Here is a 72,089-nt window from a genome sequence, read left to right as displayed (position 1 = left end):
AATGAGTAGACATTTCCTAAATCTCTTAAAGTTTAAATAGCAAGCCAGGATATTGCATGCTGAATCTATTAGTCAGATTTTTTCTTCCATAGCACTTATCATCCTCTGACATATATATTTACTAGATATTTTATTTATTTATCTATTTCTTTGTTCCTTCCACTAAAAGTTAATCGTTCTTCAATGAGGGCTGATGCTTTATTAACTACTATATCTTCAGAATTTAGAATAGTAGTGGACACATGGTAGCCACTTAATTATTTGTTAAATAAATAAACTGATCTTTAGGTTGTCTTCAGTTTACTAAAAGCTGATTTTTAAACTGTGTCATGGGCAAGAAAAGGCAGCGTGAGCCTGGTTGTTTTACATGATGACAAATTTACTTTTGGGTTTCTACCTTATTTCTGTTGCTGTGTTCAAAGTTAGCTTTTTGAAGACTTTCCTGTATCTAAACCTAGTTGGAAATGATATTAACAGCCAGTCAGTTCAATAAGACATGCCAGGAGCTGCAGGTATTGGTATTACTTCTGGTCTCTAGGAGCCTAAATGTTGAGCAATATACTTTGAGGAATTTCAGATTTGGAAAGGACAATTCCGGAAACTGCCGTAATTTGTGAAGAATAGAAAAAGTATGATGCTGACAATGATACTGCTTTTTCTAGACTAGACTCAATAAATTAGGATGAGTTAGTATTCACTATTTTATGGATGCCAGCTTCCAAAGAGGAATATGTAAGTGATTTTAATGGTGATAAGTAATATGAGAAGGACGACTACTATGGTATAGAACTGTGACTACTGTGACTGTCAACCCACTTAGGATGAATTAGAAGAAAAGTGTTCCCAATCTATGAATACCCATTGTAATGTGGAATAAATAAGCACAGAAGGCTCCTTAAGAGATTATGAAGATGGGGTGGCAATAGATAGCATTCCAGAAGTTGCTGTATGGTTTTAGAATGCAGGTACTTCCACAACTGTATGAATGATTCTTTTTACTAAGTATCAAAAATCGTTACTATAGAAGGAACAGCTGCTATAGTGGAAGGGCAGCAAATGAGTAATACTATCCATCCTTGAAGCTTCCTAATTCGTAGGTACATTTTTGGAACATGTTTGGAAATCATATATTTAGGATAATGAGAGACATGTCAGTTCATAGATGCTTTTGAATAAAATAGAAGAACCAATATTAGGTGGCACACATATAACTCAAAGTCCAGAGTTAGAGAAGTTCCAGGGCTGTTTGATTCAGTGGTTCTAGGATGCCACCAAAGATCCAAATTCTTTCCACATTGTCAAACTGACAACCCCATCGGGTTGATTCACCCCCTACCCATGCCAGACCACTATACCCTTAAGATGGCTGTGCAAGCTAATCATGACATTCCCACAGGATGTTAAAGAACTAGAAGATAGTCTATTCTCCCACCCCACCTCCACTCCCAAAAAGGAACTCTCCCAGGTGCCTTTATCAGATTTTCATGTTACCTTGGCCAGAATTGCATCATATGCTTATTTCTAAATTAAGCACTGGAAAAAAGACATGGTGCAACCTTAATCTGACCTTAGGAATCAAGATTTGCAGGTGGAGAAGGATTCAAGTTACTCTGAAGCACAGGGCTATCTGAGACTTGTACACAAGGTTCTGAGAGTAAGGCAGAGGGAGGAGGAATGGCTATAGGGTTGACACCCCACAGTCTGTCACTAGGCTATATATGGGATGGGCCCCTGATAGTAATGGTAAGAATTTATTGAGAGTTTACTTTGGGCCAGGCATTGTGCTAAACACTTTGCAGCTATCTGTTTGGATGGCCAAAAGGTGTTTTACTGCTTAGAAGAGAGGAGATATCAAAAGGACAGTTGAGAAGTCCCATTCTCTCAGCTCCTTTCACTTGGGACAAATCAATCCATTCTTCATAACAGAGGAGGAGGCTCTTTAGAAATATGAGAATCAGATCAGTAATTTTAGCCATTCTAGGTAGTTTAACCAACTTCTCAAGTTCAATGGCGAACATTAATACTATTCCTTTGGCTATTTTGACCATGTTCAATTTTTTTTTTTTTTTTTTTTGCTGTACGCGGGCCTCTCACTGTTGTGGCCTCTCCTGTTGCGGAGCACAGGCCCCGGATGCGCAGGCTCAGTGGCCATGGCTCACGGGCCCAGCCGCTCCGCGGCATGTGGGATCTTCCCGGACCTTGGCACGAACCCGTGTCCCCTGCATTGGCAGGAGGACTCTCAACCACTGCACCACCAGGGAAGCCCCATGTTCACTTTCTAAAAAATATTTTAGTAGTGGCTTAGCAAGCCTGGGTGGTGAGAGTAGTCCACCCCAGATGCAGGCAATAAGAATAGGCACCATCTCATCTGGAAGTTGAATGGGTTCTGGAAATCTAATGTACAGTGCAGTGATTATAATCAACAGTACTGTATTACATACTTCAAAGTTGCTGGGAGACTGCATCTTAAATGTCCTCAACACAAAAGAGAAATGATAATTATGTGATGTGATGGAGGTGTTAGCTAACTGTATGATGGTAATCATACTGCAGTGTATAAATGTATCAAGTCAGCATGTACACCTTGAACTTATAAAATGCTACGTGTCAATTATATCTCAATTTAAAAAAAATTAGGCACTGATGTAAAACAATTTAAAACAATAATAAAATCAAGTAAAGATCCATCTTATTTTTAATAATACCATCCACCTGCAGTGTTTTAAACGTCAGTGATAAAGTACCCCTCCTAGAAAAGAACCTTGTTGATCTAATTTCTAAATTGCTTTTTTACTGTTGGGTTTCAATAATATATTAAGGGCTTCCCTGGTGACTCAGTGGTTAAGAATCCGCCTGCCAACGCAAGGGACATGGGTTTGAGCCCAGATCAGGGAAGATGTCACATGCTGCGGAGCAACTAAGCCCGTGTGCCACAACTACTGAAGCCTGTGCACCTAGAGCCATGCTCCGCAACAAAAGAAGCCACCGCAGTGAGAAGCTCACGCACTGCAACAAAGAGTAGCCCCTGCTGGCCATAACTAGAGAAAGCCCGCACACAGCAACGAAGACCCAACACAGCCAAAAATAAATAAATTAAATAATAATAATATATTAAAAGCATATATTAAAAATATGCATTAATATATTAAAGCATATATTAAAAATATGCTCAAATTAGCATATTTTTATTATCTTTTGATAAGTATTGTATTTTACACAAAAGTAAGTTCAGAGAACTCCCAGATAGTCAATCCCAACACCCACAGACTCAGGGATACACACTCTATTCGAGAATCTGTTTGCGATAGTTCAAAATTATTGAATTATTCAAACTTGCTTTGGGTACCAGTTATATCTCCAACCTCCCCAATTCCTGCTTTTAAGCAGTAGATTAGAAATAAACAAGGATATTATATTTATAAAATGCTGATATTATAAATTTTATGTACTATAAATATATAGCATATAAAATTTATATTAAATATAAACATAATATTTTACTATCAATAAGTAGATGAATTATAATTATATAGATTATATCATTATAAAGATGAAGAGGGACTTCCCTGGTGGTCCAGTGGTTAAGACTCTGTGCTCCCAATGCAGGCAACATGGGTTTGAACTCTGGTCAGGGAACTAAGATCCCACATGCTGCACGGTGTGGCCAAAAAAACAAAAAGGATGAAGAAACAGAACTTGAATTAATTCAATTCTGTTACTCTATGTGACAATTTGGGGGTTTTATTTGTGTTTAAAATTTAAAACAGTGAAAGGTTATAAACCAGAGATGTCATGGGGTTTATTTTTGTAAATGTAAATTTTAGTTCACACATGAAATACTTTACTTAATTTGAATAATATTTAAATAGAACCTTTAAAAGTTATCTATGTGGATATAACTACTCTATCATGTCAGTAACTAAGTAGCATTCCATTATAAGTGTATACCATATTGTATTTAACTACCTCACTATTGAGAAACACTTGGCCTAAGTCTACCAACTTTACTTTAGCTGTGAAATTCCTGCATGGCATGTTGGCTCAATTCTCACAGATCTAAGAGTTAATGAGACTGGAAGGAAATACTTAGAATATGTAAATGACAGATTTTGACTTTATAATTGTTAAGAAACTAAAACTAGATTTTATATCTATTTTTAAAAGCTGAATTGAATGTGGCATTATAAAATCTATTAATAACTCAAATTTTCCATTCGTTTACAAATCTTTAACAATTTCTAATAAATTCTCTTGCATTACAGCACAAAAATGCTGTGCTACTCATAGATGATTAAGAACTGCATTATTCTAGTTTAGTGTTTCCATTCCACAGAAGTTATCACATAAACCACCAGAAAGAATAGAATCCAGTTCTATTTGTGACATCTCTGCAAAATTATCACAATATTCCATGAGTATTTGAAAAAACAAAGTAATAATAGGCATTTCTATTGAGAGTTTCTTTGCCCATGAAGGACATAACCAAATTTACTTCTAGCAGAAACTCATTTGACACATACTGACCAGAATATATTAACAGAGAATTGTTTGCATTGTGTGGAACATTAAAATGATATTCCATTTGACCTTTTTATTTCAGTAACACAATAATGAACATATTTAATTCTTACATATTTCAGTTTAGTGGTGAACCATTTCCTCCATATTACTCCTGCCGCCTCCACTTCAAATTTATCATAATTACTCTCTTGGTGGTTCATCAAATCTACAAATATGGTAAACATGACCAACCAAATATGATTTTTTGACTTTATTGAGATATATTTGACAAATAAAAATGGTACATATTGAAGGTGTACAACTTGATGTTTTGATAAACATCACTTTTTTGTGTTTTTGTTTTTTGGTGGTGAGAACACTTAAGATCTACCCTCTTAGCAAATTTCAAGTATCCAATACCATATTGCTAATTATAGTCACCATCTTCTACATTAGATCTCTTGAACTTATTCATCTTCCATAACTGAAACTTTGTACCTTTTGTCATAAGCCTTCAATTATTCTTAAAAACAATTAACTGCAAATGTGCTGGCATAATTTTACAAAATACATCTAATTTGAAAAGCAGATTATTCCTAATTTACCAGACTGAAATATTCAAACACTAAAAATATACAAATATTCCATAACCATACATATAAAAGTAGTATGTGTTCAGTAGTGGCTCTCAAGACAGGGCAGCCAGAGCTTAATATTCATTGTCATTTGACATTCTTGACAATGTGCAGAAAATCATGCTATGTACAGAACTCAGAAGAGATAACAAATGCCTTTTGTGGGGAAAAAATATGAGTGTCAATGTGTCTAAAGCACATTCAATAGACATGTGCTTTATTATTTGTATGCCCCATGATAATCCTAGAAGTTAGGCCCATTTAATAGATAAGGAGATAGAGCTTCAGAAGGGTTCATAAATTAGCCAAGGTCATACACCTGGTAAATGGCAGAACTGGAATTTTCACCCAGCTGTCTGGGAACTTAAAACCCATATGCTTTTGCAGTACCATACTGTCTTCGTTTTGGAATTTATAACATATAATTGGGGAAGGATGACACACATGTGAAACATCTAAGTAACAATGAAAGTCAAATATGATTTTGTACCAGAATGAGTGGTCCAGAGTGTGTGTGTGTGTGTGTGTGTAGCTAGAGAGAGTAATACAACTTAGAGAAGTGTAGTTGAAGAGGTTTTTGTCTCCTATTGCTCAAGTTTAGAGGGTCTGCATTTTTTTCCTCAACCTCTGTAAAGTTGAGAGATTTAACATATATTATTTTAAACTAACTTTAGGTAAGTGATAATTACCCAAATATTTACTAATTTGATGAATTTCTACAAGTCCTTTTTTCTGTCTTCACAGAGAGAGTATAAATTACTAATCATTCTCAGTCAGTGGTTCCTTGTAAATGAAATATCTAAATTCATAATCGATCTGTTATATGAAATTGCTGTTATACAAGAGCATTTCCAGTAAAGATATTTCCCTCCAAAATGAAATTTTATACAATCTAACATTCGTGAAAGAGGTAAATAAATGGGTTTTGCAAAGACTGTTCATCAGGACCTTTTTTTAATAGAGGGAAAAAAAAGAAATAATTAAATACTAGTGGAAAATGGTGTTTCCCCTTTGGGAAATGCACTCATTTAGGCTGACAGCCCCCCGAACATTCAGTAAATACCTCCTCTTGTCTGCATAGAGTGCCAGTGTGTGGAGAAGCTAATGAATGCATGTCCAAATTGAACCTCTTTGGTTGGCAGATTTTCCTCCATCTCTATCAACTCTTGAGAAGAAAACACTTCTCTTGACCTTTTAAATAGCTAGACTTCAAAATAATTTTAGAATTTGCATATTTTTTTCTGAACCCTGGGCACATACAATACAAATATAATCTTTACCCTATTTACCTTTTTCTAAATAACAAAAACGAGATAGTGATCCCCTTGAGACAGGACACATGTCTTATTCACTTTGTCATCCTCACAATGATAATCGTGCTCAGCACATAGAAAATAGTTCAAAAATACTACTTGGGTTATAAAATAAATGTCATACAAAAAAGAAGAGGAAAACAAATTTCCAAATGCAGCTGGGGATAAAAGTGTTAAATATTAGATAAAAGTGTTAAATATTATATAGTATCTGACTTTTGACAAAAAAAATACTAATCAGGGTTTTCAAAATTCAGTCACTCACTTTTTTCTTTAAACCTTTTAGTGTCTCCAGTAATGTACTAGCTGGAAGGTATACCTAAATGTGAATTTTCAAAGTGAACGTAGAAAGCTTGAAAAAGGCAGGACATACGTAGAATAAACAGGCCTTGTCTGAGCCCTGAAAAGGGCGAGATGCCATTATCACAGCCTTTTAAATATCTGTGAGTTAGTTATAATAACAATTACTGTGGATATTTATGTTATTAAGAAAATTACTTGGCAGAAAGAACACTGCACAATATTAGCTCAACTCCCAGTGCACCTAACTGATAAATCTAATAGACTCAAATATATACTGCATACACTGTAATATTTAAACAGAAATATCTATACAATCTAATATATACAGAGGTAGTTCTGTTTCTCTGCAAGCTTTATCTGAAAGCCCAGATTTGTCTTTTAACCATTTATCCTCAGACCTGTAGAAAATGTGTCCCTTTGGCGGGGGGAGTGGGGGGGTACCATACAATGAGGTTCAAATTTAATAATCACAAAATTAACATGCTGTCTCTAAGGCAGCAGCAAACACTAAATCAAAGTCCAGAACATCAATACAGGAAATCTATTCCTCCTTTGAAATTTGGGAACAATTTAGGTATACAGAGTTTTTCTTAATGCTACGGTTAATGCTAAAATTTAAATTACATGCAAATCTTCCAATTCAGGGGGAAAAAGAATCATAAAACGCTTCTGCTGAATCTAAACAGCCTACTCCCTTCTGCAGGACCCTCATGCACCAGTTCTCTTAGACACCAGTGATCAGGCTAGTCAGTCTTTCTGGAAAGTTAGAGTGAACTTCTGTCCAGGTTTTCCCAAGACTATCGCTAAACATGCTTTATGGTCCCAGTGTAATTATTAATGAAGCCCACTGTCACTCCCCAGTGTCTCAGTCTGGATAATAAATTATAGAGTTACCCTATTTTAGGTTAAGGCAACAAATAGGAAATTTTATTAATGATATGGGTTGGTTGCTAATGAGATTTAACTAAGAAAGCTTTATTTATATAGTAACTTTCCATGAAGTAAGCTTTCTTTTAAAGAAGAGGAAAATGCTTTATTAAATAAAATTTTTAAAGAGATTTTGCAGCCCTTTTTAGCAGCTGCAAAAATTTTTCTTAGAGTCCAATTGGAATTAAAAAAAAAAAAAGAAAAGCAGTCTTGAGAAAATTCCTGAAAGAGGCTTCGCTTTTCTTAAAATAGGGCTTTATTTGAGGCACCAGCCTATGGTTGTATTTCTTCCTACCCAGAGAACGACAGACACTCAACATCAAGTCTTTGGCCATAATTCTGCTGTAGACATTAGTGTATCATCCTGTCCATATGTGATTGAGTGTGAACTGTTAGCTCTAGAATGTGAGCTCCCATCTGTCAGAGACGAAGTTTGTTTCTCCTGTGTTATAATGTCCACGACAATGCCTAAGTAGACAGGCAACAAAACCAATATACACAAAGTGCTATCACCGGTGTTGGCTTAAAGGCAGAACATGTTGGCCCAAGGTTGTTTTCTAATTCAATTAGTATTTATAGAAAGCCTATTATGTGCCAGGCCTTTCAACACAAATTTTTTATTTGATCCTAATAACAACCTGTGAGGTATGTGTTACTTTACAGGTGGGGAAATAGAGAGCCAGAAAGATTAAGTGACTTCCTTGAAGTCACTTAGCTGGTAATTGATGGATGGTTGATTCAAATCCAGGCTGATTGATTCACATGTGTGCTCTTTCTGCCCCACCTCTGCTTACATCTCTGGCTCCAATCTTTGATGGTCTGGCTGAGAAGAGTTTTCAGATGGGTAGAAAACCACTTCCTGCTACACTGAAATAATCCCTGCGTGGAGGTTAAATTGAATATTCCTATTTTACTTGAAAAATCTTCAACTCTTGCCTTAGAAAAAAAGTGGCATCAGACGGCATCATCCTTATCTTTTTTCCTTCTCCCATCTGCCCTTGACCATTTTATGAAGACAATTGTATATTTCAGTGGGAAGACTATTATTATACTGCCTCAAGACGGCCTTATCTTCTCCATTTCATTTATTTTTTGATGATGTAAATGGGCTAAGTTCTTCAGCCTTTTCAACTTCAAAAATGAAAAGTTGGCTCTAAAATTAAATAGTATCAAGAGCCCACAAAAGAGTGGGAAAATTTGAGATTCTTTTCATTCCGCTTTCAAGGATCATTGAATCATTTGGTTACAGAGATATCTGAAATATAGTTAACAGATATCCAAAAAAAAAAAAAAAAAGTCCTGGGCTACTTGCAGTTATGGATGCCATAGATGTCAAAACTTCACATGTGGGATGAAAGATGGTCCATACTATGGAAGAAGAGAATCCAGTACCTCTTCCAAAATATAAATTACAAAGGAGAAGATAGTAACTGTAGAATGGAGAAACTTGGCAGACACCAGTTTTACAAAGTGATCAAGGTTAACATAACCTATGATATGTTGACATCATATATTCCCTGATATGATACATGGAGAGGGACACATCACATCTCCAGTATTCTCACCAAAAATACATAACCTCAATCTAATCATGAGAAAACATCAAACAAAACCAAACTGATGGACACTCTACAAAATAACTGACAAGGCCACTTCAGAAGTCAATTTCATCACATGTCAGAGACATGACAACTAAATGCAACACGAGCTCCTAAGCAGGATCCTAGAAACAGTAAAAGGACATTAATAAACAAAAACTGGAGAAGTTTTAATGAAGTCTGTGACTTAGGTAATAGTATTATACCAATGCTGATTTCTTAGTTTTGGTAATTGTACTACAGTTATGCAAGGAATTAACATTAAGGGAAGCTGTGTGAAGAAAATAAGTTAACTCTCTGTGCTGTATTTACAACTTTTCTATCCTTCTAAAATTTTTTCTAAAAAAGTTTTTAAAACTGAAACAAAATGTATCAGAATATTAAGAGCAGTGATCTTTGGATAGTGAAAATATAGATGATTTTTATTTTCTCCTTCATACTTTTCCATTTTCTAAAATTTCTACAATGAGTATGTATATTCAGAGAAAGACATGTTTTTATCTTTATTTTTAGTCAGGAAATTCCTTATGTGTGGCTTTGGTTGTGAAAAATTAACACATTTTTACTTTAAAAAGATATGCAAAAAATTTTATACTGTATGTTAGAAAATATCTGAAAACTTTAACAGCAAAGATTTGGCTTTTGATAGGAGAGATCCCCTGCCAGTTAATGTTGTCTTTGTATAGAAACTTAAATTGGCATTGAGTCATCCTTTATGTTCTAATTACAAGCAGACTCACCATTTTTGAAAACTAAAACGATCCCTGATATAATGAGTATATGTGGAAAATGCTGCTTTCTCTCAAATAGTTGAAGAATGTCATGATACCATCTTTCAATCTCATGCTCAACTATAACTCCAGATATTGTTTTCAATTTTCAGAGTATTAGGAGTCCACAAAATATATTTGTTTTAAAAAAAACTTACCTCTTTCTTGGATGTTTTGGGAGGCACTGTAGGATTTCACAGTGTCTCCAAGCCATTATTTTGACATATTATTTCCTAATATGTAGCTGTGGTAGATGGGACTGAAAGGAAGCCTGTTTCCTTTTAGGCTTCTGGACAAATGACAAGGAATAGATGAACCAGGCTTCCACTGTTATCATTAGTTGGAACCTGAGTGGTCCACTGTGAAAACACCTCCATCTTAGTTTCCAAGTAATTCGAACATTCTGTTTAAAGTTAAAGTAAATCTAATTTCAGGAGAGCTGCGGAAAAACTGAGCAGTGAATGAATGGAAGGCTGATGCGATAGGAAACCTAAATCATTCTTTTATCCTTCCTCTTCCCCATCCCCTCACACATCCGGAACCATTTTTCACATTGTGAAGGAAGGATGCGGTACGCGGGCCTCTCACTGCTGTGGCCTCACCCGTTGCAGAGCACAGGCTCCAGAGGCGCAGGCTCAGTGGCCATGGCTCACGGGCCCAGCTGCTCCGCTGAACGTGGGATCTTCCCAGACCGGGGCACAAACCCGTGTCCCCTGCATCTGCAGGCGGACTCTCAACCACTGCGCCACCAGGGAAGCCCAGGATGTTAACATTTTTACTTTCAAAAGTAGAGCAAAGAAGATATGACAAGATTATTTTGAGAGCTTTACTAAACAGGATATATTTGAAAGGTGTCTATTTATAGTATATATACAAACATATATATGTATACATGATATATAATATTCACAGTAAGTGGTGTAATGACAATTTAAACAAATTCTTATGCTCTGACACTATCAACTCTGTCTACTAGGGGAGATGAATGCAGGCAGGATCTCTGAACAATAACTTTTGGGGGAAATATAAAAGAAAAAAATTTTATTATACTTTAGAAAATAGGAATTTAGCTTAGTATTATAGCGCTTTAGTGCGTTTCACATTTTATCCCATCATGATTATTCGTGGTTAATAAAAGTGTCATCATTTAATGATGGACACTTGGATACTCGAGTTTGGTCTCCTCTAGATCTTTCAAGGATTCATAACATGGAATTAAGATTTGTCCATTGTTCACAGGGCTTTCAGCTCAAAGGTGAAGGGACAATTCTGCTTGACAGTGACTTAGAATTTGCTTTAATCTAAACACTAGGATAGTAGTTGGAATATGTCTTGTCTTTAATACATGTTTTTTCTCATAAGTTTGAATTTTAGGTGGGTGGAGTCAGGAGACAGTTGCCTGGTAATTGACAGGAATACATGATCAAAGTGTTAGATGGAGCTTAGTGGTGGAGCTTTGTCATTGCATCTTTCAAAGACAGTTTTCTTTGGATGGTCTGTTTCATTTGGCTGGCCTGTTTTCCTCAGAGCAAGTTTTTCAGTAAAGGTAACGAGACATGAAAAATACACAAACACCTCAAGGGGCATTCAGATGAAAACTGTTATAAGCAAGATATTTGTTCAGCTCATCCTAGATAATTTAGCAACTTTGGCTACCACCCTCTGAGATCAAGTAACTGAATTTGAATGTTATTTAGACTAAAAGGAATATATTGTTAGAATATTTATTTTGCTATAAATTTAATACAGTACAATTAACCTATTAATTAAATTGTAGAAAGGAAAACATCAACTTGTTTTTATTTGAGTATTTTAGAATTGGTGACCTATTGTAAGATTACACATGCCTAAGAAACTCTATTCAAAATTACTTTTTTTCTCCTCTGAAAATATCTTAGGCAACTATACTTAAATTATTACATTAATACTAATAATGAATTTTTCCAGAGCCTTTTATTGGTTGCTATTTTACTCACTAGATTTCCTGCCGTTGAAACTCACTGCAACTGTTACCACACATCCAATCAAGTGTTTGTCTGCAAAGCAGAGTGACTACAAGAGTGTAAGTAGGTGGCAGTGGGTAGGGAAATGGTGATGCAGAAGTGTGAGATGTTCTGTGGGTGCTTTTTATGCACCATCTCTTTGAGTCAGCCTCCCACCACTGCAATTCTATGTCCACTGTCCTGCCAGCCTTAACCCCAAGCTCTTTGCTAGGTTGTCTCATCTCATCCTCCCAACCCCAGAGAGACCTTTCTCTGACCATCCCCTCTAAAGTGGCCTCCCCAGTAAGTCTCACTCTGATTACCCTACTTACTTACTTCTTTATCAATATATGCTTATTTTTATTATCCCTGGATTTAGCTTCTCTCTTGCCTGCTTTGTGCTTAATTTATCCCTAATGCCCAGCAAAGTGGGTGGCCTGTGGAGCAGCTTATTAAATATTTTGCTTAACAAATGAATGAAGGATCCTTTAAACAGTCCTGTGACGGAGATAAAGGTATCCCCAGTTCACAGAAAAGGAAACAGTGCCGGAGAGATTACATGACTTACTACACAGCTAAAAATGGAAAGGCTAAAATTTAAACCTAAGTGTTTCTTTTTTTTTTGAATTTTATTTTATTTATTTTTTATACAGCAGGTTCTTATTAGTTATCTATTTTATACATATTAGTGTATATATGTCCATCCCAATATAAAACCAAGTGTTTCTGACTCAAAATTTTTCCTGCCCCATCAAAGCTTCAATTAGTTGGCTTTTAAGACTTTGGGTAAATTACATTCTTAAAATTGTCATAACATTTTTATTCTTTGTGCAGGCAACTGTTCTCCTATATTAACCCTGTATAAGCTGCACAGCACCTGAAAAAAAAAGTAAATGCTTAAATGAGCTAACATAGCACATACAGTTTAAGCAATGCAGGAGCATTTTATTTGCCTTCTAACTTTCTTTCCCCTAAAAACATTTAGTGTTTTTAATGATATTCCCATTCAGATGTTTAGATCTTCTCTACACCAAGGCTATTTCATTCTTTCTCTAGGTACTTCCCTCAAACCATGGTGATTTTTCAATAAAACAGAAAAAATACCTATGGCATAAATTTTCCGCCCTACTTCATTATTAAACTGGGTAAAACTGAATTGAGGGGAAAGGTAGCATTTGTCTGCAAAGTGTTTGTCTAATAAATAAATAAGTGTATTTCTGAAGAAATTGAATCTTCAAATCATAGTTTTTTTAATTCAACATTTTTATTTTATTTAAAAAATTTTTTTATTGGATGATAGTTGATTTACAATATATATATATAATCTCCACTCTTTTTTAGATTCTTTTCCCATATAGGTCATTACAGAGTATTGAGTAGAGTTCCCAGTGCTATACAGTAGGTCCTTATTAGTTATCTATTTTACATATGGTAGTGTGTATATGTCAATCCCAATCTCCCAATTTATCCCTCCACTCCCTTTCCCCCCTGGTAACCATGTTTGTTTTTTACATCTATGACTCTGTTTCTGTTTTGCAAATAAGTTGTACCATTTTTAAAGATCCCACATATAAGCAATATCATATGATATTTGTCTTTCTCTGTCTGACTTACTTCATTCAGTATGACAATCTCTAGGTCCATCCATTGTTGCGGTAAATGGCATTATTTCGTTCTTTTTTATGGCTGAGTAATATTCCATTGTATATATGTGCCACATCTTCTTTATCCATGCCTCTGTCGACGGACATTTAGGTTGCTTCCATGTCCTGGCTATTGTAAATAGAGCTGCAATGAACGTTTTGGTACATGACTCTTTTTGAATTATGGTTTCTCAGGAGATACGTCCAGTAGTGGGATTGCTGGGTCATACGGTAATTCTATTTTTAATTTTTTGAGGAAACTCCATACTGTTCTCCATAGTGGTTGTACCAATTTACATTCCCACCAACAGTGCAAGAGGGTTCCCTTTTCTGCACACCCTCTCCAGCATTTATTGTCTGTAGACTTTTTGATGATGGCCATTCTGACTGGTGTGAGGTGGTATCTCATTGTAGTTTTGATTTGCATTTCTCTAATTAGTGATGTTGAGCATCTTTTCTTGTGCTTCTTGGCCATCTGCATGTCTTCTTTGGAGAAATGTCTATTTAGATCTTCCACTTTTTGATTGGGTTGTTTGTTTTTTGATATTGAGCTGCTTGAGTTGTTTGTATATTTTGGAGATTAATCCCTTGTCAGTCAATTCATTTGCAAATATTTTCTCCCATTTTGTGTTGTCTTTTGTTGTTTATGGCTTCCTTTGCTCTGCAAAACTTTTAAGTTTAATAGGTCCCATTTGTTTATTTTTGTTTTTATTTTCATTACTCTAGGAGGTGGATCCAAAAAGATAATGCTGCAATTTATGTCAGAGAGGTTCTGCCTATGTTTTCCTCTTAAGAGTTTTATAGTATCCGGCCTTACATTTAGGTCTTTAATCCATTTTGAGTTTATTTTTTGTGTATGGTGTAAGGGAGTGTTCTAATTTCATTCTTTTACATAATGGGATTTTTAAAACTGGTTTTAAACTCTAGTTTTTTTGTCTTATATGTTATCCATTTAAAAATCTGTTTAGTAGTATATTTCACAGAGCAGGTAGGTGTAATCAGATATCAAATTTCATTAGCCTTCTGTCTTCCAGTAGCATTTTTGCAGATACATGAATATTCATTATTCAGTGAATGTATGATGAAGTGAATATTTTGCCTGCAAAGCTCAAAAGAATAGATAGCTGTTTTACATATATATATATATATTAGTCATTAATGCTGCTCACCAAATCACCAAATAATTTTCTCTCTTTCTAGGCACATAGGAAGGCTTCCCTTTCTGCCTTCTGATATTTGGGTGGCCGTGAGATGGGATTTGGCAGTGAAGTGTGATCATAATGTCACATGTCACTGCTGGACAAAAGCATAAAGCATAAAGCACTGTCTGCCGCATTCCAGTTTTCTTCCCTCAGTAATTATGAAGCTCAGAGATGGGACCTCCCTCAATGTAAGCACAGAGGATAACACAGAGCAGAGGTCCCTAGACAACCGGCCATGGGCATGTGGCAAAGAGCAAGAAATAGACTTTGGCCTTTAAGCCACTGAGAAGTTTCTGTGGTTTGTTACGGTAGCATAAGCAAGTCTTTCTTGCCTGATGTATATATTTAGATGTTTTAAAACCAACAAAGAAACTTGCTGTCAACTCTGTTTCTTTTGAGTGACATTCACATGACAAAAGTGGTTGAAAAGCAAACACATTTGAGGGGGAGTCTAGTTGGTGATATGGACAAAACACTTGATTAAAAGGTAACCAGATCTAGCTTCAACTTTGCTACCACCGACCTCTGAGACGTTAGGCAATTCAACTCATGTGATGATCTCATAGTTTTATCACTTTTTAAATGGTGGTTTGGATCACATTGCCCCTAAAATCCATTTCACAACCATTAGCTTTAAAAAAAAAAAAAAGTATTTTTACTGTTTCTTGTAATAAAAGAAGCAGGCAGGGGTCAGAAATAATAACTTAAAATTAACTACTTTAATTCTTGTAGAATAAAAATTTATGTGGCTTTTATTTTTCTTAATGACATCTTTTCTGCAGTTTATGTAGTTATAGACTTACATTTTTTAAAGGTTGATATTCTACTTATTAAACGTATTTATCCTATGAATTAAAAAGTTGTATCAATTTCCCACATATTTTATAGTTCTTAACTTTTAAGAAACAATTTATTCTAGATAATAAGCTTCACTGGATACTATTAAACTCAGAGACATTCATCTAGCCATTTAAAACATTTTAATAAAAGCTATATTCCCCCTCTATCCCAAACAGATCTTAACCAGTTATTTCTGTGTGCCTATTATTTTTTTTAGTTGTATTGTAAAATCCTTATGTGTAAGTAACATAAAATAGCTGCAAGTAAGCAGAAAGGGCAGTTGCATGGATAGGAACTGTACAGAAGTTTAATAGCTGCTGAATGGCAATTAGGGAGAGGTTGAAGGAGAGAGAGCCCCTGTGTTCTTTAGATAGAGTACCAGAGCCTGTAAACAATGAATTCTTCCTTAATTAAGGAAAAAACATTCTCTTCTCTGAAAAAAACATTCCTTAGTTAAGGAAAAAACATCCTCTTCCCTTATGAATCCCAAATTCATAAAGATGGACTGAGAATCTACTTATAAGGCATTTTTTTCTTTTTTTAAAAAACAGCAGAAGTGAAGTCATCATCTTACATTATCCAGGCTTATAGAAGACTTTACAGGTGGCACCTTCCTGTGTTCCCTCCTCTCAGAAAGAAACTATTAGACCTCATAGTTTGTGGAACAAGAAAAAGTCTTCTATATGACAAAAATCCCACTGTGTTGCCTGTAGGAATCGTGATCAATATTTTTACATTTGGGCCCTTTGGAAAATAAACATTTACTTGATTGCATCTTCCTTCCATTTAAGATTGAGAAAGTTTTTATTTATTTTTTCCATTACTGAAGTTTAAATCTCTCTTGACATGATGATGTCCCTGAATGAATGAGTGAAAGGAAATTTAAGTGCAGTTGCAGGTGTACGTAGAATCAGAATATTTTATGTAATAGAATATATACATACATGTATATAATTCTGTTTTTTTTTTTTTCTCTACTTCAGCAAAGTGAGACCTTTTGGAATAGCATCCAGTTTCTTCCTCTAGACCTCTATGATGATGTGAGCCTTTTAAATTACTTTAGCAAATATAAGTTGTCTGTTTTATGTTTATGTATGACCCAGAAGGATGTTCAAATGATGAATCAGATCAGCATGTCCCTAATCAGCTGCTACTTATAGCTCAAAGGAAAGTAATATCAGTGTATAGACTAAAAATATCATCAATATCATACTCCCAAGAGGTAAGTTACCTAGTTAAAAATGAAACATGCCTTTTTTTGTTTTTTTGTTTTTTTTGTGGTATGCGGGCCTCTCACTGTTGTGGCCTCTCCCGTTGTGGAGCACAGGCTCCGCGGCCATGGCTCACGGGCCCAGCCACTCCACGGTATGTGGGATCTTCCCGGACCAGGGCACGAACCCGTGTCCCCTGCATCGGCAGGCGGACTCTCAACCACTGCGCCACCAGGGAAGCCCTCAAGGTACTTTTTTTTCTTTAAAATGTTCTCCTCATGTTCATCTTCTTCATTCTATGTACAATTGTCCTCTTACTAAAGAAATACATTTAAGACTTCTTCATCTTTAATGTTTGCACTGTTAATATGTTGTGCCTAGCTGTGGGGCTTTGCTTCTTTTCTTTCCTTTATAACCTGTTTGCATTGTAGTGTGGCATATCGATCTGAGAACTCAGTAATTTTTTTCAATTTCTGGAGAATTTTCATTCATTATCTCTTTCAAAACTTGCCTCATTTCCATTTTCTCAATTTTCACTTTGGGAATATTAGATATATGTTGGAATTCTCATTTTACAAATCACTATAAATTCTATAATCCTGTGAACAGACCAGAAATTTTTAGCTCTGAAAATTCAAGGTAGACTTAAAGAGAAGAGTTACTAAGTTGCTAATATTTATCACTTGCCTTTCATGGATGAAAATGGACTGCCTGTTCTGAAAGATAAAAAATGAAGCTTCCATTTCCCCTGATTTACTTTTTCAGCAGATATCAAGATAACAGATGTGAAGAAAGTGATGACTATATTGTCAGTGGTAGGAAAGTGTGGGCCACCCAAGAATGCTATGCTCACTGGATGTGCATGTCTCCACTAGTATGGAACGTCCCATTCTCTGACCTTGATCTGGGTGCCAGTGAAGTTCTCTGGTAAGTGAGAAGCCACCACTTACATTAATGACTAGGTGGGTTGCACATCTTGTTGTAGCGCTTTGAGTTACATGCAAACATCTTGGCTAAGGACAGTAGTCAAGTCTAGTTAGTCAGAAACAGAAAAAAAAAATTCTTAAAACAACCTAGGTTTTCTGGAGTAGAATGCTCTACCCATCTGATTCCCTTGGGTCAGAGATGTTGATAAACCTCTTCTGTTTTTAAATGTGATTGGTGGTGGAAGAAGAGGAATATTAAATGGCTTTCCTCAACTCCTCTGCCACTTGTGCCTGATTAAGTGGTGTCTGTCCTTGACCTCTTAGGCAGAGCATTCAATTTTAGCCCATCTTCCTTCAGCTTTAAAAAGTCAAAAACATAAGAATTTTAAATTAGCAATAATTTTGGCCCCTAATTAGCCTAACGGCTACCGTACTGTGCCTCAGATATTCAGAGAAACTCAGCTCATAACTGAACTTGGAATGTTATTTATCATGCCACACATTTTTATTAAGGGCTTTCTATGGTCTCAGCACTGGAATTTTAGTGAGAGGTAATAAAAACGACATGTTCTCTAGTAGGAAACATCAACTTATTCACCAGACACTTCTGGAGATCTACTACAGTCTAATATTGGTAGACACCCTGTCCTCGGCATTCAGTTTTTCACCAAGCTTTTGGAAGAGGTCATTTCGTGGGAATTTTGAGGATGAAACAGTATGTAATCAGTAAAAAGAATGTATACTCATTGCTCTCCTTTAAAAAGCTCTCTGTGTGAATAGAACTATTTTAGTACTAACTTTAAATTGTTCAGTCACGAGAAGTAAATGCAAAGTAAAGATAGTTTAAGGGAGCAGAATAGCATACCCCATTCAGAAATTTGCTTGTCTTTCAAGCAATAACATAGAAGAGAATCCATTAATATTGAAGGAATTTTAATCTAATAGTATGGAATTGGTGTGTGTGTGCACACGCACACAAAACAAATTCAACTTACCTTTAAAAATGTTTAAATAATGTTCAAATAATTTAAACATAAATATACATTAATGTGAGATTAAAATATTTTAAAAGACTTTTTGAAGACACTAAGCTTTAAATCTGTACGTAAGCAGACTAAAGCATTCCAGTCCAATAAATTTTCTGAAATACAGGTTATCTCACATAACAATTACACTCCAGTTTTCTTGAAAGTAAGAGAGCTTAGCTTATATGCTTTAAAGCCAATGGATTATTCAATAATGCAGAAAGCTTCATAAATTATCAACTTACAGGATGATTTATTCATTAATGAGATAAAGTTGAGGAATAATTATAAATACTTATAAAATATAAATTAATGACAGCAAAGTTTTTCATTATACAATATCTGTTTTATCTGGACTTTTACTTCAGCTGTGCTATGATTTTTCTGCTCATTTCCAAATTCACTGTAGGCATGAAAGAAGTCATAAATACTGACATAAGCAGATTCAGCTGTCTGCTTTCATGTGACTCACCACGATAATGGATCTTTGAAAAAGCACAGTAAGAACAATTTTTATACAATTATGTATATAAAATTGATCCTTGTTGAAGTTGCAAAGTTGACCTATTAGTAAAAAGAAACCATTAAACATTAATTTTTCTTTTTAAGCGTTGTAAACACTTTGTAGAATACTAACATTTACAATGGATAATGTGGTTATATTTTGCACTATCCTTTACTATTAAAGTTACAGATGATTAATTAAGCTTTTGTGAATTTTCAAGTCTTACACCTAATATATGGATGATTTTTTTGGTCAAAAACATTTTATGTGTATTTCAATCTTTCTGTTCATTTTGAAGATTAGGAAAGATTATTTTAAGACCTGGACTTGGCCCTTTGCAGAGCTCTTCAGTGCATATGGTAGTCCTTTAAAGGCTCATGAAAAACTCTTCTCAAAGGACGAGCAGGCGAGACCTGAACACCTCAGCTAAGGTAACATTTGTCTATAAAGAGGAAAGCTTTATAAAATATCCAGAACAATTCCTGCCCTCTGTTTGAACATTTAACTGGAGGGAAAAGCATAGAGAACAACAATAATCAGCTACCTTTTAAAATATATAATTTGTACACAGTATTTGAACTACCAGAAAATGGGAGATCAATAAATGTAGCATGAGTTTACCCGTAAATATTGAGAAAAAAAGTTGACATATGACATTGAAAAAAATATTATTCTGGTTAATTTATCAATTTAAGTTCATGTTGCCTGAGTTTTTTCCTATTAAAATATAAGTGTGAGATTCTCATTTAGGAAACAAATAACTTCTACATTTTTAAAAAGAATGTTTATCATCAATGTAACCAGTGGTGTACTAGAGCCAGCTTGTACCCCATTATTAGATCCAGTTGTCCATCTGTTTTCATAACTCTGTGTTCAGTGCTGTTACATTTGGTAGCTTGAAATCAAGTATGGTGGAAATATTTATACCACAGAAATTAAAAATTACTATGAATCAATCCCCCCACCCCCAAGAGAGCTGGTTTACCAGTATATATCATTAAATATAAATATATAATGAAAAAAATGTGAAATTTGCTTGGAGTCAAAATCTAACATTCCAGTAGGGGAATGTTTTCGTTTTTTGTTTTCAGTGAAGGTTATAAAAGATTAATGTGATTCTTATCAAAATTCACTATGCTTTATTAAAATATTATCAAAGTATGTTGAAGTTCATCAGAAAGAATAAATTGAATAGATATGTGCTGGCTATTAATATGCTATGAAACTACAATAATTAAAATAGTGTGGTATTGGTGCAAGGATAAAGAAAGTGAATGGAACAAAATACATATACAAGAAAATGACCCTGTCATGTACTGTAACAACATATAAGGAGAAAAAAAAGGTGTTAATATTTACTGTGGGAATAACTGGTTGGCACTTAGTAAATTAAAAATAAAATCATTTGTGCCCCTCACCTCATACCATTAATCAATATTTCAAAATAGAAGAAAGTTAAAAATTTAACGATAGAAAAAGTAAAAAGGAAATGGAGTGTTTATAACTTTTTAGCAAGTAGAAAACTAAGCTCTCTCCCTCCAAAATTCTGCTTCCAGAAAGTTAAAAAATCTGTTGTTCTCACTCCAATAATTCAAGCCAGATACACTCAAAAGTCACAGGTTTAAAAAAAAATACCATCAGATGGCCAAGGATACAAAGAAACATAAATGAACTAAATTCCAGAAAATGATGACTCTTCCCAGAAAAGACCAACAGCTGCTTTTATCCTTGGCAGGATTTTGAGAGCGGGAGAAAGCAGCCAAAATTCTGTCTGGCTGGTGTGATTAAAATTCCCAAGTGCCCATCCACAGACCCACAAAAGCAACAGCCACCATTGAGTGCCAGAAACCCATTTGAAGTTCTTTATAAGGAATATCATTTTTTTAATCATAATAACCCTATGAGTGTATTACTGCTACCTATATACAATTTTTATTCCTGTTTTACAAATAAAGTAACTGAGGTGGAGAGGTCATCAGCCCAAAGTTATGATGTGAATGGTAGAGCCAGGATTTATGCTCAGGCAGTGTGACTGCACAGCTTTCAGTCTTAGCTACGATGCTATTCCACTTCCCAGTAAATATTGAGTCAAAGTTTATCCATCAATATGGCCTGATAAACATATTTGCTAACTGAATAAACCCAAATTATCAAGCACTTTTCCCACTTTTTCTACAAGGAAGCAAATTCAATACATACAATTAGAAATTTAAGAGCACTGAAAAATTAGGAAAACTAGTTTGGTAGAAACAGAAGCTTTTTATGGGTGCAGGTGCTAGGGTTTTCTGCTCCAGAATTCTGATGCTTCAAATGTTGCCCATTTGTTTTAGATTTGACAACGATTCTCTGGTCAAGAATTAATTTACATGCTGATTTAAATTCTATCACTATTATGTATAATTCTCCCTTTCCTCATTGTGGAAACCTATGCCTGGCATCTGTAAGGGATGGAGCAGGTAAGTTAAACTTTCTATTATTTGCAAATGTGTCAGCACACTTCCAAAGACCAACTCCTAGTGAAATGAAGTGACCAGGTATTTTTGCGGAAAAAACTTTGGACACTTGAGATTTTTCTAAAGCTGCTTTCCCATTTAAAATATAGGATTTATAGTGTGTTACCCACCACCCAACCACCTACAAATCTTACGCTGCTTGACTAAAAATTCAAAATAATGTGGATATTTTGTTCAGTTATTACAATCAACCTCCCCAACACCAATAGCAATAAAGTCCTTTTCAGATTTAGCAATGAGTTTGTAAAGGATTATGAAGAATTAGAACTTGTCCATATTTGATGTTTTCCCCAAATTTTATTTCTCGAAGTACTTTTTCCTAGGGGTCCCTAAGCAGAAGGAAGAAAGAGGTGCTGGCAGAAGGATCCCTGATAGGGCAGAGACAGACCTTTCCAGAGTTCCCTGCCTGCCAGGACTCTCAGCAAAGGCAGTAATGGGGAGGGGTGATATAAAATGCTGGTTAGGGACCTATTTTAGGCAGCTCTTAAAAAAGAATTGTAAAATATGAAATGCTGGATAATGCAGTGATGAGAATCACTTTTACATAACCCCAAACCCCTTTTCCTGAAATCCTCCCGTCCTTGATAATAGCCAACATTGAAATAGCGTTTTAATACTTTACAAAGTACTTTCTTATAATAGCCAAACCTTAATCTTGAAATCCATCCTTCTCTTGCCATCATTGCTTTTCCTGAGGCTTTGATCTCACCTATTTCCATTGTTGATTCTCTTGTTTCCATCTTGAGTTTTCTCTGAGCTCTGATGTTACATAGTTGGCAGAGGACACAGTTAAATAATTCTTGAAAAACAATCTCTAATTGTCTGATACAAATTTCCACTTGGAGGTCATATCCTCACCTCAAACTTACTGTCTTGCCCTTAAATTTACTCCCTTTTCTGACATGTCTGTTCATGATATGGAGAACTAACATTTATTGAGTCATTATCATGTGTCAAGCACTTTCCAATATATTATCTTCCTCTCACAATAATCTTATGAAATAGATGATTAAATGAAGAAGCAGGCCCGCAAACACTGAGCAAGTGAAGGAATGGAGATTTGAACCCAGGTCATCTAACCCAAACCAGTGTCCCTCACCTCACACCTCAGGCCTGTCTCTTACATGCTGTCACTTAACCCTCTCAGCTCTAGAGTTTTAACCTGTCAGGTGGAGGCCCAAATGACAACAAGCGGAGCAAGAAAAGATAGGCCTAAATTTGATAGGTTAAGTAGGGATGAGCAAAAAAGGATCGCAAACTCAGGAAAATCAAAAATAGATTTTTAAATAAAAATTTAAAGAATTAAAGAGAATTTTGAAACCAGTCATGATTTATCGCATTTGTTTGCAGCAAGTTCTGAAATAATACAAATACGTTAAGCTTTCCTGAGTTTGTTCTGAGTTTTCAGAACCACTTCTCAGTCTATGGAGGAAAAAAAAAGAGAGAGACTTGAACAAAGAAGCAACAAAGTCAATTAATGTATTTCATTAAAAATTTTATTTTTGGAGCCCATAAATGGGCAAATTCCAAAATAGTAGCAATACGGAGTATTTCACATTTTAATATCTCTTTCTATTCAACAGTCCACTTTTGTATTTTGTTTTCTATAGACAAATACACTGGATTAAAGTAACAGTGCCCTTAACTGCAAGGTCAATGCCTGAGTATTTCCAATATTTATTCTGAGCACATAATAAAGCAGAGGCAATTACTTTTCTTGAACATTTTATTTCCATTCAGAGCTTAGCAATTACTTTAGCTTCACATTATTCTGTCATAAGTGATAACCAAATGGCCTAAGTAGCTAAAATCATAAAACTATTATAAGCCAAGTCAATGGTATATATATAAAGTTAATAGAAAATGACAACTATACGGGTACACATTTGTTTTGAACCTTACTAGAAATATGCCAAAATAACAAGTTTTATTAAAGAATGAGGTCCTTGGGCAGAAACAGAAGAAGAGTCATATCATCAAAAATTATTAGGAAACCTGTAGGTAAAAAGAAATCAGCCTACAATTTTAACCAAATAAAGGAGAAAAGGAGAGTACGTCATCAGGGGTGATGACAGTTCAGGAAAATACATTTACCATCCATCACAAACTTTCTCACCACCTCAAAAGCTCAGCACAAGGCTCTCCAGGCATTGTTATTTTCCACTAAGTTTCTTTATGTGGAACATAAACCTACATTTATGGTAACAACAGGATATTATACTGCTATTTAACCTGACAGCAAAAACAGGAAAAAAATTTATTAGGGCCAGGCTGACCTCGGACCATCTCAATACCCCTGAAAATAGGGGCAAAAAATGAATCATTAAGAAACAGTATTCAAAGAGCACTGTATTATCTAATGTGATTTATAAAACAAGTAAAATTCAGTAATGTTCGATGGAAAATGCCATAGTGTTATTTGAAATTTAGGAATGTTTTGATGCTGATTTTTTACTGAAGTGGTACTCCAAGCCGTTAAGTTGGAACAAATTCCAAACTCAGTGGCTTGCATCACCTCAGTTTAATAATCCAATAAATGACAAAAAAGACAAACAATGAAAACAGCATCATATAGCACAGCAGCTTTGTTTGGCTCCCTCTGGATAAAATCTTCAGTTTTCCCATGGTTTTACCTAGAAATCCAGTTGTAGAATCAAACTGTGAATCCTATGAGGAGAAAAGGAAAACAAAATATACTAGTTGAATTCTAATATTCTACACATGCATATTTAAGTAATTTAATATACTGTTATTAGAATACATTTTTAATGACATTTTCTATGTTTAATCAATTCAGGACTCTGTTTATAACTTAATCAGCTTGATTACTCCATGCAAAATAATTTTCTCAATAAATAAAAAGCTCTTTCATTATCCAATAAACATTTTTTCAGCTCGGGAGCAATTCAAAACCCCAAAGTATTTAGGTTTATTCCAATTATGTGGATTAAAAAATATTAATAAAGTAAGTAGTTTATCTACTATCACACAGGTTTTTCCCCACTTTTTGTTGGGGCATTGCTCTCCAAGGTCAAATGGTGGGCTGCTTCCCAGTACAGAATTCAACCAAAATTTAATATGGTTAGCAGTTAAATGTACCTTTACTTTTAAGATCCTTTTATTTACATAGTTGACTTAGAAGGTCAGCAGAGTCTATTAAAAGTTAAGAGAGTATCATGTAGAGGTGGTAAAATGTGGTACAGACTACAAATATGGATGGGGAAAGACGACCACCATGGGTGTGGAGGAAACGGAACCCTCTTGCACTGTTGATGGGAATGTAAATTGATACAGCCACTATGGACAACAGTATGGAAGTTCCTTAAAAAACTAAAAGTTGAACTACCATAAGAACCAGCAATCACACTACTGGGCATATACCCTGAGAAAACCATAATTAAAAAGAGTCATGGGGGACTTCCGGGAAGATGGCGGAAGAGTAAGACGCGGAGATCACCTTCCTCCCCACAGATACACCAGAAATACATCTACGCGTGGAACAACTCCTACGGAGCACCTACTGAACGCTGGCAGAAGACCTCAGACCGCCCAAAAGGCAAGGAACCCCCCACGTACCTGGTTAGGGCAAAAGAAAAAACTAAACAGAGACAAAAGGATAGGGACGGGTCCTGCACCAGCAGGAGAGGGCTGTGAAGGAGGAAAAGTGTCCACACACTAGGAAGCCCCTTCGCGGGCGGAGACTTCGGGTGGGGGAGCTTGGGAGCCGCGGAGGAGAGCACAGCAACAGGGGTGCGGAGGGCAAAGCGGAGAGATTCCAGCGCAGAGGATCGGGCCGACCGGCACTCACCAGCCAAGAGGCTTGTCTGCTCGCCCGCTGGGGCGGGCGGGGCTGGGAGCTGAGGCTCCGGCTTCTGTCGGAGCGCCGGGAGAGGACTGAGGTTGGCGGCGTGAACACAGCCTGCAGGGGGTTAGTGCACCGCGGCTAGCCGGGAGGGAGTCCGGGGAAAAGTCTGGACCTGCCGAAGAGGCAAGAGACTTTTTCTTCGCTCTTTGTTTCCTGGTGCACGAGGAGAGGGGATTAAGAACGCTGCTTAAGAGAGCTCCAGAGACGGGCGCGAGCCGCGGCTAAAAGTGCGGAAAACAGAGACAGACATGAGATGCTAAGGCCGCTGCTGCCGCCACCAAGAAGCCTGTGTGCAAACACAGGTCACTATCCACACCCCCTTCCGGGGAGCCTGTGCAGCCCGCCACTGACAGGGTCCCGGGATCCAGGGACAACTCCCCCAGGAGAATGCACGGTGCGCCTCAGGCTAGCAACGTCACGCTGGCCTCTGCCGCCACAGGCCCGCCCCATACTCCGTGACCCTCGCTACCCCCCGGCCTGCGTGAGCCAGAGCCTCCGAATCAGCGGCTCCTTTAACCCCGTCCTGTCTGAGCAAAGAACAGACGCCCTCCGGTGACCTACACGCACAGGCGGGGCCAAATCCAAAGCTGAGCCCCTGGGAACTGTGAGAACAAAGAAGAGAAAGGGAAATCTCTCCCAGCAGCCTCAGAAGCAGCGGATTAAAGCTCCACAATCAACTTGATGTACCCTGCATCTGTGGAATACATGAATAGACAACGAATCTTCCCAAATTAAGAAGCCCTGTGGATGAAAGGCTCTTCGTGCTGCAGCCAGGAGTCAGTGCTGTGCCTCTGAGGTGGGAGAGCCAACTTCAGGACACTGGTCCACAAGAGGCCTCCCAGCTGCACATAATATCAAACAGCGAAAATCTCCCAGAGATCTCCATCTCAACGCCAGCACCCAGCTTCACTCAACAACCAGCAAGCTACAGTGCTGGACATCCTATGCCAAACAACTAGCAAGACGGGAACACAGCCCCACCCATGAGCAGAGAGGCTGACCAAAATCATAAGTCTACAGACACCCCAAAACACACCACCAGACGTGGACCTGCCCACCAGAAAGACAAGATCCAGCCTCATCCACCAGAACACAGGCACTAGTACCCTCCACCAGGAAGCCTACACAACCCACTGAACCAACCTTAGCCACTGGGGACAGACACAAAAAACAACAAGAATTACGAACCTTCAGCCTGCAAAAAGGAGACCCCAAACACAGTAAGATAAGCAAAATGAAAAGACAGAAAAACACACAGCAGATGAAGGAGCAAGATAAAAACCCACCAGACCTAACAAATGAAGAGGAAATAGGCAGTCTACCTGAAAAAGAATTCAGAATAATGATAGTAAAGATGATCCAAAATCTTGGAAATAAAATAGACAAAATGCAAGAATCCATTAACAAGGACCTAGAAGAACTAAAGATGAAACAAACAATGATGAACATCACAATAAATGAAATGAAAAATACTCTAGATGGGATCAATAGCAGAATAACTGAGGCAGAAGAACGGATAAGTGACCTGGAAGATAAAATAGTGGAAATAACTACTGCAGAGCAGAATAAAGAAAAAAGAATGAAAAGAACTGAGGACAGTCTCAGAGACCTCTGGGACAACATTAAACGCACCAACATTCGAATTATAGGGGTTCCAGAAGAAGAAGAGAAAAAGAAAGGGACTGAGAAAATACTTGAAGAGATTATAATTGAAAACTTCCCTAATATGGGAAAGGAAATAGTTAATCAAGTCCAGGAAGCACACAGAGTCCCATACAGGATAAATCCAAGGAGAAATACGCCAAGACACATATTAATCAAACTGTCAAAAATTAAATACAAAGAAAACATATTAAAAGCAGCAAGGGAAAAACAACAAATAACACACAAGGGAATCCCCATAAGGTTAACAGCTGATCTTTCAGCAGAAACCCTGCAAGCCAGAAGGGAGTGGCAGGACATACTGAAAGTGTTGAAGGAGAAAAACCTGCAAGCAAGATTACTCTACCCAGCAAGGATCTCATTCAGATTTGATGGAGAAATTAAAACCTTTACAGACAAGCAAAAGCTGAGAGAGTTCAGCACCACCAAACCAGCTCCACAACAACTGCTAAAGGAACTTCTCTAGGCAAGAAACACAAAAGAAGGAAAAGACCTACAATAACGAATCCAAAACAATTAAGAAAATGGGAATGGGAACACACATATCGATATTACCGTAAATGTAAATGGACTAAATGCTCCCACCAAAAGACACAGATTGGCTGAATGGATACAAAAACAAGACGCATATATTTGCTGTCTACAAGAGACCCACTTCAGACCTAGAGACACATACAGACTGAAAGTGAGGGGATGGAAAAAGATATTCCATGCAAATGGAAACCAAAAGAAAGCTGGAGTAGCAATTCTCATATCACACAAAATAGACTTTAAAACAAAGACTATTAGAAGAGACAAAAAAGGACACTACATAATGATCAAGGGATCGATCCAAGAAGAAGATATAACAATTGTAAATATTTATGCACCCAACATAGGAGCACCTCAATACATAAGGCAAATACTAACAGCCATAAAAGGGGAAATTGACAGTAACACATTCATAGTAGGGGACTTTAACACCCCACTTTCACCAAAGGACAGATCATCCAAAATGAAAATAAATAAGGAAACACAAGCTTTAAATGATACATTAAACAAGATGGACTTAATTGATATTTATAGGACATTCCATCCAAAAACAACAGAATACACATTTTTCTCTAGTGCTCATGGAACATTCTCCAGGATAGATCATATCTTGGGTCACAAATCAAGCCTTGGTAAATTGTATCAAGTATCTTTTCCGACCACAAAGCCATGAGACTCGATATCAATTACAGGAAAAGATCTGTAAAAAATACAAACACATGGAGGCTAAACAATACACAACTTAATAACGAAGTGATCACTGAAGAAATCAAAGAGGAAATCAAAAAATACCTAGAAACAAATGACAATGGAGACACGTTGACTCAATATCTATGGGATGCAGCAAAAGCAGTTCTAAGAGGGAAGTTTATAGCAATACAATCCTACCTTAAGAAACAGGAAACATCTCGAATAAACAAACTAACCTTGCACCTAAAGCAATTAGAGAAAGAAGAACCAAAAAAACCCCAAAGTTAGCAGAAGGAAAGAAATCATAAAAATCAGATCAGAAATAAATGAAAAGGAAATGAAGGAAAAGATAGCAAAGATCAATCAAACTAAAAGGTGGTTCTTTGAAAGGATAAATAAAATTGATAAACCATTAGCCAGACTCATCAAGAAAAAAAGGGAGAAGACTCAAATCAATAGAATTAGAAATGAAAAAGAAGTAACAACTGACACTGCAGAAATACAAAAGATCATGAGAGATTACTACAAGCAACTCTATGCCGATAAAATGGACAACCTGGAAGAAATGGACAAATTCTTAGAAAGGCACAACCTGCCAAGACTGAATCAGGAAGAAATAGAAAATATGAACAGACCAATGACAAGCACTGAAATTGAAACTGTGATGAAAAATCTTCCAACAAGCAAAAGCCCAGGACCAGATGGCTTCACAGGCGAATTCTATCAAACATTTAGAGAAGAGCTATCACCTATCCTTCTCAGACTCTTCCAAAATATAGCAGAGGGAGGAACACTCCCAAACTCATTCTACGAGGCCACTATCACCCTGATACCAAAACCAGACAAGGATGTCACAAAGAAAGAAAACTACAGGCCGATATCACTGATGAACATAGATGCAAAGATCCTCAACAAAATACTAGCAAACAGAATCCAACAGCACATTAAACGGATCATACACCATGATCAAGTGGGGTTTATTCCAGGTATGCAAGGATTCTTCAATATACGCAAATCAATCAACGTGATACACCATATTAACAAATTGAAGGAGAAAACCATATGATCATCTCAATAGATGCAGAGAAAGCTTTTGACAAAATTCAACACCCATTTATGATAAAAACCCTGCAGAAAGTAGGCATAGAGGGAACTTTCCTCAACATAATAAAGGCCATATATAACAAACCCACAGCCAACAGCGTCCTCAATGGTGAAAAACTGAAAGCATTTCCACTAAGATCAGGAACAAGACAAGGTTGCCCACTCTCACCACTCTTATTCAACACAGTTTTGGAAGTTTTAGCCACAGCAATCAGAGAAGAAAAGGAAATAAAAGGAATCCAAATCGGAAAAGAAAAAGTAAAGCTGTCACTGTTTGCAGATGACATGATACTATACATAGAGAATCCTAAAGATGCTACCAGAAAACTACCAGAATCCTAAAGATGCTACCAGATAATCAACGAATGTGGTAAAGTAACAGGATACAAAATTAATGCACAGAAATCTCTGGCATTCCTATACACTAAGGATGAAAAATCTGAAAGTGAAATCAAGAAAACACTCCCATTTACCATTGCAACAAAAAGAATAAAATATCTAGGAATAAACCTACCTAAGGAGACAAAAGATCTGTATGCAGAAAATTATAAGACACTGATGAAAGAAATTAAAGATGATACAAATAGATGGAGAGATATACCATGTTCTTGGATGGGAAGAATCAACATTGTGAAAATGACTCTACTACCCAAAGCAATCTACAGATTCAATGCAATCCCTATCAAACTACCACTGGCATTTTTCACAGAACTAGAACAAAAAATTTCACAATTTGTATGGAAACACAAAAGACCCCGAATAGCCAAAGCAATCTTGAGAACGAAAAATGGAGCTGTAGGAATCAGGCTTCCTGACATCAGGCTATACTACAAAGCTACAGTAATCAAGACAGTATGGTACTGGCACCAAAACAGAAATATAGATCAATGGAACAGGATAGAAAGCCCAGAGATAAACCCACGCACCTATGGTCACCTTATCTTTGACAAAGGAGGCAGGAATGTACAGTGGAGAAAGGACAGCCTCTTCAATAAGTGGTGCTGGGAAAACTGGACAGCTACATGTAAAAGTATGAGATTAGATCACTCCCTAACACCATACACAAAAATAAGCTCAAAATGGATTAAAGACCTAAATGTAAGACCAGAAACTATCAAACTCTTAGAGGAAAACATAGGCAGGACACTCTATGACATAAATCACAGCAAGGTCCTTTTTGACCCACCTCCTAGAGAAATGGAAATAAAAACAAAAATAAACAAATGGGACCTAATGAAACTTCAAAGCTTTTGCGCAGCAAAGGAAACCATAAAGAAGACCATAAGACAACCCTCAGAATGGGAGAAAATATTTGCAAATGAAGCAACTGACAAAGGATTAATCTCCAAAATTTATAAGCAGCTCATGCAGCTTAATAACAAAAAAGCAAACAACCCAATCCAAAAATGGGCAGAAGACCTAAATAGACATTTCTCCAAAGAAGATATAGAGTGCCAACAAACACATGAAAGAATGCTCAACATCACTAATCATTAGAGAAATGCAAATCAAAACTACAATGAGATATCATCTCACACCAGTCAGAATGGCCATCATCAAAAAATCTAGAAACAATAAATGCTGGAGAGGGTGTGGAGAAAAGGGAACCCTCTTGCACTGTTGGTGGGAATGTAAATTGATACAGCCACTATGGAGAACAGTATAGAGGTTCCTTAAAAAGCTACAAATAGAACTACCATATGACCCAGCAATCCCACTACTGGGCATATACCCTGAGAAAACCATAATTCAAAAAGAGTCATGTACCAAAATGTTCACTGCAGCTCTATTTACAATAGCCCAGAGATGGAAACAACCTAAGTGTCCATCATCGGATGAATGTATAAAGAAGATGTGGCACATATATACAATGGAATATTACTCAGCCATAAAGAGAAACGAAATTGAGCTATTTGTAATGAGGTGGATAGACCTAGAGTCTGTCATACAGAGTGAAGTAAGTCAGAAAGAGAGAGACAAATGCCGTATGCTAACACATATATATGGAATTTAAGAAAAAAAATGTCATGAAAAACCTAGGGGCAAAACAGGAATAAAGACACAGACTTACTAGAGAATGGACTTGAGGCTATGGGGAGGGGGAAGGGTAAACCGTGACTAAGCGAGAAAGAGGCATGGACATATATACACTACCAAACGTAAGGTAGATAGCTAGTGGGAAGCAGCCGCATAGCACAGGGAGATCAGCTCGGTGCTTTGTGACCGCCTGGAGGGGTGGGATAGGGAGGGTGGGAGGGAGGGAGACGCAAGCGGGAAGAGATATGGGAACATATGTATATATATAACTGATTTTGTTGTGAAGCTGAAACTAACATACCATTGTAAAGCAATTATACTCCAATAAAGATGTTAAAAAAATAAAAAAATTAAAATAAAAAAATTTTTTAAAAAAAGTCATGTACCACAATGTTCATTGCAGCTCTATTTACAATAGCCAGGATATGGAAACAACCTAAGTGCCCATCAACAGATGAATGGATAAAGAAGATGTGGCACATATATACCATGGATTATTACTAAGCCATAAAAAGAAACGAAATTGAGCTATTTGTAATGAGATGGATGGACCTAGAGTCTGTCATACAGAGTGAAGTAAGTCAGAAAGAGAAAGGCAAATACCGTATACTGACACACATATACGGGATTTAAGAAAAAAAAATGTCATGAAGAACCGAGGGGTAAGACAGGAATAAAGACACAGACCTACTAGGGAATGGACTTGAGGATATGGGGAGGGGGAAGGGTGAGCTGTGACAAAGTGAGAGAGTGGCATGGACATATATACACTACCAAACATAAAATAGATAGCTAGTGGGAAGCAGCCACATAGCACAGGGACATCAGCTCAGTGCTCTGTGACCACCTAGAGGGGTGGGATAGGGAGGGTGGGAGGGAGACGCAAGAGGGAAGAGATATGGGAACATACGTGTATGTATAACTGATTCATTTTGTTATAAAGCAGAAACTAACACATCATTGTAAAGCAATTATACTCCAATAAAGATGTAAACAAAAAAGATGTGGCACATATATACAATGGAATATTAGCCATAAAAAACGAAACTGAGTTATTTGTAGTGAGATGGATGGACCTAGGGTCTGTCATACAGAGTGAAGTAAGTCAGAAAAACAAATACCCTATGCTAACACATATATATGTAATCTAAAAAAAAAAAAAAAAAAAGGGTTCTGAGGAACCTAGGGGCAGGACAGGAATAAAGACGTAGACATAGAGAATGGACTTGAGGACACAGGGAGGGGGAAGGATAAGCTGGGACGAAGTGAGAGAGTGGCATGGACATATATACACTACCAAATGTAAAATAGATAGTGGGAAGCAGCCACATAGCACAGGGAGATCAGCTCTATGCTTTGTGACCACCTAGAGATGTTGGATAGGGAGGGTGGAAGGGAGATGCAAAAGGGAGGAGATATGGGGATATATGTATACGTATAGCTGATTCACTTTTTTATACAGCAAAAACTAACACACCACTGTAAAGCAATTATACTCCAATAAAGATGTTAAAAAAAAAAAACAGCTAGAAAAGTCCTTAATATGAGAGCTAGGATTGACGAGAAGATGGCGGAAGAGTAAGACGCGGAGATCACCTTCCTCCCCACAGATACACCAGAAATACATCTACACGTGGAACAACTCCTACACCAGAAATACATCTACACGTGGAACAACTCCTACAGAACACCTACTGAACGCTGGCAGAAGACCTCAGACCTCCCAAAAGGAAAAAAAACCCCCACGTACCTTGGTAGGGAAAAAGAAAAAAGAATAAACAGAGACAAAAGGATAGGGACGGGACCTGCACCAGTGGGAGGGAGATGTGAAGGAGGAAAGGTTTCCACACACTAGGAAGCCCCTTCGCGGGCGGAGACTGTGGGGGGCAGAGGGGGAAAGCTTTGGAGCCACGGAGGAGAGCACAGCAACAGGGGTGCGGGGGGCAAAACAGAGAAATTCCCGCACAGAGGATTGGTGCCGACCAGCAATCACCAGCCCGATAGGCTTGTCTGCTCCCCCGCCGGAGTGGGCGGGGGTGGGAGCTGAGGCTCGGGCTTCGGTCGGAGTGCACAGAGAGGACTGTGGTTAGCGGCGTGAACACAGCCTGCAGGGGGTTAGTGCACCACGGCTGGCCAGGAGGGAGTCTGGGGAAAAGTCTGGACCTGCCGAAGAGGCAAGAGACTTTTTCTTCCCTCTTTGTTTCCTGGTGCGCGAGGGGAGGGGATTAAGAACGCTGCTTAAAGGAGCTCCAGAGACGGGTGCGAGACGCAGCTAAAAGCGCGAACCCCAGAGTCAGGCATGAGATGCTAAGGCTGCTGCTGCCACCACCAAGAAGCCTGTGTGCGAGCACAGGTCACTCTCCACACCTCCCTTCCGGGGAGCCTGTGCAGCCCGCCACTGACAGGGTCCTGTGATCCAGGGAAAACTACCCCGGGGAGAACACACGACGCGCCTCAGGCTGGTGCAACGACACGCTGGCCTCTGGCCTCTGCAGCCGCAGGCTCGCCCCGCACTCCGTGCCCCTCCCTACCGCTGGCCTGAGTGAGCCAGAGCCCCAGCATCAGCGGCTCCTTTAACCCCATCCTGTCTGAGCGAAGAACAGACGCCCTCCAGCGACCTACATGCAGAAGCGGGGCCAAATCCAAAGCTGAGCCCCTGGGAGCTGTGAGAACAAAGAAGAGAAAGGGAAATCTCTCCCAGCAACCTCAGAAGCAGCGGATTAAAGCTCCACAATCAACTTGATGTACCCTGCATCTGTGGAATACATGAATAGACAATGAATCATCCCAAATTAACCGTGTGGATGAAAGGCTCTTGGTGCTGCAGTCAGGAGTTAGTGCTGTGCCTCTGAGGTGGGAGAGCCAACTTCAGGACACTGGTCCACAAGAGACCTCCCAGCTCCACATAATATCAAACGGCGAAAATCTCCCAGAGTTCTCCATCTCAACGCCAGCACCCAGCTTCACACATCGACCAGCAAGCTACAGTGCTGGACATCCTATGCCAAACAACTAGCAAGACAGGAACACAACCCCACCCATTAGCAGAGAGGCTGCCCAAAATCATAATAAGTCCACAGAAACCCCCAAACACACCACCAGATGTGGACCTGCCCAACAGAAAGACAAGATCCAGCCTCATCCACCAGAACACAGGCACTAGTCCCCTCCACCAGGAAGCCTACACAACCCACTGAACCAAACTTAGCCACTGGGGACAGACACAAAAAACAACAGGAACTACGAACCTGCAGCCTGCAAAAAGGAGACCCCAAACACAGTAAGATAAGCAAAATGAGAAGACAGAAAAACACACAGCAGATGAAGGAGTAAGATAAAAACCCACCAGACCTAACAAATGAAGAGGAAATAGGCAGTCTACCTGAAAAAGAATTCAGAAAAATGATAGTAAGGATGATCCAAAATCTTGGAAATAGAATAGACAAAATGCAAGAAACATTTAACAAGGATCTAGAAGAACTAAACATTAAACAAGCAATGATAAACAACACAATAAATGAAATGAAAAATACTCTAGATGGGATCAATAACAGAATAACTGAGGCGGAAGAATGGATAAGTGACCTGGAAGATAAAAGTGTGGAAATAACTACTGCAGAGCAGAATACAGAAAAAAGATGAAAAGAACTGAGGACAGTCTCAGAGACCTCTGGGACAACATTAAACGCGCCAACATTCGAATTATAGGGGTCCTGGAAGAAGAGGAGAAAAAGAAAGGGACTGAGAAGGTATTTGAAAAGCTTGTAGTTGAAAACGTCCATAATATGGGAAAGGAAATAGTTAATCAAGTCCAGGAAGCACAGAGAGTCCCATACAGGATAAATCCAAGGAGAAACATGCCAAGACACATATTAATCAAACTGTCAAAAATTAAATACCAAAAAAACATATTAAAAGCAGCAAGGGAAAAACAACAAATAACATACAAGGGAATCCCCATAAGGTTAACAGCTGACATTTCAGCAGAAATTCTGCAAGCCAGAAGGGACTGGCAGGACATATTTAAAGTGATGAAGGAGAAAAACCTGCAACCAAGATAACTCTACCCAGCAAGGATCTCATTGAGATTTGATGGAGAAATTAAAACCTTTACAGACAAGCAAAAGCTAAGAGACTTCAGCACCACTAAACCAGCTTTACAAGAACTGCTAAAGGAACTTCTCTAGGCAAGAAACACAGGAGAAAGAAAAGACCGACAATAACGAACCCAAAACAATTGAGAAAATGGGAATAGGAACATACATATCGATAATTACCTTAAATGTAAATGGACTAAATGCTCCCAACAAAACACACAGATTAGCTGAACGGATACAAACACAAGACCCATATATGTGCTGTCTACAAGAGACCCACTTGAGACCTAGGGACACATACAGACAGAAAGTAAGGGGATGGAAAAAGATACTCCATGCAAAAGGAAAGCAAAAGAAAGCAGGAGTAGCAATACTCATATCAGACAAAATAGACTTTAAAATAAAAACTATTACAAGAGACAAAAAAGGACATTACATCATGATCAAGGGATCAATCCAAGAAGATACAACAATTGTAAATATTTATGCACCCAACATAGCAGCACCTCAATACATCAGGCAAATACAGCCATAAAAGGGGAAATCGACAGTAACACATTCATAGTAGAGGACTGTAACACCCCACTTTCACAAATGGACATATCATCCAAAATGAAAATAAATAAGGAAACACAAGCTTTAAATGATACATTAAACAAGATGGACTTAATTGATAGTTATAGGACATTCCATCCAAAAACAACAGAATACACATTTTTCTCTAGTGCTCATGGAACATTCTCCCTTAGAATGGGAGGAAATATTTGCAAATTAATCAACTGACAAAGGATTTATTTCCAAAAGTTACAAGCAGCTCATGCAGCTCAATAACAAAAAAACAACCCAATCCAAAAATGGGCAGAAGCCCTAAATAGACATTTCTCCAAAGAAGATATACAGACTGCCAACAAACACATGAAAGAATACTCAACATCATTAATCATTAGAGAAATGCAAATCAAAACTACAATCAGATATCATCTCACACCAGTCAGAATGGCCATCATCAAAAAATCTAGAAACAATAAATGCTGGAGAGGGTGTGGAGAAAAGGGAACACTCTTGCACTGCTGGTGGCAATGTGAATTGGTTCAGCCACTATGGAGAACAGTATGGAGGTTCCTTAAAAAACTACAAATAGAACTACCATATGACCCAGCAATCCAACTACTGGGCATATACCCTGAGAAAACCATAATTCAAAAAGAGTCATGTACCAAAATGTTCATTGCAGCTCTATTTACAATAGCCTGGAGATGAAAACAACCTAAGAGCCCATCATCGAATGAATGGATAAAGAAGATGTGGCACATATATACAATGGAATATTACTCAGCCATAAAAAGAAACGAAACTGAGCTATTTGTAATGAGATGGATGGACCTAGAGGCTGTCATACAGAGTGAATTAAGTCAGAAAGAGAAAGACAAATACCGTATGCTAACACATATATATGGAACTTAAGGGAAAAAAAATGTCATGAACAACCTAGGGGTAAGACAGGAATAAAGACACAGACCTACTGCAGAACGGACTTGAGGATATGGGGAGGGGGAAGGGTGAGCTGTGACAAAGCGAGAGAGAGGCATGGGCATACATACACTAACAAACGTAAGGTAGATAGCTAGTGGGAAGCAGCCGCATAGCACGGGGATATCAGCTCGGTGCTTTGTGACCGCTTGGAGGGGTGGGATAGGGAGGGTGGGAGGGAGGGAGACGCAAGAGGGAAGAGATATGGGAACATATGTATATGTACAAGTGATTCATTTTGTTATAAAGCAGAAATTAACACACCATTGTAAAGCAATTATACCCCAATAAACAGGTTAAAAAAAAGAAAAAAAATGTAAATGGACTAAATGCTCCCACCAAAAGACACAGATTGGCTGAATGGATACGAAAACAAGACCCATATATTTGCTGTCTACGAGACCCACTTTAGACCTAGAGACACATACAGACAGAAAGTAAGGGGATGGAAAAAGATATTCCATGCAAATGGAAACCAAAAGAAAGCTGGAGTAGCAATTCTCATATCACACAAAATAGACTTTAAAATAGAGACTATTAGAAGAGACAAAGAAGGACACTACATAACGATCAAGGGATCGATCCAAAAAGAAGATACAACAATTGTAAATATTTATGCACCCAACATAGCAGCACCTCAATATATAAGGCAAATACTAACAGCCATAAAAGGGGAAATCGACAGTAACACATTCATAGTAGGGGACTTTAACACCCCACTTTCACCAAAGGACAGATCATCCAAAATGAAAATAAAAAAGGAAACACAAGCTTTAAATGATACATTAAACAAGATGGACTTAATTGATAGTTATAGGACATTCCATCCAAAAACAACAGAATACACGTTTTTCTCTAGTGCTCATGGAGCATTCCCCAGGATAGATCATATCTTGGGTCACAAATCAAGCCTTGGTAAATTTAAGAAAACTGAAATTGTATCAAGTATCTTTTCCGACCACAAAGCCATGAGACCATATCAATTACAGGAAAAGATCTGTAAAAAATACAAACACATGGAGGCTAAACAATACACAACTTAATAACGAAGTGATCAGTGAAGAAATCAAAGAGGAAATAAAAAATACCTAGAAACAAATGACAATGGAGACACGATGACCCAAAATCTATGGGATGCAGCAAAAGAGTTCTAAGAGGGAAGTTTATAGCTATACAATCTTACCTTAGGAAACAGGAAACATCTCGAATAAACAACCTAACCTTGCACCTAAAGCAATCAGAGAAAGAAGAACAAAAAAAAATTAGCAGAAGGAAAGAAATCATAAAAATCAGATCAGAAATAAATGAAAAAGAAATGAAGGAAATGATAGCAAAGATCAATAAAACTAAAAGGTGGTTCTTCAAGAAGATAAACAAAATTGATAAACCATTAGCCAGACTCATCAAGAAAAAGACGGAGAAGACTCAAATCAATAGAATTAGAAATGAAAAAGGAGAAGTAGCAACTGACACTGCAGAAATACAAAAGATCATGAGAGATTACTACAAGCAACTCTATGCCGATAAAATGGACAACGTGGAAGAAATGGATAAATTCTTAGAAAGGCACAACCTGCCAAGACTGAATCAGGAAGAAATAGAAAATACGAACAGACCAATCACAAGCACTGAAATTGAAACTGTGATTAAAAATCTTCCAACAAACAAAAGCCCAGGCCAGATGGCTTCACAGGTGAATTATAGCAAACATTTAGTGAAGAGCTAACACCTATCCTTCTCAAACTGTTCCAAAATATAGCAGAGGGAGGAACACCCCAAATTCCTTCTACGAAGCCACCATCACCTTGATACCAAAACCAGACAAGGATGTCACAAAGAAAGAAAACTACAGGCCGATATCACTGATGTACATAGATGCAAAAATCCTCAACAAAATACTAGCAAACAGAATCCAACAGCACATTAAGAGGATCATACACCATGATCAAGTGGGGTTTATTCCGGGAATGCAAGGATTCTTCAATATACGCAAATCTATCAGTGAGATAAACCATATTAACAAACTGAAGGAGAAAAACCATATGATCATCTCAATAGATGCAGAGAAAGCTTTTAACAAAGTTCAACACCCATTTATGATAAAAACTCTACAGAAAGTAGGCATAGAGGGAACTTTCCTCAACATAATAAAGGCCATATATGACAAGCCCACAGCCAACATCATCCTCAATGGTGAAAAACTGAAAACATTTCCACTAAGATCAGGAACAAGACAAGGTTGCCCACTCTCACCACTCTTATTCAACATAGTTTTGGAAGTTTTAGCCACAGCAATCAGAGGAGAAAAGGAAATAAAAGGAATCCAAATCGGAAAAGAAGAAGTAAAGCTGTCACTGTTTGCAGATGACATGATACTATACATAGAGAATCCTAAAGATGCTACCAGAAAACTACCAGAGATAATCAACGAATTGGTAAAGTTGCAGGATACAACATTAATGCACAGAAATCTCTTGCATTCCTATACACTAATGATGAAAAATCTGAAAGTGAAATCAAGAAAAAACTCCCATTTACCATTGCAACAAAAAGAATAAAATATCTAGGAATAAAACTACCTAAGGAGACAAAAGACCTATATGCAGAAAATTATAAGACACTGATGAAAGAAATTAAAGATGATACAAATAGATGGAGAGATATACCATGTTCTTGGATTGGAAGAATCAACATTGTGAAAATGACTCTACGACCCAAAGCAATCTATAGATTCAATGCAATCCTTATCAAACTACCACTGGCATTTTTCACAGAACTAGAACGAAAAATTTCGCAATTTGTATGGAAACACAAAACACCCCGAATAGCCAAAGCAATCTTGAGAACAAAAAACGGAGCTGGAGGAATCAGGCACCCTGACTTCAGACTATACTACAAAGCTACAGTAATCAAGGCAGTATGATACTGGCACAGAAACAGAAAGATAGATCAATGGAACAGGATAGAAAGCCCAGAGATAAAACCACGCACATATGGTCACCTTATCTTTGATAAAGGAGGCAGGAATGTACAATGGAGAAAGGACAGCCTCTTCAATAAGTGGTGCTGGGAAATCTGGACAGGTACATATAAAAGTATCAGATCACTCCCTAACACCATACACAAAAATATGCTCAAAAGGGATTAAAGGCCTAAATGTAAGGCCAGAAACTATCAAATTCTTAGAGGAAAACATAAGCAGAACACTCTAAGACATAAATCACAGCAAGATCCTTTTTGACCCACCTCCTAGAGAAATGGAAATAAAAACAAAAATAAACAAATGGGACCTAACGAAACTTCAAAGCTTTTGCACAGCAAAGGAAACCATAAACAAGACCAAAAGACATCCCTCAGAATGGGAGAAAATATTTGCAAGTTAAGCAACTGACAAAGGAGTAATTTCCAAAAGTTACAAGCAGCTCATGCAGCTCAATAACAAAAAAACAAACAACCCAATCCAAAAATGGGCAGAAGCCCTAAACAGACATTTCTCCAAAGAAGATTATACAGACTGCCAACAAAGACATGAAAGAATGCTCAACATCATTAATCATTAGAGAAATGCAAATCAAAACTACAATCAGATATCATCTCACACCAGTCAGAATGGCCATCATCAAAAAATCTAGAAACAATAAATGCTGGAGAGGGTGTGGAGAAAAGGGAACACTCTTGCACTGCTGGTGGCAATGTGAATTGGTTCAGCTACTATGGAGAACAGTATGGAGGTTCCTTAAAAAAGTACAAATAGAACTACCATATGACCCAGCAATCCCACTACTGGGCATATACCCTGAGAAAACCAAAATTCAAAAAGAGTCATGTACCAAAATGTTCATTGCAGCTCTATTTACAATAGCCTGGAGATGAAAACAACCTAAGAGCCCATCATCGAATGAATGGATAAAGAAGATGTGGCACATATATACAATGGAATATTACTCAGCCATAAAAAGAAACGAAACTGAGCTATTTGTAATGAGGTGGATGGACCTAGAGGCTGTCATACAGAGTGAATTAAGTCAGAAAGAGAAAGACAAATACCGTATGCTAACACATATATATGGAACTTAAGGGAAAAAAAATGTCATGAACAACCTAGGGGTAAGACAGGAATAAAGACACAGACCTACTGCAGAACGGACTTGAGGATATGGGGAGGGGGAAGGGTGAGCTGTGACAAAGCGAGAGAGAGGCATGGGCATACATACACTAACAAACGTAAGGTAGATAGCTAGTGGGAAGCAGCCGCATAGCACGGGGATATCAGCTCGGTGCTTTGTGACCGCTTGGAGGGGTGGGATAGGGAGGGTGGGAGGGAGGGAGACGCAAGAGGGAAGAGATATGGGAACATATGTATATGTACAAGTGATTCATTTTGTTATAAAGCAGAAATTAACACACCATTGTAAAGCAATTATACCCCAATAAACAGGTTAAAAAAAAGAAAAAAAATGTAAATGGACTAAATGCTCCCACCAAAAGACACAGATTGGCTGAATGGATACGAAAACAAGACCCATATATTTGCTGTCTACGAGACCCACTTTAGACCTAGAGACACATACAGACAGAAAGTAAGGGGATGGAAAAAGATATTCCATGCAAATGGAAACCAAAAGAAAGCTGGAGTAGCAATTCTCATATCACACAAAATAGACTTTAAAATAGAGACTATTAGAAGAGACAAAGAAGGACACTACATAACGATCAAGGGATCGATCCAAAAAGAAGATACAACAATTGTAAATATTTATGCACCCAACATAGCAGCACCTCAATATATAAGGCAAATACTAACAGCCATAAAAGGGGAAATCGACAGTAACACATTCATAGTAGGGGACTTTAACACCCCACTTTCACCAAAGGACAGATCATCCAAAATGAAAATAAAAAAGGAAACACAAGCTTTAAATGATACATTAAACAAGATGGACTTAATTGATAGTTATAGGACATTCCATCCAAAAACAACAGAATACACGTTTTTCTCTAGTGCTCATGGAGCATTCCCCAGGATAGATCATATCTTGGGTCACAAATCAAGCCTTGGTAAATTTAAGAAAACTGAAATTGTATCAAGTATCTTTTCCGACCACAAAGCCATGAGACCATATCAATTACAGGAAAAGATCTGTAAAAAATACAAACACATGGAGGCTAAGCAATACACAACTTAATAACGAAGTGATCAGTGAAGAAATCAAAGAGGAAATAAAAAAATACCTAGAAACAAATGACAATGGAGACACGAAGACCCAAAATCTATGGGATGCAGCAAAAGAGTTCTAAGAGGGAAGTTTATAGCTATACAATCCTACCTTAGGAAACAGGAAACAACTCGAATGAACAACCTAACCTTGCACCTAAAGCAATCAGAGAAAGAAGAACAAAAAAAAACCCAAAATTAGCAGAAGGAAAGAAATCATAAAAATCAGATCAGAAATAAATGAAAAAGAAATGAAGGAAACGATAGCAAAGATCAATAAAACTAAAAGGTGGTTCTTCAAGGAGATAAACAAAATTGATAAACCATTAGCCAGACTCATCAAGAAAAAGACGGAGAAGACTCAAATCAATAGAATTAGAAATGAAAAAGGAGAAGTAGCAACTGACACTGCAGAATACAAAAGATCATGAGAGATTACTACAAGCAACTCTATGCCGATAAAATGGACAACCTGGAAGAAGTGGACAAATTCTTAGAAAGGCACAACCTGCCAAGACTGAATCAGGAAGAAATAGAAAATACGAACAGACCAATCACAAGCACTGAAATTGAAACTGTGATTAAAAATCTTCCAACAAACAAAAGCCCAGGCCAGATGGCTTCACAGGCGAATTCTAGCAAACATTTAGTGAAGAGCTAACACCTATCCTTCTCAAACTGTTCCAAAATATAGCAGAGGGAGGAACACTCCCAAATTCCTTCTACGAGGCCACCATCACCTTGATACCAAAACCAGACAAGGATGTCACAAAGAAAGAAAACTACAGGCTGATATCAGTGATGTACATAGCTGCAAAAATCCTCAACAAAATACTAGCAAACAGAATCCAACAGCACATTAAGAGGATCATACACCATGATCAAGTGGGGTTTATTCCGGGAATGCAAGGATTCTTCAATATACGCAAATCTATCAGTGAAATACACCATATTAACAAACTGAAGGAGAAAAACGATATGATCGTCTCAATAGATGCAGAGAAAGCTTTTGACAAAATTCAACACCCATTTATGATAAAAAGCTTGCAGAAAGTAGGCATAGAGGGAACTTTCCTCAACATAATAAAGGCATTATATGACAAACCCACAGCCAACATCATCCTCAATGGTGAAAAACTGAAAGCATTTCCACTAAGATCAGGAACAAGACAAGGTTGCCCACTCTCACCACTCTTATTCAACATAGTTTTGGAAGTTTTAGCCACAGCAATCAGAGGAGAAAAGGAAATAAAAGGAATCCAAATCGGAAAAGAAGTAGTAAAGCTGTCACTGTTTGCAGATGACATGATACTATACATAGAGAATCCTAAAGATGCTACCAGAAAACTACCAGAGATAATCAACGAATTGGTAAAGTTGCAGGATACAAAATTAATGCACAGAAATCTCTTGCATTCCTATACACTAATGATGAAAAATCTGAAAGTGAAATCAAGAAAAAACTCCCATTTACCATTGCAACAAAAAGAATAAAATATCTAGGAATAAAACTACCTAAGGAGACAAAAGACCTATATGCAGAAAATTATAAGACACTGATGAAAGAAATTAAAGATGATACAAATAGATGGAGAGATATACCATGTTCTTGGATTGGAAGAATCAACATTGTGAAACTGACTCTACTACCCAAAGCAATCTATAGATTCAATGGAATCCCTATCAAACTACCACCGGCATTTTTCACAGAACTAGAACAAAAAATTTCACAATTTGTATGGAAACACAAAAGACCCCGAATAGCCAAAGCAATCTTAAGAACGAAAAACGGAGCTGGAAGAATCAGGCACCCTGACTTCAGACTATACTACAAAGCTACAGTTATCAAGACAGTATGGTACTGGCACAGAAACAGAAAGATAGGTCAATGGAACAGGATAGAAAGCCCAGAGATAAAACCACGCACATATGGTCACCTTATCTTTGATAAAGGAGGCAGGAATGTACAGTGGAGAAAGGACAGCCTCTTCAATAAATGGTGCTGGGAAAACGGGATAGGTACATGGAAAAGTATCAGATTAGATCACTCCCTAACACCATACACAAAAATAAGCTCAAAATGGATTAAAGACCTAAATGTAAGGCCAAAAACTATGAAACTCTTAGAGGAAAACATAAGCAGAACACTGTATGACATAAATCACAGCAAGATCCTTTTTGACCCACCTCCTAGAGAAATGGAAATAAAAACAAAAATAAACAAATGGGACCTAATGAAACTTCAAAGCTTTTGCAAAGCAACGGAAACTATAAACAAGACCAAAAGACAACCCTCAGAATGGGAGAAAATATTTGCAAATTAAGCAACTGACAAAGGATTAATTTCCAAAAGTTACAAGCAGCTCATGCAGCTCAATAACAAGAAAACAAACAACCCAATCCAAAAATGGACAGAAGCCCTAAATAGACATTTGTCCAAAGAAGATATACAGACTGCCAACAAAGACATGAAAGAATGCTCAACATCATTAATCATTAGAGAAATGCAAATCAAAACTACAATCAGATATCATCTCACACCAGTCAGAATGGCCATCATCAAAAAATCTAGAAACAATAAATGCTGGAGAGGGTGTGGAGAAAAGAGAACACTCTTGCACTGCCGGTGGCAATGTGAATTGGTTCAGCCACTATGGAGAACAGTATGGAGGTTCCTTAAAAAACTACAAATAGAACTACCATATGACCCAGCAATCCCACTACTGGGCATATACCCTGAGAAAACCAAAATTCAAAAAGAGTCATGTACCAAAATGTTCATTGCAGCTCTATTTACCCCGGAGATGGAAACAACCTAAAGGCCCATCATCGAATGAATGGATAAAGAAGATGTGGCACATATATACAATGGAATACTACTCAGCCATAAAAAGAAACGAAATTGAGCTATTTGTAATGAGATGGATGGACCTAGAGGCTGTCATACAGAGTGAATTAAGTCAGAAAGAGAAAGGCAAATACCATATGTTAACGCATATATATGGGATTTAAGAAAAAAAAATGTCATGAAGAACCGAGGGGTAAGACAGGAATAAAGACACAGACCTACTAGGGAATGGACTTGAGGATATGGAGAGGGGGAAGGGTGAGCTGTGACAAAGCGAGAGAGAGGCATGGGCATACATACACTAACAAACGTAAGGTAGATAGCTAGTGGGAAGCAGCCGCATAGCACAGGGAAATCAGCTGGGTGCTCTGTGACCGCCTGGAGGGGTGGGATAGGGAGGGTGGGAGGGAGGGAGACGCAAGAGGGAAGAGATATGGGAACATATGTATATATATAACTGATTCATTTTGTTGTGAAGCAGAAACTAAGACACCATTGTAAAGCAATTATACTCCAATAAAGATGTTAAAAAAAAAAAGAAAAAAAAAGATGAGAGAACTAGGTATGGATTAAAAACACTGCATTTCCATAGAAATCTCAATATCCTGAGATGTAAGGCCCTGGCACAATGATAGCCTTTGCACAATTCAGGCTCTATGCAGTTCAAGAACTTTACATCTATAGTCTTCAGTGGGGTTATGCATCAGAATCACCTGGGATCCTTTTTTCAAAATACATATACCTAGGCCCCTTCCCCTAAAATTCTGAATCAGTATATTTAGAGTGAGGACCAGGCATAAATATTTTCAAAGTTCCGCAAGTGATTCTAACGTACAACTTTCACAAGGCGATTGCTTTCAGTGCAATATTCATTTTTGAACAGTACAATTTTAAAAGCATTTGAAGAAACTAGGGAAGGCCCAGAGTAATTTGACATACAAAATAAACACTGGAGAATGAAAAAAGCCTCTAACAAAAACAGGCATATATTACTGAGTTTTTTTAGACTAGAGATAAAAGGCTTGGGGATGTTACTATGGTCAAATCTTATTGACTTGTTCACAGTGATCTTTAGAAGATCAAGCAAAAGAAATAGGTTTACCTTAAGTAAAAGACATTTGGTTGGTTGGACATAAAGTGCTTTTGATTACTTGGCAGTCTATATCCAGAGATCTTTAAGAAGACTCAGAATAGTCATTTGTCCTGAGTTTTTAACAGTGTCTCTAAGCACAGGATTAAAGATAAATTGGCTTCCACCTCCTCCTCCTACTTGTATGTGTTAGGCAAGATGAAAATTGTAAAACTATGGCAAAAACGAATCTTAGAGGTATTCCAAACCAGTTTTGAGAATATCAGATCAAGTTTCTTAAAGTTAAAATCATATTCACTTACCATTTCAGCTAATAATTTATTTTGATGTTTAACTTCATGGCCTATTTCAATGGAAAGCTATAAAGTAGAAAGAGTAAACATTATTACTTACATAAATGTTTTTAAGTGTTATAAAGTAAAAACAATAATGACATTCTAAACATAAACAGTTTCTCAAATAAAACTGTATTCTAAAAATATAAAATATACTCTCTTCTTTTGTTACTTTTCTCACTGAAATTAATGAAAAATAAATTTAGAATTTCTATTCCTTCCCAACTATGGACACTGTCTCCCTGTTCTTCATTTTGATTTCATCTTAATATTCAATTCCATCTTTTAATTTTGGTACATATTTCTCTCCGGTTCTCTTATCCTTGCATTCTTTTTTCTCTATACTGTTTACACAATAGCATTTGTTTGTATATTTCTTCATTTACCTTTTAAAAATGTATACAAGTTCCCATATTATCAATTCAAATCCAGATATAAGCAATATTTTCCTAATGAATGTAGCATTACTTTGAATAAACATCTAAACTAATTATTTCTTTAGATTCTAAAGGTGTTTTTCTTTAAAATATGATAATAAATTGGGAAAAAACCCTCAAAAGTTAGTGTTACCCACATCCTGAAGCTATGCACAAAAGAGGCTGAGTCTAAATGAAATACCGTAAGTGAGTACAGCTGCTATTCAAACCAAAACCTATCTAATACTTTATACAACAAATTCATCAAAGGCTTCATTTCTAAGATATGTGGATAAACACACTACTACTAAATCTTGGAAACTACTAAAAATCTTGGCAAACCACTGTAAAATATTGTTCTCAACTTATTTTGTGTGGAAAGCATCTGGGGTAATAGTGATGCAAAACCATGCTAGAATTCTATAGATCAGAATGTGAGCTTTTTCCCCAAATTTAACAATACAGAGATAATAAAGCACCTATGAAACTAGACAGCCCAAATCACCTGTTTCTACAACTGTCATTCATGCCAGGGGAAGAAATTTACAGGAGAAAAAAGATTTCTTCTAACAAGAAGCCTAAATTATCAATATTGGAATTAAAAAAAAAATTGAATTCTTAATTTCCTCTGAATGTTGTATTTTTTAATTTTTTTTATTTGTTTACATCTTTATTGGGGTATATTTGCTTTACAATGGTGTCTTTGTTTCTGCTTTATAACAAAATGAATCAGTTATACATATACATACGTTCCCATATCTCTTCCCTCTTGCGTCTCCCTCCCTCCCACCCTCCCTATCCCACCCCTCCAGGTGGTCACAGAGCACCGAGCTGATCTCCCTGTGCAATGCGGCTGCTTCCCACTAGCTATCTATTTTACGTTTGGTAGTGTATATATGTCCATGCCTCTCTCTCGCTTTGTCACAGCTTACCCTTCCCCCTCCCCATATCCTCAAGTCCATTCTCTAGTAGGTCTGTGTCTTTATTCCTGTCTTACCCCTAGGTTCTTCACGACATTTTCTTTTTTCTTAAATTCCATATATATATGTTAGCATACGGTATTTGTCTTTCTCTTTCTGACTTACTTCACTCTGTATGACAGACTCTAGGTCTATCCACCTCATTACAAATAGCTCAATTTCGTTTCTTTTTATGGCTGAGTAATATTCTATTGTATATATGTGCCACATCTTCTTTATCCATTCATCCGATGATGGACACTTAGGTTGTTTCCATCTCCGGGCTATTGTAAATAGAGCTGCAATGAACATTTTGGTACATGACTCTTTTTGAATTATGGTTTTCTCAGGATATATGCCCAGTAGTGGGACTGCTGGGTCATATGGTAGTTCTATTTGTAGTTTGTTAAGGAACCTCCAGACTGTTCTCCATAGTGGCTGTACCAATTCACATTGCCACCAGCAGTGCAAGAGTGTTCCCTTTTCTCCACACCCTCTCCAGCGTTTATTGTTTCTAGATTTTTTTGATGATGGCCTGAATGTTGTATTTTTTAAATTATTAACATTATACAATATTGCTTATAGATCAACTCCTTTTGATTTAATATGACCTTGAAAACAATACTCATTTCAGAATGTAACAGTCTCCAGGCTGAATATAATTCTATTTTCCAAAGACTAATCAGATAGCAGTTAGGTTTTGGCAGCATAAGCTTCCAGTGAATGCTCTATAAGTGTACTGTATGTTTATTTTAATGCGGAATCAATCACATACACTGTTAAAACCATCTTCTGGTAATCCTTTATTTAATATATATTAAGTCAATACCACTATAAGGAATTATGGTAAGTGCTATGTAGAATATAAAACTAAGTACAATAGAAAACCCTATTTCTGGTAAATTTCTTTTACATACAAATAATTCCAATGCAGATCATTATGCAATAAGTGCTACAGAAATGGTACAAATGGTCTTATGTTCATAAGGAAAAGGTTACTTTTATGTGGTGATCAGGAATGGCCTGGAGGAGAGAAGATGCAATGAGGTGGAGCCTTTCAGAAGGGCAAGACTTCAGCCAATGTCAGGAGGGAGAGGCAGTCTAAGGCAAAGTGATAGCATGCCCAAAGATACAGGAGTGGGAGAATGACAGCATGCGTAGGACACAAGGAGTACTTGAATTTGTCTGGCAGAAAGCATGTATACATTCTGGAGGTACAGGTGGTAAGGTCTGAAAAGCTGTGGACAATATTTGCAGAACCTATTTGATGGAACTATAGAGTGTGAACTTCATTTCTTACATCATGGGAGGCCACTGAAGACTTCTGGGAGCGAGGATGCAAATTAAAAAATACTCTAAAAAGATGACTGGTGACAGGGTGTAGCTCAGACCAAAACATGGGAAAAATTAGGAACAGATAGGTTAAAAGACTTTCCCAACAGTTCACCTAAGAAAACCGGGGGATAGTATTAGAAAGAGAAAGGTGGAAATAGGAACAGTAGGAAAAAAAGCACAGGACTTGGTGACTGACGTGAGGTACAAAGGCAGAAACATGAAAGACAGATTTGTAGCTTTTGAGACTAGAAGAAGAAAAGTCAGAAGATGAGCTGCTTAGGGGTGGAAGGTGGATTGCTCTGAGACATTAGTACAGACAACATACAGTATTTTAGATTTAACTACAAAAAAAAATTCTGAAGTTAAAAACAAAACAAATATACCATATGTTTTGATTGGCCACATTTTCTAAACTTGTACTTAAATCATGTCTAAATTTTGAGTCATGTTGTTAAAACTTAATTGCTATTTCATTAGCCTTTGGAAAGTAGAATTGTAAAAGCCTGGAGACTGTTATATTTTGAAATGAGTATTGTTTTCAAGGTCATATTAAATCAAAAGTAGTTGATCTATGAACTAAGCAATTTTGTATAATGTGAATAATTTAGAAAATACAACATTTAGAGGAAATTAAGAATTAAATGATTTTTTTTTTAATTCCAATATTGATAATTTAGGCTTGTTAGAAGAAAGTTTTTTTCTCCTGGAAATTTCTTTCCCTGGCGTGAATGACAGTTGTAGAAAGTAGTTAGGTGATTTGGGCTGTCTAGTTTCATAGGTGCTTTATTATCTCTGAATTGTTAAATTTGGGGAAAAAAAGCTCATATCACCAAACTACACTATTTTGTAACTGAATTCCTTAGTATGATACCAATAAAAGTATATATTTTATAAGTATAAAATATACATGTATATATAAATACACAAATTAAAAAGTATATAATATGTGCTTTATACTTACAGATTTTATAGCAGTTACTTTGTTTCTCAGACTTTCCGTGAGTCTCTCATTTTCTTCTTCACAGGCACTATACCCACTATTAGGATAGCCATAGTTCCCATAGTTGCCAGGAGGTACTCCTTCACCTGCAAGGATTAGAGTCACAAGCAGAGTTGCAGCAAAAACTTTTGAAACCTTGACAAGAAAGAACCGAAAAAGACCCCTGGAGGGCGTTGCAGACCACGTATGTCTATTATTCACACTCCAAATGAACTTTAAAAATTAATAACCAAATAGAGATTAGAACAATTCTAATACCCTCTCTTAAGCAAAGAATACTGAATTCAGTTCAAAACACATTTGTTGACTGCATATTGATTGCCCACAAGACACTAAAATAGGCACTGATATATAAGGAGATTCTGGACACATTTCCTGCTCCCTAGAACTACACAGTTTAAAAAAAAAATCTAAAAGTATCATAACATCAACTACCTATGGAAGAAGCTTGGCTATGAAGAGAAAGGCAGAAAGAGGATAATACAGCAGGATGAAGTTCATGGCAGAGGGAGGGTCCTTTACTAGCATCTCTTTCTTTTAAATAGAAAAGAGCTGGAATAACTTGGAGAATATTAGCTGAGATTTAAGAGAGGGACTCATTCATTCTTCAACAAATACTTGAGAAACTCCATGTATCAGATTCATTGTTCTTTCTAGGTGCCACTTTTTGGAGCTCATCTTCTAGGGAATAGCATTGGGATAAAGGACTATAGTCCCAGCCACTGCCTAATATAGTATTTGATATTCATCAGGCAATCAAACAGGTAGAGTGAGCCTTGAACAGTGAATACATATACTAACATGTTGGAGGATTGAGAGAGGAAAGCATAGCTGACAGTGTTATCTAACCGCATTTTTTTTTTAAACTATTGACAATTTTCTCAGTAAAAAAGAGAAAAGCCTGTCTTTGAAGAATGGTGATCATTTGGGGGAATAAACAGTAAAGAGAATAATGGAGGAAAGTGACTAGGGTTATACAGGATTACTACAGGGATAAAGCAATCCTGCCTGAGGCAATATATTGTAGTGTGATTTTTCTCCAGAAGAACTCATCAGCCTAAGTTAGCCCATGAAACGCTGGATGGTTGGACTGATCAACAGTTGGAGGTTTACAGTGTTGGGGCTGCTGAAGAACAGAGCCCCAAGAGGATGAGATTCCTTGCAAAAAGACTGGGTGAATATATGGATTATGGGGATTCAATTGGACAAGGACTGAAGTAGTGTTAACAGAAGCCTGAGAATATGGAGGAAAGGGATGATACAGAAACTAAAGGTCTCCATAAACTCAAAGAGTGGATGGAGTGGCAGTGACAGTAATATATGGAAGGGCCGGAAGTAGCAGGCAGCACTGGTTGTTGAAGAAAGGTCAAAGTGTGAATAGAAAGCTCTTTCAAGGCACAGCCAAATCTCACTTTCTCTAAAGAGCAAAACTCTCTCCTTTGAATTCTTACAGCTCTGACTATATGTAACACTAATATCACACTCTAGACTGCACTCCAAGGGCAGAAAGTAAATTTGTTCTGCTCGTGGCTATAGATCCCCCCACAAATATACACACACAGTAAGGCACACCCAGTAAATACTTGTAAATTAACTAATTAATGAACAGAATCTGAATTCACTGTTATTCAACTTTGAATGTGCCTGGCTTTGTCAGCAGTGGGGTCACAGGCTTCTTTGAGGACAGAGGCAGTGAGGCAGTGTCTCAACCTTCTTCTATATCCCCTGTACCTAATAAGTACTTTACACGCAGCAGACACACAATCTCCACCACCACAAAAACCACAACAAAATGCTAAACGAGTATGTTCCTGAGGAGAAGGAGTCGCTTTCCCCAAATTTTCCCTCAACTGCTGACACACTATCCACAAAGCTAAGTGTGCCATTATAAAAGTTAAGGACTCAGGTCACTAGACATAATATTTTCCTCCACTCAGTGATTAAAATCATCATTTAAACAATGCATTCTCACCCTATTCATCAATGATACTCTGTACAAACTCTAATAAGGACCAAAATCCTTACAGAAAAGAAAAATGTCTTCATATTTTATGTGACTAAGGTCCTAGAAATATAACGTTTGTCCAATAAGTCATTACTGACTGGATGAATTTAACCACTTGACAACCAAGGAATTCATTTCTAAATTAATGGCTATTTGTCTCACTTCCTTTATTGTTATTTTTCCCTATCTTAATTTTATTTTTAGAGTTCTTCAATACTGTCCCATTTATTAAAAGTGAAATTCTCAGAAGTATTTCAAGGCACATTTCTTCTATTAAAGAGTTAATCTTCCCTCACACCATCATTCACTACCAATATTAATTAATAAATAAATAAAATAAAATGTTAGGAGTTGTTATTCTTTGTGTGACTTAACTGCTATAAAAAGTTGTAGGAAAGCTAATGGGTGCCAAAGATGATCCTCAGACTTTGTCCATTAGACAAATGCTACTTTTGGATAGTTTCTATCAATAACTGAACCAAATCACCGAGAGGGACATGTGAAGTGTGGAAGCTTCTCCACATGAATATCTACTGATTCACGATCCCAGGTTTAAAGTTCCAGGTCAATACAGACTGATCCTTTAAAAAAAAAAAAAAAAGCTCTTGTCACATCATGTCACATCACACCAATGTAAATTACAGCAATTGATACATCACCTTTCCTCCTCTCAACTACAGGGGAGCTTAAAAACAAAAAACAAACAAAAAAAAAACCACTCTATTCTAGAGATTGTAATTTCATTAGTCTGGGCTGGGGTCCGGGTATCAAAGCCCTAAAAGCTCTCCAGGTGATTCTAATGTACAGTCAGGGCTCAGAACCATCATTTCTCTAGTCCCTTTCCTGCAATTTATCATGGCACACTGCTGCACAAAAACATTCAAAGGGGCCAAAAGACCTACCAATGAGATCCAAATTCCTTGGCCTAGCACTCAAAGGTCTACACAATGTGGTTGGTTCTGGTTCTATGTCTCCTACTTCAACCAAAGTGGCTTAATCATAATCCTTTAAAACACATCATTCATAATTCTAGATTCCAGCCCTACAACTATTTCTGGGGGGAAAGGGTCATCCTTCCAACTGGAAATTACCTCTCCTACACTTCATTATTTAAGCTTTAGTTCAAGTTCCTATGTCTCCACAAAGTACCAAGCGCTCTATCTGTGAAATCCCCGAGACATTCACTACCTGTAGAACTTATTTGGTATTTGGTTGTATAGCTACCGCCTTGTACTATAATTTATCTTTGTACATATTTCTACTCCTCAACTAGATTGGAAGCTTTGGGGAACACAAGCAGAGCTATAAACGACTGTATACCTAGAGCTTACTCAAGTACACAATACATGTTTGCTGTCATTAGTAATGATAAAAAGGAAAAACATTTAGGTATATAAAACTAACCTTGTTCAAAATGAGTTATATTTTTTCTCTACAATTTATTTGGCCAACTTTCCTTCTATGATCCAAGTATTCACAAAAACTACATTTTTCAAAAGCTGTTTCTCATACTACAATTTACTAATGAATGTACATGCCTAGAGTTACTAGCAACTTTCACTAACTTTAAATACCTGACACTTGAAAACTTTTTTTTCTTTTTCCATCTTATAAGAACTGAAAAAGGTAACATTATCTTTTTTCAATATTTCATATATTTTCTCAGGTATATTGTACACTGATTTGGCAGGTGTTTTCTTTTTCCCAATTATCTCTTAATAGTTTCAGAACCAGAAAATGCTGTTTTAATGGCTCTGTGTTATAATAGCCCATTATAAGTCCTTGTGCCTAATTTGTTCCTGCTGCTTGGTGAACCTGCTTCCTAAGCTAAAAGGTCAAGAACAAATGCTAAGTCACCAAGAATTACTACATTCTACCGTCTTACCAGTGGAACAAGGCTCAGATAAGAACTGTTCTGGGTAAAACGGCCTTTAACAGTAATGATACGTACGTTTACCTTTGTAACTCACTGTAACCAGGCTAATATGATTATTATTAGTGTGCTCTGCATGCAACACTCACTCTTCAAACTTCGCTTCTGAAGAAACTAACATCAGGTCCAATAAAAAGAAACCGAAGACAGCAATTTCCATAATCACGCTCAGACCACCAATAACACTAAAAGACTCATCACTGAGTTGGCACCCGTACATTCCTCACCTCCAGTCCTCCACTACTCTCTGTAAACCTACCATCCACACCTGGGACTGAACTAAACTTAAGGAACGCCCCAGGATCTCGGACAAATGGTGTGTTTCCACTTGGTATCGCCTTCAAAGACCCCTCTATACACCCTGCTCTCTGGTTCAGATTCCACAGACATGAAACAGATCCGATTTCCTTCCGCGTCCCCGCGCCCAGCACGGCCAGTTCTAGGGCCCCCGAACTTAGAATCTCAGCCCTCTTCTTACCCAGGCCTGCACGCCTCATCCTGCCAGAGGAGCGGGGGAAAAGGCGGGCGGAGGGGTCGGAAGACGCCAGGGGTCACCCGGACTGCGTCCTCAGTACCGGGGCCCGGCGAAAGAGCAACTTCTTCCCCTAAAGCGCCACGACATCAGAGTAGTCTAAACGTGGCGCTGGCTGATGGCGTCACCCAAGGCGCTTCTCGGCGCCCAGCGAGGCGGCCGCATGACCGAACTACATTCTGGGAAATGTAGTTCGCCGCCGAGGCCGGGAGTGTGGTAGGGGCGTGGGGGTGAACCAGGCTGGAGGAGCGGGCGGGGCTTCCGGAAAAGGGACGCGCGCTGCCCCGGTTCTGACTGCGAGCCTGGGACTATGGATCTCAGCTGCGGCCTGGCTCTTTCTCTCAGCTGTCGGCCCCCGAGTTTAACGCTATACATCTGTCCCTCCCAGACCATGAGAGGATGGTTGACTTCTCTTTCCAGGTGCCGCCTTTCACTTCCTCTCACCTCGATTTAGTTCAGGTAAAGTCAAATAAAACTTTATCCAAGTTTCTGATCTCACACATAAGTAATCTGAGACCCAGAGACGGGAAGGAAGAGTGTAGCCCATCGGTGCCGGGTCACCAGTGGTGTAGGGAAAACCAGGCCCCTTGCACTACGGCTGCTGCTCCGATTAAAACAGCCGATAAAAGTAACAGGGTCTCCTCGGAAGCACTGAAGACTTCGTTCCCTGTTTCCGAGTTTGTTGCATTTCTAGAAAGAACCGCGGCCATTAGCTGTTAAGGGCTCGAGGGACCCCTCAACTTCCTCCCACTTAGACCTTTTCAACTTACACAAAGGATACTGAAATACAGTTTACACAGGGTAATGTGCCAATTTAAACGGGGTGCTGGCGGGGGTGGAGTGGTACTGGAATCGGGATTAGTCCTAGAATTTCATTTTATCTCACAGGATTATCGTGAGGATTAAATGAGATAACTTTTTATAAAAAGAAGTCTGATACACAGTAGATGCTCAAAAACCACTGGATGCTTGCTTGCTGTTTTGTCGTCGCTGCTGTATAACAGTGGGATAATCGCCATACTATAGACTTCTGAGAATGCAATATCTGATCATTTAGTGTTCCCTCATAGTGTCTCAGTATGAACATTGACTATAGTAGTGTCAGAGTAAGTCTCTGCTCTAAGGTCGTTTTTGTAAAATACACACACCCAAAAAAACAATTTTTAATAAAAGTTATTAACCTGGGAAATAAGCTTAATCCAATAGCGTTTTGAGAGGAAAACAGTATTCATAAAAATAAACAACCATTCTCTAAAAACATGAGAATTAAATGAAGATTTTATCAGAAACAATTATTGCAAATAAACACTGACATTTCAATAAGAGAGATGATGGCATTTTATCTTACAATCTGTGACAGTTCTTTTGTAAGAAGTACACGTGTTCTATAAGCAAAACATGTCAGAAAAATCATCTTGCTTAAAGAAGGCTTTCTCATATTAATGTAATTTTTTAAAGCTAATGTTGAGTTTACCAAAACATCATTTAAATTACATATGTACTTATCCTTTTATAAACTACTTCCCCTACATGGTAGGGAGATATAATAATAAAATATAAAAGGGATAAAAAATAAAGTAATAAAGGGTACCAAGAATATAACTCAAAACAGGCAAAGCTGGTTTGTATTGAGCTTGTGACCCAAAAATCCAAATAGTTGCTTATCGCTTCTGTTGCCAGTCTCAAGTTAGGATAATCCTAGCTGAGAAGATTTTGCATGCAAAAGATGAAGTGGAAACGATGCATTTAATACACAGAAAAATAGTTATTCAGTGGGACCACAGTTGACATAGAGACTAGAGAGAGTTCTCTTCACTTTTATCATTTTCTATTTTTCTTTTCCTTTTTAATAAAATCCCTAACTCTTCTTACTGAATGAAGACCAATAAAATTCTTAGAGATGAAGAGTATTTAGAACTTTTTTTCAATTCTCATAGGATAATTTCATAGAAAACATCTAATCTTTGGGGTCTCTAGGAAATGAATGATGAAAAATGACAATTAGTCTTTACTACTATTTCTTGTAGTAATTACAGAAACAAGAATACGAGCAGGAAATGTCTGAATCGTGGTGCAAAATTTGAAACTTTTTGTTTTCAAAACTGCCTAAATCAACATTAACAAAATTTCCAATCATGGAACAAATTCAGTGTATCAAGCATAATATTTGAAGGACATTTTATGTCCTTCTAAGTAAAGAAAAATAAAATTTTAAATTATTGACATGAATTTTACCCTTTAGATTGTTCAGTTTTAAATGCAAGCATGAGAGCATTTAACTCATATGTGAAATCACCAAAATCACACAGTTCGAATTTCATAGCTCATATGTGAGCATGTATAATATTTTGCAGAAACACTGCACAAAACTAATTCAACTGTTTTTATTCCAATCTTGATGTGCACCAGGTCTTGATAGTCTACCAAAACTTGGTCTTCATCTTATTGGTGAGTTAGGAGGGACTGAAAAGTAAAGTAATTACGGTTGCCCTATCTTTTCCTTTCCTTCGATGTCATCATTTTAAATATAACTGCCTAATACAAGGAAATAAGATGAGTAAGGAAGAATATAAGTTTCCTTGGATGTTTTCTTCTTTCTGCAGAAGAACTTCTGGTTCATGTGGTCTTTCAGGGCTGTCAGTGCCCGCACTTATTCAGTCACAGACTTAAAACACTTACCTTGTACTCACTTTGAGTTTTGCAGAACTTCCATGCATTATGTGTCCACTGGAATTCTGTGCTTGTGGAACATCACAAGTGTTACATGTGAATGGGGTGGCAATGAACAATAAACATGCATATTGCCATCTCCTCTGCTCATATGCATGCTCCACGGTTCCATTAGTTCAAAACAGTGAGTGCAGAGCATTAAACCAGGCAGGATGTTCTTCTAGCCAAGAGACCTATGCAACTGCAAAGATTGCAAACTGGTGAACTTGGCCCTGGGACACAGAGAGAAATCTTCCAAGGTAATGGGGACATAGTTGGTAGAGAAAAAGGAAGAAAGTGAGTGAATACAGAGGATATATATATCGACAGGGAGAGACTGATCAAGGTGAAATAACTGAGAGGTGAAATTCTCAGGGAAATAAGAAAATAGAGCATGCAGGTGCTGCCCCAAGCAGAAGGAAAGAAGAAGGAAGGGAAGAGGTTGTTAGTTGCACCATTTTCCCAAACCACCCGCGGAGTAGGTCTCAGTAAGTGGTTAATGAACCATAGATGAGTGAAATTCTTGTGACTTGGCATGTATAAGCAGTAGAAAAATTTTTCTCAAGGCAGGCATGATCCCAGAAAACCTGAATGATAGGGTGTGATTGCAGGGATAAGGCTTTTTCTTGTGTTTAACTCCAAGACGTTTCACTCTTCCAGCAATTCAGATGTATTACTTAGACCTCATTCTGGGAAATGACTCCTTCCTTAATGTCAGTGAATCAGTAGCTTTGATTTTTTTTTTTTCTGAATATCTGGACCCATAGCAGAGCTAAATTTCAAACTGCACTTTGCATAGGCTGCCCTTTTAATATTCCAATTTTAGACAGATTTTTGACATTTATAAAACATTGTTTTAGGTTAAAGATGATACGTTTAATTTCCATTGCTTAGAAAATATTGGTGTTGTATGTTTTAAAAGGCTCTGCATTATGACTCAATGTTAGAAACCAGAATATCTAACTTACAAACTGTTTTAAAAGGTATTTTTAAATGAACAGTAAAGTTAACAATGAGTAAAGTTGGCATGATGTTATATTTCTTGCAGGACTTTTTGTTGTTTTGCATTTTGGGACAAGTAGGAAGACAGAATTTCAAGGTGGACATCGTGGATTACAATTGCACAAAGTAGAGCCTGGCTTCTTTGTGGAGAGTCCAGATGCAGCTGATTTTGTCCCTCTGGGGCTACGTGGTATCTTCTCTCAGCACCTCTCACCTACTTTACTCTTCTCTTTGAACGCTGGATTCCTATAACTGTTCCAGAATGAAAGCCTCGGCCCCATGTCTTGACCTTCCAGTTTGATCCGTGTAGCAAACCGTTTCCCAGTACGAGTTTTCTGGAAGAGAATTCTGATTTGTCAAACATGGGTAAGGGGTCCATCCCTGATTGGTCCAAGCAGCTGATGTTGAGTGATAGGGATTCCAGAACTTTGGGCAGAGCAGAGTCTCTAAATGGATGCAGGGGTAGGGGAAAAGGCTATTTCTTAGTACATTAAAGCATGTATGTGGTTTGAGTCCTTGCATAAAAGCTCTTGACCTCTGCTCTGAGCCATAAACAGATTTCATGCAATAGCTTAGGGCTCTGTGCTCACTCCCATCACTGAGGCCTTTATCACTATCATAAACCGGCCGTGAAAGTTATGGTTAGTTGGTTAGGGCAATGATTTGTATTCCTAACCCAGGTGTGTTTGGCCACGTGCCTTTACTCTTGTTTATTTTATTTTATTGAATTCTCTTTTTTGGGGTTAGAAAACCATTTTCTCTTGGGAGGCAAGGATAAAGACCTGATCTTGTTTGAAGCAGGTCTTTATGGGAGACGCTAGGAATTTGATTTCTTCTCTTGCCCCAGTATTTCCCCCTTGTTAAAAATTCTCTATAAATAGGGCCTCAAGGTCAAAAACATAATTTGAGCAATAACTGTTAGCAAGGAGTTGTGTGGAAATAAGAACTCTTACAGAGAAAATTAGGAAAATTGATTTCATAGGAGCAGGGGAGAGAGAATTTGCCTTCACAGCCTCAGCACTCAGACTGTAGTAGAGGGTTGATACAGCACTTCTGGGCATTTAGCACGCATGCCTATTCTAGGCTAGCATGAATTTTTATAGCTCAATTAGAAAGCTTTGAAAAGATTTAAAAAACTGTTTTTAAATGATAATGTGTTACATAAATATTCATGGGTTATGCAGTCCTCTGAAATCTGGACCACTTAGAACTTTTTTCCATTAAATAATGACCTTCTTTTTTTTTTGCATACAGGTGCCATTCATTAGAGGGACAGTGACCAATGACATCCATTACGCACGGCCATGAATATTTATCTAGTGCCTTATCCCTGTACCAGAGAGAATAGGAAAAGAGTTATGAAGAGGCTTTTCTTCCACACCAGATGACCAGTGTCCTTCCTCAGCTCAACTGAAAAAATTAAGTGGACTGGTCTTCAGGTGAGGCTTCATACCCCACTAATATTCTCCTGGGTGAGGGTTAACTTAACTGGGTGAGGGTTAACTTAACTGATGAAAGAAAGTACGTGACGGATTCTAATGCTAGTGGAATAATGGAGTAATTTGCCAGGGTCTATTGATACAACTCTTTATCTAGAAGGCCTTAAGACAAGCTTAGTTCACAATTTTGCTTAGTATCTGTGTGACTTAAGAGTTACTCACAGGCAGCCCTCTGAAGAATTGTCAGTCTCTATACCAGCACTGTCCTTTCCCCTCTACTCCAAAACCAGCCAAGCTTACGCAGATGACACCACAATTGTAACTCAGTGAATGGATGTGAGAGAATTGGGACAGACAGTGAGTAGCCAGACATGTGTCATTTACCCACAGACGTTACTGACATCCTACTCTGTCACTCTAGGCCTGGCCCCTTTATTTCCAGTAACTTATTTCTACCATTCTTTTGAGCATTTCTGTTTGGATATCCTGCCATTATCTCAAACTCAGTCATTATCTTCCCCAAAGCAGTTTGCCTGTCTGATTTTCTACCCTTGTTACTGATATGATTAAGCCTCAAAACCTCTGAGTCAATATGACCTTTCCCCACTTTGCCAACACCATCAACCCAATGGCCAAGTCCTCTTGAAGTGTCTTTTTGATTTGCCCCTTTCTTTGCATTTCAAAACTAACGATATTATTAAAAGTTTCAAACACGCCAAATCTTGCTGGGGCTTCTTAATTTCCTCGCTTTCAGGTTCACTGCCCTCAAACACACCAGATTAAAATTTCCAGAACTCTAATCTTGCCTTATCACTATTTAATTAAATTAATTAATTTATTTTCTGGTCGCACCACGCAGCTTGTGGGATCTTAGTTCCCCGACCAGGGATTGAACCTGGGCCCCCTGCAGTGGAAGCACGGAGTCATAACCATTGGACCACCTGGGGATTCCCATCTTATCACTATCTAATGGCATTTGATGAATTCTGCAGGATTTATTGCGGGGGGGGGGTGAAGAGTTATATTTTCGTTTCCCTGAAGTCATCTGGAGATGCCCCGAAGATGGTGTTTGTGTATGGTCTTCAGTAGTCACAGTTTTGAGGAAAACTTTAGTGGACATCTGAATCTTTCTTGCACTCTAAATTATTAGTGTTTTGTCATTCACATTTATATCTATACTTTAACGGTAATTAGTTTCGTGTATGGTATGAGATAGTAATCAAGTTGCATTTTTTTTTCCTGTATGGATACCCAAATTTTCCATTATCATTATTATTAAAAATACTGTTCTTTTCCCATCTCTCCCAGTTCTTTCTCATGAACCAAGTACCTCTACATCTGTTGCCTTTTTATAAGCTCTGTTTATTCCATTGGTCTATTCTTTTATCCTTGCTTCAGCAACTCACTCTCTTAAATAGCTTTATAATGACTTAGTAAAACAAGTCCTCCTACAATGCTCTTCTTTGTTGAGAATGTCTTAACTAAGACCCTTTTGTGTTTCCATGTAAGTTTTAGAAAAAGCTTGTCAAGTTTTACTTTTAAAAAAATCCTATTGCTATTTTGACTGGGCTTGCACTGCAGTAGGGGAACAATGATGTCTTTACAACATGGAGTTTTCCAATTCTTAAGCACAATGTATTTCTCTAATTCTATTGGGTTTCCTCAATTTCTCACAATAATGTTCTATAGTTTTCTGTGTAGAGGTCTTGCAAAATTTTTGCTAGATATATCCCTATGTATTGATATTTTTGATGTTATTATGAATAGTATATTTCTTAAGAATTTCTTCTAACTGTTGCTAGTATATAAAAATGAAATAAAAGTAAATTCTGATAGATTATCCACTGATTCAAGCAAGTTGTCTATAAAAAGTGGATAATTTTATTTCTTCATTTACAATCCCTAATCCTTTTTCTTTTTCTATTTTTTTCTTTATTGCACTGGTTAGGATCTCCAGCACAGTGTTGAACTTATGTCTAAAGTCAAGGTGATAACTTTCAGTATTATAACATTACATATAAATGTTTTCATAGATACTTTTTATAAATACTTTGTCAGATTCAAGAAGTTTATGTTCCTAGTTTGCCGAGACATTTTTTTTAAGAATCATTAATGGTTATAGGATTTTATCATATTCTTTTTCTGAATCTTTTGAGATGATCAGCTTTTAAATTCTTCTTTTAATGTGGTGAATTAAATTAATTTTAAAATGTTAAACCAACTCTGCATTCCCAGAATGAACTCAATTTGATCATGATATAGTATTCTTTTTTCATATACTATTTACTTCAATTTGACAATAGTTGTTAAAAATTTATATATCTTTATTCATGAGAGAAACTTGCCTGTAATTTTCCTTTCTTGTAATGACTTGTCAGGTTTTAGAGTCAAGGTTATGCTAGCTTAATTCCTTACATAATTGGAAGAATTCATTGGTGAAGTCATTGGGATCTGATGATTTTTCACCTATTTTCTTGAAAATACTCTTTAGGGGTTACTAATGTATGGGTTCAATACCTGAATCACCTGTGGGTCTGTTTATATTGTCTTTTTTCTCTTTGTTTTTAGTCATAGGTCTTGTTTCTTAGCATCTCTATTAACTCTTAATTGAATTGTAGAAAATATGTAATGTCACTTGATAAAATTTTAAATGTTTTTTACTGGGAAAAAAGCACACAAATTCAGCATTTTCCATCTCAGTATATGGTATGATGCATTTTCTGGTTTGTTCAATGCTTTTAAAGAACAAAATGAATTCTGCTTTGAAAAATGGGGCCTAAAGCATCAAAGATTTAGGTAAACAGATGAGAGTCTCAGTAAAAATTATAATGGAATGAGTTAGTATAAAGATAGAGCATGTCTATATATTATACATTTGAAAAGTAAAAGACCCATAAAATTGAAATCTGTACAGGTAAAATAAAACTGTTCTCAAACTGATGCACCACAAGTTTGTGAACTGGTTCTGTTACAAAAAGAATGGAGTGAAATTAGCAAGCTTTGCTTAAACTTTTAAAATCTAAATATAATAGAAATCCAGACCTTAAAAATGTATTTATTTTCTCTACCTTATGGTGAGTCTAACAGTTCTTTTAGGGACTAATTATAAAATGTCTCAAATAAATACAAAATAAAAAAACCTCTTTCATGAATATCCTTAAGGCAAAAGCATAGAGCAAAAGTAGGTATTTTTTTTCCTATATGCCCCACAGGATTTAGTTCACTTTTGTAGAACATAGTTTTTATGTTTATCTAAACGCCCAGCTATTTTAAGCTGTATTTGACATGCATGGATACTCTTAATTTCTGTGTGTGTCAGAGAAGGGGGCAGGATTCTATTTCAGACCAGAGAATTTGTATTGATGCCACTAATGAACTTAAATTTTAAATTGGACCCTTAGTTTTTGCACACACACTCACACAATTTAATTTTAATATGCTGTCCACAAGCTGAAATACAATAGGATAGCAATACCATGATAGAAAGGGTGCATGCTCTTTTTGCTGCACCCTCCATTTCCAGAATCTCACATTATATTTCTTAAACCCATTTTGCTCAAGAAATAAAGTTTATTTACCAAGATATAATTAGAAACAAATTTTTTTTCAAAAACACCTTCTACAAGCAGACTTATTCTCTTCTTATTTGTTGGAAGTAGGAAAAGTTTTAGCTTCTATGGCTTTTTCCCTCTAGATTTTTTTCTAAAAAATTTAAATGGAAGGTATTTGTAGAACGTAACAAAAATAAGTTTTTTGAAACTAAAAATGTGATTTAAAAACAAGGAAGTTAGCATATTTAGTGTTAAGGACAGAGAGCAAGTATGGAGCATGGAAAATTGAGAAGTAGAATGTATTTTTGCCCCCAGTTCTATAGCAACATTAAAATAAAGGAATGGGACTATATTTTCATATCAAATACCTAAACCAATTGCTTGTTTTACAATTTGTTTTTAAATGGCAATAATAAATTCTTCGTTTGTAAAAATTCCAGTTTATAACCGGAGCCAAGTCAAACGTGAACCACCAACTATTCCAGAATTGTAGGATCTCCATGGCCCACAGGAGATAAAAAGGAAGAAAGAAAACCTTTTTTCTAACAATCCACAGAGGCTGCTTAACTCATGGCAGGACAAGCAAATCATGTCCTCTGAATGAATGAATGAATGAATAAATAAATAAATAAAAGCAACCTTACATCTCCAAAGCAGTTAGCCAGCATTCTTTCAGTGAAACCAAAAGATAAGGGAGGAGAAGGGGAAGTAGTGAATCATTCCGGGTTCCCTGTAACCAGTTTATCACTCTGGTCATAAACAGGTGCAGAGAGCTATCAAGTGGAATTACCAGATATTATTTTTCTAGGAGATTTAATTTCATTCTGGTAGGCTGTTATATCTGGTTAAGCTATTTTATTTTTGATCTGCCCTTACTTTTGGAGCATAGCTCCTTCAGGCTCTCATTCCTCCTGGGCCTGAGCGATTCCTCCCTGGTAAACTCAAAATTCAGTCTTCCTGGAACCATCCAATCACTGCGTCCTTTGCTTAAAGGTTTAGCCTTTTAGCAGCTGCTTTCCGCATGGTTTCTCAAAGCCTCTCACAAGACTTGCACTGGTTCGGGGTCAGCAAATGCATTGAGGGTAGGTTATCTATAGAAGGGCGGGCTTCCTTTTCTGCGGTCCCCTCTTTTTCTGGGATCTTGATCCTTCAAGTCCTGGTTGTCTTGGAGGCTCTGAACTTCATTTCTATCTCCCCAGCCCAACGAGAAGAGTGTTGCGAGCTCTGGGTTACCACTTTCTGCTCAGTCTCCATGCTCCTATGCAATGAATCAGAAAGTAATTTGCAAAGAAAAAGAACGTTTGATTTAATTTCATAAAACTTAAAAACTTCTGCTTGTCAAAACGGTCCAAGTTGTATCAGAAATTGTATCTGTTTCCTAAATTTTGTTCATCCTTCCTAGAGTATACAGCTGTAGATGGGAAGTAACAACCCAGCCAGGGACTAAATTTCCCCATCCCATTTGCCACTAAGTGTAGCCAGTGAAATATAAGTGAAAGTAATGTGTGCTAACTTATGGGCCAAGATTTACAAAAGGCCAGTGTACCTCCTCCATATTCTCTCCCCACCTCAGCTGGATGTAGATGATGATAAGGCAGGAGCTGACAGTAAAGTCACAAGATCAAAGCACCTGGATCTCAAAACCACTTCACTGAATGAGCCATTATAAATGTAGAGGCCTAGTTGTTAAATAATTTAGTCTACACTAGCTAATACATAAGGTTAAAATTATAAACTGAAAATACATGTTGTCAAAATGTATAAATTATTGTAATCTGAAATGAGTTTTAAAATTCAATTAATAAAAGAGAAATATGTCAATAAATATGAGAATAAAGGCAATTCTCAAAAGAAGGTATTACCTTCTGATTATTACCAATCAGTCCAAGGCTGATTGATGAGAGAAATATGCTGTTGATGTTGAAATATGATGTTGATTAGTTATTTTATACTTTGAAGCAGAAATAACACCCTGACACTTTTCCCAAGGAGAAAATGGATGTAAAAGGATGTAGCCACCATAATGTTCATTTTATCATTATTAAAAAATGCCAACAGAAAATAACATCAGTGAGATTAACCATATGTAAATTGTGCTAGTATCATAAAATCATGTTCGTAACATACTTTGAGTATCCTTTCTATGAAGAATTATTCATATGTAAATATATACATTTAACTTGTGTGTGTGTGTATGTGCACGTGTGAACGTGTGTGGAGATAGAAAGAGGGACAGAAGAATCTGGAGAGATGTTTACCAACATGTGAACAGTGGTTATCAGTTGTGATGGTGCTCCTGCTTTCATGCTTATACCTCTTTGAACCTACATCAACACATCATTATCACCCAAAGTCTGTAACATACATTTAGAGTTCACTCTTGGTGTTGTACATTCTGTGGGTTTGGACAAATGTTTAATGTTATGTATCTACCACTGTACCATCACAGTTTTACTGCCCTAAAAATCTTATGCTTTTTAAAGTCAGAGAATCCTTTGATTAAAGCCACTATCTCCTTCCCTCAAAAAAATGGACAGGGAAAGTGGACCTATGTGGATAACTTTGCAGGTAATGTCAGGAGTTTCAGGCTGCCTAAGAGCCCCTGCTCTAGCACAGAGAACTGCATTTAGACTCAGAACAGTAATCCCTTCTAGGGTCTTCCCAAGGGCAAAATAGACTAATTATCTTATGTACCAATGATCTTCCTGGGTGTCTCTCAGAACATTTTAGATGCCAGAAAGGAAATATTTCTACATTGCAATTTCCGTGTAACGTTTGCTCATAATGATAAATTATCCTTTAAAAATTATTATCATATCAAATAGATAAAAACTAGTTTGCCTGGGTAAGAAAGATAACATGGAAACTTTTCTTTCTCCTAATTTCTTCACCTATCACGTAGCTTTCAAGAACAGTGACCTTTCTTCTGTTGATATTTCTGGCAGAAATCTTGGAAAACTGAGTCTAACTTTAAGCATTCCCAGCAATAGATAAATCATTATTACGAAGTGAAATAGTCACTTTGAAATTGAGAGTTGGATATGTCTGCTCATTACATAGATAAAAGTTTTGGGGTATGTTTGCTTTAATAAGATTTCAGCATATTTTGGTGGCTTATTTTTTGTTTTCATTCATCTCCTCTGCCAAAATTATAATTTTAATTAATTTGTTTGCAAATTTATGTCTTCTGGAGACCCTGTCTCTTAAACACCATCCTCCTCTTTCACCATATTCTCCTTCACTTTCTTACTCAGGTCACAGTGTAGTTCGCTCACCTTTTTAAATGTCATGCTCCTGTCATTCCCTGGGTCTCCACCCACATATGTTGTTTTTAGAGCAACATGTGTTTCGAATGTTCTTTCTCTTCTTTTAACTCTGCTAAATTCATGTCACCTGTAGTAAGTGGAATGTTAGTCATTAAAAATGGCAGTATCCTGACCTCCAGAACCTGTGTGTACATGCTAAGGTGTAATTAAGTTGCAGATAGAATTACAGTTGCTAATCAGCCGACCTTAATGAGCCTGGATTATCCAGGTGGGCCCAGTGTACTCAGAAGGGTCCTTAAAAGTGGACAAGAGAGGAGAAAGAGGAGAGTCAGAGGATAATGTGGCTCTTAAAGAAAGGTGCCTGAAGAGATACAGTGTTGCTGGTGTTAACTACAGAGGGAGGGAACCATGAGCCAAGGATAAGAGCAGCCTCTAGGGGCTGGAAAGGGTGAGGAAACAGATTCTCTCTTAGAGCCTCCAGGAAAGAATAGGGTCCTGCTGATGCTTTGATTTTTATCTAGTGAGATCTGTGTCGAAATTCTATCCTACCGAACTGTAGGATAAAACATTATGTAAGATAAAACACTATGTTTGTGTAATTTGTTACAGCAGCAATAGAAAACTAATACATCATCCTTCAGATTGCAATCCTTCAGATTGCTGAAAAATCACTTTTTGATTTCCCCCAGATACTCAGGTTCCCCTCTTAGGCACTTTATTAGCACAGCACTTATTCTTTTTAGCACTTTAAAGCATGTAAAATAGCCATAACAAAATGTTTTGTTTTCTTGTTTGTTTATTGTTGTTTTCCCCTGCTGGGGTGTGAACTCCAGGATGTGGTCCTTGTCTTTCTCTTGCCTGCCACAGAGTAGGTGTCATAAGTGTGTGTTAAAGGATGGACTCTCCCTTTTCTTCCCTACATGTGCATACATCCAAAGGAAATCAGGTAAGTTCCCTCGAACAAAATCATGGGATACAGAGAGTCACCTTCCGTTTAGTAACGTGGTAACATTCACATGGTGTTTCATTTGCCTAGGTCATCAGTTCGAAAAGTGTAGTCCCCTGACTAGCAGCATCAGCATTGCCTGGGAACTACTGAATTAGGGTCAATCCCAGCAATGGGTGTCCAGGTGATTCTGATACACTAACTAACGTTTGAGAACTACTGCTTTAGGCCCGAGTGCTGTAGGAACTGCTCACAGGATTTCTGACTTAAGAGGTCTGAAGTGGGGCCCAAGAATTTTCCTACCAAATTCTGATGCTGCCAGTGCTGTGACCTCACTGTGAGTGTAACTGACCTAGCCAGTGAGTAGGCCAGGGAACTTCTGTCGGTGGAATTTGACCAGCAGAGATCTCACAACTTAAAGAGGCTTTATCACTTACTGCAAAGTGTGGTCTGTGTGCCGTCCTTAACCAGAGACTGTCACTGTCTTTAGAGCAAAATAATATGGCCCCTTATAAAGTCCAGCTTAGACCCAAATTACAGTGATTGGCAATTAGATTGAACGATCCAATTGAAATATGTAACAGTATCTAGTTTTCAGTTGTACATAGTTAAAGTTGCATGATTTCTCTAAAATAGCATTAGTCCTTGCAAAAATAAATGAATAGTGACTGTAAACCAGTTTACTTTTCTCTAAAACTTACTGCGTAATTACTTTCCTAAGAATGAATGTAAAATTCCCTGATGTTGTTATATTTCTGACATAGTGACAGCAATCACTTATAAAATATTTAATAATGTGCTTTAACAACTAGGAAAAACAACTTATAATGTAAGTTACACTTTAAGGAATGATTTGGTTTAATGAAAGATTAATAGAGTTTATAGATTGTTTTGAAGTCAGCCTTCACTTGAATGTTTCTATACTAAGAATGACTATGGCGCCAGTCTTGTGGAGGGAGGGTCCTTGTGGAAGGTTATTGTCTTAAATCAACATGCCAGTGCTGTGAGGCTGATGAGACAACACTCCAACACCCACAGTGATGCATCATGACCTCTTAGACTGGTTTCAAGGTGCCAATAGGATCCCTCTGTCCTTTATTCACCTGCCTTCTACAGGGAGCAAGTCCTTACATTTCACAATTGAGGGATCCAATGCTCAAAATGTCAGTGACCTGGGACAGGTATCATATTGCTTTCCACCCTCTGTTAATAGATTCCATTTGATAGAGAATGGAGTGAGAGCCTAAGAGAAGAGCACACCTCCAGGGAAAGCTGGGAGACAGAAAGTAAACAGAGGAGGATAAAAACATAACTAGGCATGAAAATGCTGGGAAATGGAAGGGCTTAGCTGACAAACGAGCATTTTGAAACAACTTGTGATTGGCTTATGGTGACACCAAGGATGTCACCTTAGGGTGGGAAGTTAAGAATAGGTTTATTAAAAAGCATGCGAGTTAAAATGAAGCAATTATTAACTCAAGAGAAAATATAAACATGATACATCTGTCTCTAATGAACAATATTTACAAAGTTATGCCAATATATAACATGGTTTTCTATAACTGAGACCATGATATAATTGTATTGGCTAGGAAGAGAAGGGAGAGTAGGCATGTGTAATTGGGCTATATCCACCGCATATCATTTAGAAATATGAAAACAAATTCAGCAGCATAACCAAGAGCAACCACACAGGTGAAAGTGTTCAAAATGATTGCTCTGCAGAGTGGAAATAGGGAGAGCAAGGGGCAGGGTGCAGATGCTTTTATAAATATGTTTTAATTCATGTATTCATAAAATGAGAAGGAACACCTTAAAATAAAGACTATCATGTTTTATTTCTTTGTTTTGAATATTTCAAAGGTGACTTGCAAACTTATTCCACTTTCACTTTTAGAAGGAGTATTTCATCATTAATTAAAAAAAAATTATCAACAACAAAACTCAATCAGATATCTTTAAGCTTGGGTGTTGAGCTCTAGTGCTGCTGCCTCACAGAGCTGTGTGAGCTTGGGCAGGTCATCTTGTCTCACTTCTCTGAACAGTTAGTATCCTTATTCGTAAGAGTTACTGTGAGGATTAAATACGATTATGCCTGTAAAGCCCTTGGAAGTTGCCTGGCATGTGCTTACTTCAGCCACTCCACTCTTCATCCATCCCTTCCAGTTTTCTGAAACTCATGTCACACACACAGAAACAGCTTTTAAGTCCGTGTCCATAAGTACAAAAAGCTCTTATGTGACTTTGTAGTATCATTAGGCATATTTTCATTGAGTTTATATTTACAACATCTGTTTTATTATCTGTTTTATTGCAGTCTCCCTCAATGCCTTCTAGTTCTATGGCCCTAGCTTCTTCGTCTCTTTTGATAGTTTCTCCTTCTGGAAGCACTTTCCTAGGGACTCTTATCGTTCTACAACTTCACGCCAGATGGCCATATCTATTTTCATGGTGTTAACAGCCACACACTGACAACTTCCAAGTTTGTATTTCCAGCACAGACCACTCATCTGACTTCCAGACGTGTATATCCAACTACCTATCTGATATCTCCTTTGGGATGAATTCAGGTGTATCTCAAACTCAACCTCTAAAACCAAACTCCTAATCTACTTCCCCTAAATGTTCTCTCCCACTGCTTCCTAATTTCATGAACAGTACTTTAACCATCCAGTTAACACATCCAGAAACCTAGCCGTTCCTTGACACATCACACTTTGGAAATTATATCCTGCCCAAACCCAAAATCCAGTCCGTCAACATAGACTATTGATTTTACACCCTAAATCTCTCTCAAATCCCTCTCCTCTCGTTCTCCACCACCACTACCAATCCCACTCTAATCCATGCCACTCCACACCTGTACCATACCAACTTTCTAACTGACTTACACATATCCCCTCTTGCACCATAGAATCCGTTTTCCACAGAACATCCCAAATTGTTGGCCTTTTGTCACTGTCCCTTCCTCTGGCATCAGGAGCTTTCAAAGCATATTTTGTTGAATAAATGAGTATTTATTTATCTGGGACCTACTTAAGTACTTATTAATCATATGCATATATTAAATACAATATATACAAGTATATAAACTGTGAAGCAGGACTTACAATGTTTGGTAATGTTAACGTTAATACTTTAGAAGTAAATTCCACTAAGTGTGAAAAGCTCTTCCACCTTTTGAGGGAAAACAAATTAGATTCCAATGTATGGGAAAACAGAGAGAAAGATAAGTTTCAATAGGAGAGGATCAGCCTTTGACTCTTGCATTGCTATTTGTAACAGTGTTTCTGTGGGGGTTTTTTGTGGGGGGAGATGTGGTTTTGGTGGGTTTTTTGGCTTAGGTTTCTCCCTCTATCCCTTTGGGTTTCTGAAGTAGCTATTTAAGGCATTTGATGTTAAGGCAAAAATAATTGATTTTCTGTGGTAAAAGAGGGAACACGTTCATTAGTTTAACTCTGGAGAGGATTAGAGTTCAACCACACATGATGAGCTGGCAAATGACCAAGACACATAGCATAACGAACAATGGGAAAGTCTAAGAAAAGAGAAAGAGGAGCCATAAATGGCAGGGGTCAGGGTCTAGGCACCCGGCCATGTGAGAGGAGGGGAGGAAGAATCTGAGTCCAGTTGGATCACAGGAGACTGCAACATACTACGTGGTTGAAGGGCAGAGCCTGGAGGACCCACTTGAAAGCAGAGTTTATGGGAACTGTGAAACAATTATTCCATTATGCTCCACTCTGAATAAACCTAGAAGATTCCACTTTTCAAGAGAAGCAGGATGTGGGAAATGTGTGTGGGAGTTGGAAGGAAGTCCACAAACATGAATAAATGCTGAGAACATTAAATCTGTATGGATTATTTCCACATGAAAATTGTGAAGTTTACAAAAAGTAAGGCGAGCTCTTTTGGAGCTAAACCGTCCTGTTTTTAGAAGGAACCTCTCCTAAAATCACTTGTAGTAAATACTTAAAGAAGCATTCCTTCAAAGTCCTAGTCTGCTAGACTATATGAGTTTTGCTGAGGGACCTCCCTGGAGGGAGTGAATGCCAGAGCTGTATGCTATGGAAGAGCTGCTGGGTTAAGGCTATTGTTC

General features: G+C 37.4%; 1 protein-coding gene across 2 annotated transcripts; it reads right to left on the bottom strand.

Annotated features, from left to right (window-relative positions):
- Positions 1-23,371: 23,371 nt before the first annotated feature.
- On the bottom strand, positions 23,372-55,216 carry BET1 (Bet1 golgi vesicular membrane trafficking protein). 2 transcript variants are annotated; one of them, XM_067746393.1, is made up of 5 exons: positions 55,024-55,216; positions 50,569-50,693; positions 46,865-46,921; positions 25,702-25,979; positions 23,372-24,560 (listed from the first exon to the last, which is right to left on the bottom strand). In XM_067746393.1, the coding sequence occupies exons 1-5, from the start codon at positions 55,040-55,042 to the stop codon at positions 24,527-24,529; spliced, it is 513 nt and encodes a 170-aa protein (XP_067602494.1). In that variant the 5' UTR covers positions 55,043-55,216; the 3' UTR covers positions 23,372-24,526. The 2 variants fall into 2 exon arrangements, with proteins under 2 accessions (XP_067602494.1, XP_067602495.1); XM_067746394.1 differs by lacking the exon at positions 25,702-25,979 and having other exon boundaries at positions 55,024-55,213.
- Positions 55,217-72,089: the final 16,873 nt, after the last annotated feature.

This window comes from Pseudorca crassidens, chromosome 8, assembly GCF_039906515.1.
Source record: "Pseudorca crassidens isolate mPseCra1 chromosome 8, mPseCra1.hap1, whole genome shotgun sequence".
NCBI classification, from domain to species: domain Eukaryota; kingdom Metazoa; phylum Chordata; class Mammalia; order Artiodactyla; family Delphinidae; genus Pseudorca; species Pseudorca crassidens.
Note: the sequence above shows the minus strand (reverse complement) of the source record. Positions and strands in the feature narration are given on the sequence as shown.

Bases quoted from the DNA above. Each gene is read 5' to 3' on its own strand.
- BET1 (XM_067746393.1), bottom strand. The intron at 46,922-50,568 runs GTAAGTATAAAG...TCTACTTTATAG, and splicing joins AAGTAACTGCTATAAAATCT to CTTTCCATTGAAATAGGCCA. The intron at 24,561-25,701 runs GTGAGTGCCGGT...TTCTCCTCATAG, and splicing joins GCAGACAAGCCTCTTGGCTG to GATTCACAGTTTGATTCTAC.